The 72,089-nt window shown below is 36.5% G+C and overlaps 5 long non-coding RNA genes across 5 annotated transcripts; 2 read left to right on the forward strand and 3 right to left on the reverse strand.

Annotated features, from left to right (window-relative positions):
* Positions 1 to 4,771: 4,771 nt before the first annotated feature.
* Positions 4,772 to 7,331, reverse strand: LOC145651707 (uncharacterized). The gene is made up of 3 exons (XR_014117621.1): positions 7,221 to 7,331; positions 7,043 to 7,086; positions 4,772 to 6,231 (listed from the first exon to the last, which is right to left on the reverse strand). It is a non-coding gene; the product is annotated as an uncharacterized LOC145651707 (long non-coding RNA).
* A 12,132-nt stretch (positions 7,332 to 19,463) lies between these two features.
* Positions 19,464 to 20,536, forward strand: LOC145651635 (uncharacterized). Its single transcript, XR_014117402.1, has 3 exons — positions 19,464 to 19,543; positions 19,649 to 19,993; positions 20,306 to 20,536. It is a non-coding gene; the product is annotated as an uncharacterized LOC145651635 (long non-coding RNA).
* Positions 20,537 to 20,636: 100 nt separating this feature from the next.
* On the forward strand, positions 20,637 to 23,302 carry LOC145651708 (uncharacterized). Its single transcript, XR_014117622.1, has 3 exons — positions 20,637 to 21,568; positions 21,659 to 21,711; positions 21,883 to 23,302. It is a non-coding gene; the product is annotated as an uncharacterized LOC145651708 (long non-coding RNA).
* A 33,135-nt stretch (positions 23,303 to 56,437) lies between these two features.
* Positions 56,438 to 57,485, reverse strand: LOC145651653 (uncharacterized). The gene is made up of 3 exons (XR_014117452.1): positions 57,406 to 57,485; positions 56,959 to 57,300; positions 56,438 to 56,668 (listed from the first exon to the last, which is right to left on the reverse strand). It is a non-coding gene; the product is annotated as an uncharacterized LOC145651653 (long non-coding RNA).
* Positions 57,486 to 66,800: 9,315 nt separating this feature from the next.
* Positions 66,801 to 67,808, reverse strand: LOC145651650 (uncharacterized). Its single transcript, XR_014117442.1, has 3 exons — positions 67,739 to 67,808; positions 67,291 to 67,636; positions 66,801 to 67,000 (listed from the first exon to the last, which is right to left on the reverse strand). It is a non-coding gene; the product is annotated as an uncharacterized LOC145651650 (long non-coding RNA).
* Between the last annotated feature and the right edge of the window lie 4,281 nt (positions 67,809 to 72,089).

The raw sequence follows: 72,089 nt of genomic DNA on the forward strand, positions 1-72,089 counted from the left end.
TGTGCCCCTACCAAACCCAAATTGGTGAGGGGTGATTCCCCACAGGTGGGGAATCTCCATTTGGCGTTGGTCTCGGGGCCACAGCCCAATAAGATGGCGTGCCGTTGGGGAGGGGCTCTGTCATGGTATGGCCCCCTCATCCCAAACATCTCCTCGTGTGTTCATCAATGTAACCACGCCATTGCTGTTTCTCACACCTGCTCCTCATTGTGTCATTAGTATACGTGTATAAATGGTTATCGTTTATGTGTCTGTGTTGTCGGAGTTTGAATCCAATAGCTTGTGTGCTATGTCATATGTTTTATATGTGCAAATAAAAAGTGTATTCTTGTTTATGTGGCTCGTCTCTGCATCCTGCTTAACCTCCTCATCACAGAAGGCTTTCTAGGAAATAACTGCACCATAGCACCATATTATGATATCTTGCTGGGCTCAGTTAAAATCTCATTGGCCATCAAAATTCCCAAGATCCTGTTCTGTCCTTTCTTTCATATTGTCTGTTTGACCACCAGAGGTCATTTGGGCTCTGTTAACCTTTGACCATTGAGAAGCCTTACCTTTTCCATAAAGAGTTTGGACAAATTTGTAGTGAATTTCAGTTACTTTTGGTGGCTGTGACTCCTCCCACATCCTGACCACTTCCCCTTTTGTGCCTGTCTTCCCAAGAAAGAGAAGCTTTATTCTGACTGGGGACTTTTCCTGGTTTGTTTCTGTGCCAGATGGGTTTTAAACACACTTACACTCGTCCTACCCCGATTAGGACTCCTAGAAACCTGGATTAGACTCATTGTTCCTGTTGTGATGTAAGGTGTTGAGCAGAGGATTATGGGCTCCTTTTTCGAGTCTTGGTTTCTCTCATGGTTTCTTCCTCATGCTCTTTGAGAATTTTTCCTTAACATTGTTGCATTTTGATTGCTCACTGGGGACTTGGACTCAGACATCTGTAAAGTTGCTTTCTGACATTGGCCGCTCTAAAATGTACAATATAAATAAATATGACTTTGAAATTTAGCTTAATGTTACATTGAACAGTTTCATTTCATATCAGAGTACATACACTACTCTGGCAAATCAGTCTCTATACTTCCACATGTACACAAACTTTATATAAACCTCCGTTATGGTCATTTATTCATTTATATGTGATCTTATTTGTTGTCCGTTATGATAGGATATTCTAAAAAATATAGTTTTTTTATTGGTTATGTAACTTATTTTTTGTAACATCTTTTTTATTTATTTACATATTTACCTTATATTCCTATGCATTGTAACTTGTTGCTGTGTTACGGTCTTCATGTAAGTGTGCTTACTATGTTTTACTGTTATGTGTTAAGTGTTTTTTGCAGAATTTTTTGGTATCTGTCATTTACAGTCATTTTGGTATCTGCTAGTACAAGGTTAATATATGAGCTCAAATGTTAATGGAAATGTATGATTATTGTAACACTGTTTTCTTTATGTATTTCATGCCACTAAACATTATAATATTTTAATTTAAAAAGTTTCACCCCACTGCATTTGCAAACAGGAAGTGTATTTATCAGACACTATCATCTTAAATTTGTGTGTTTTTTCCTGTGTCTATATTCACAGTGACCACAAGGTCTAAAACTGTGTTCTCACACCATTCTCTCAGAAGGCAGCTAAACAGGAAAGTAAACTGAGGTTGGCAATGTACTTGAGATAAAGTGATCTGAGTATGTATGACGGCCTTGCTAACCCTATTCCTTCACTGTCAGGCTCTGTTTAGTTTAACTGTGGATGTCCTGGCCAATATAATTCAGTGTCAGCTCTGAGAAATTGTTGAATGCACCAATCTTTTCTACAAGTATTTTCTACTTTTATAACTTGGACCTTTCTGTTTTAATTGTTTTGTACAGCTTTCTCCTGTAATGTATGTTATTAATATTAATGAACTTTGGGAAGCTTGTGTTTTACACTGAGCACTGAGCAGTTTTCAATCATAGCAGATGTAATCCAGTTATTCCATGGCTAGGTATTCCATGTGCACGAAAGCCTAACTGTGAGCTCCCTATCGCTCGTGTGAGCTTTGGGAGCTGCCAAGAGGGTTCTATGTCTGTGTGTTTCTCCTGGGTCACCCCACCAGTATCTGTGGCTATCCCACAAGCCACACAATATGATCCTGTTCCCAGTGTGAGAGACGCCGCCCATCCTGATCCTGGTCCTATTCCCAGCATAGTGGATGCCAGCAGTTTGTTCCTGTTCCCGGCATAGTGGATTCTGCCAGTTCCGTTCCTGTTTCTGGCATAATGGATGTCACCAGTTCTGTTCCTGTACCTGGCATAGTGGATGCCACCCATCCTGTTACCAGGTCTGTTCCTGTAGCTGCGCCTCCGGACCCACCGCCACCACTGATGGCCGCAGCCGCGTCCCCGGACCTGCCACCGCTGATCACCGCAGCCCTGCTTCTAGACCCCTCAGACCTGCTGCCGCTGATTGTCACAGCCACGACCCTGGACCCATCAGTTCCTGTTCCTGTAGTCAAAGAAACCTCTCCACAAGTCCTCGTGCCAGTCCAGTCCCCATGCCTTATGCCAGGCCTGACCCCCTGGTCTCTCCTCAAAGTTTTTCTGTGTCTTCTACTGCCTCTGCCCATGGGTTTCCAGCCATTTTGCCTCGGTCTGTGTCTCCTGTTTCCCGTATGCCTCCTGTTTCTCCATTGCTGCCTGCTCCTATTGCCCCATTGCTTTTGCCTTCTCTGTTGCCTGGTTTGGTTTTGGTTCCTGTTGTGTTGTCTGTCCCTGTGCCTGTTTCTGTGCCCATTCCAGTTCCTGTGTCTCCCTCTGTTTCTGTCCCTGAGCCCGTCCTGTTTCTGGACTGTCTGCTCCTGTCCCTGCTCTGAACCCGTTCTGGTCCTGTTGGTGTGGTGTCCTAGTCCTGTTTTGTTTTTGGTTTTGATGATCCCTTGTTTCTAGTATTAAGTTCATGTATTTAAATCCTGTCTGGATCCCAGTGTTTTTGCTGTTCATTGAATTAATTTGTGAATGTGTTTTGTTGTGGTTGTTTCTTGAATCAATGTTCCAAAGCCTTCATTTTTGTTAGCCTGTCTTGTTTAACCCTGAGTGTTTTCCTAACCTTAGTTACAGCCTGCTTTCCCATTTTCTTTCATGTGTTTTTGTTTGTTAGTCCTGTATCTACGTGCTCTCCATGTTGGCTCTTTGACCCTGGACTACGATGCACTGCTGTGTCAGAGCAGTGTGTACACGCAGATATTAAATAAAACAGTATAGTGTAACTAAGTCAAGTTTCAAAATCAATTTTATTTATTGAGCACTTTTTACAACAGATTTTGTCACAAAGCAGCTTAACACATGTCAGAGTCCAAGCCCACAGTGACTGAGCCAAAGGCAACATTGACAAGGAAAAACTGCCAAAGAGTATAAAGAAGAAACATTGAGAGGAACCAAAAATCAAAGGAGAGCCCATCGTCCTCTGGTCAACACCTGACACCACAACAGGAAGAAAACAAGCAATAATGAACAAAAGCAACAGAAGTCTATTCCAGGTTTCTAGAAGTACTATTATGAATGTAAGTTTGTTTGAAACCCATCTAGAGCAGGAAAGACCCAGGAAAAGTCACCCAGGAAAAGTCTAGCGCATCTCTTTGTTTGGGTGGAGGAGTCACAGAAGGGGTGGAAGTCAGGATGTGGGAGGAGCCACAGCAACTGAGGTTATCCATCAGCAGCCCCAAGTAACTGTGATCTACACTGCAGTGCCACAGACTGAACTCATGTTTATACCAATTTATACAAACTCTTTAAGGAAACGTTAAGGCTTCTCAAGGGTCAGAGGGTAATGGAGCCCATATGAACTCTGGCGGCCAAACTGACTATAAGGGGGAAAAAGGACAGAACAGGATCTTCTAAGTTTTGATGGCCAATGAGATTTTAAATTATGATGCATAGCACAAACTGGGGCTTTTATTTGTTATGTCCTAGCGAGTCTTCCAATTTCCAAGATATAACTTTTCATTTTTCACTGATAGCTTCATCCTGGTTCCTTAAATTATAATTCCACAACACATGTAAGTTATTTTCTTCAGCCACACCCAGCGCCACTGACACCATTAATGTGTGATCAGTGCCACCGGTTCTTTGTGGGCTTTACACTCTAAACCTCCAGCAAACACAGTGTTACTGCCACCATACACCCAATCAATTTGTACATATTTTATAGAGTAATAAAAAGTTCATTGTAACTTGATCAAACAAGTACCAGTTATAACCTGAAGCAAAAGTTTAAAAAAAAATAAAATAAATGACAAGATCTAAGTTGTTTTAACGTGTTACACTCAAAAGTTAAAAACACATTTGGCAGGAGAAGAGTATGAGTGCCCTTATAACATAATATCTATATTACACAGACAAGTGTACAGTTTGGTATTTTCTACTTGTATAACTTCTTTCTGTTTTTATTGTTGTGAATAGCTTTCCACTGTGTAATGTATGTAATTAATATTAATGAACCTTGTGTTCCTGTGAGATACATGGAGCAGTTTTCAAACATGACAGACTAAATAATCCAGTGCCAAAAGCACATACTGGAAAATAAAAGTGATTTATTATTAAACTGATAGTATGTTTCAAAGGTTTATTTAAGTTTTCAGGCAGCACTATGTGAGGCGATAGAACTCAGTGGTTTGAGTTGAGCACCTCTGGTCAAATATAATCCAACCAGCACCCCTCCACCACTCTCTTTTGGGTAAGAGATCGTTATCTGCACTTCTATTTCCTATAGAGTAGCAAAAATAACCAACAGGAAATGAGGCCCCAATCACATTTAGAAGTGGTGCTCACATTTAATGATTAGTATACATATATTTATGATGTATTTCAACATTGTTTTTCTTTAATAGTTTGTTTTTATTTGCCCAGAGGTTGCAAATAGTGTACATCCCGTAAAGCACAACATAACATTTTAGTCTCAGTGCTGCCAGAAAAAGTTACACATGCTGTGATACCTCATATTTGAAAGAATCAGTATTTCCTAATGCCAAACTACCTAAATCCATTAGTATATAGATACTAATATAAGGACAGTCACCATTAATAACTGCAAGAATAAGTGAACCACCTGGCTGTCGTTCACAAATTGTATTTATTTTGTTGAATTTTGACAGAATTCTGCCATGCATATATTCTCCATCACACACCTTATATTTATGAATCAATAGCTTTTTGTGCTGTGTTCAAGTTGTTACTGTGCTCTTCTAGAGAGCAGTTCTATTATTGGGTTTACACCTCTTCAGAGCCAGCTGTGTTCATAGATTAAGCTTTTGACTAAACTGGAACATCAGTGTTGATTCAGTGATTCCTGTTAGTGGCAATTTTGTAAAAGGTCAATAGAGGAAACCAAAACTCACAGTGATGTACAGACTCCCAGCTTTGCTGTCTTCATAGAAAAAAAAAAAGCTTACTACAAGTCAAATGCAAACAAATTTGATCAATTTGTAATTTTTACTTAAAGACTTTTAGTCATAGAACTATCCATTTGACTGATTGTAGCTCAGTGGGTAAGGTCCTTGACTAGCAATCAGAAGGTTGCCAGTTTAAGTCCCACCACCAGGTTACCACTTTTGGGCCTCTGAGCAAGACTCTTAATACTCAATTGCTCAAGTTGTTTTCAGTCAGAATTGTTAGTAACTTTGGATAAAAGTGTCAGCTAAATGCTCTATATGTATATTATGCTGGTCTAAGTGTATGTTTTGTAATTGATTTTGGTTTTGTAATTGTTCTGGGTTTTAAAAAAGCCTACCGCTACAGTTCCTGTTGTCAGTATCACACATCCAGTTGGCTTGTGTTGGCACGTGTGTTGTACCACCTAATTAAACTCGGGCATGCATGACAATAGAGACAGGGATTATCCACATATAAATGCAATTGTAAACACAAGTTGTCTGTACATTTGTTTGTGTTTGTTGGTGAACGGAGCCATGTACAGACAGACAATATTTTCTCTCTCACAGAGTAGATGGGATTGTGGTGTGTCTGACCATGGCCTGATTTTGTAAGATGAATTACAGGTGTCTCCATCTGACAACTGTATTTTTGTGAATAATGGTTTTGTAGAGAATGGCTGATTTACCATGGAACCAACTGAGTTTGCCTGTTTTGTGATATAACTGGTCTGTACTCAAACAGGCCAGAATCTCACATGGGTGTACTCATTTTCTTGATGCCCTGTTTTCTGCATCTTGTCCTCAGAGACCTGTAATGCAGCATAACAGAACTCTTTAGTACCGGGATCCCTTTCACACAAACAAGGGAAGTTGTGTTGCAGCCCCATAGGTAACAAAGAAAAAAAGTGCAACTCAACTGGGTCAATGAAAACTGATCTAGTTACAGTGAAACATTTAGCTGACACTTCCTATCCAAAGCGACTTACTATTGTGACTGAATACAACTTGAGCAATTGAGGGCCTTGCTCATGAGCCCAACAGTGGTAATTTGGTAGTGGTGGGCTTGATCTGACAACCTTCTGAATACTACTCAAGTACCTTAAGTAGTGAGCTACCACTGCTCTGCCACAAGTATATAGTAACATAGCTGGTAATTAGACTACAGCTATAAACTATATCACCACCACAGAACAACAGGAAGCTGATCTGAGCAGAGCCAGAAACATTCTTAGTAAAAGATGACATAGATTTAAATGTAGAAATGGCAGTAAATGTTTTTTAAGGATCACAGAGCTTATCATTGTTCATTAGACTATGAATAGACAAATATTACAACAGTTAATCCTCTGCTCTTTACATTACCTGCTATGTCTGTAAGAGCAATTTAAAACATGTACATTGTATAACATACAGCAGATTTTATCAAGGTAGTGCTGCTTCATTAACGTCTACTGCTGTCATATCTATGATTAGCATGTTGTTAAGCATCATAAATATTTCTATATTTAAATATGAGTTTTAATGTCAGCTGTTGCATGCCACATCCAAGATAAAGAGCGTAAACCTGGAGAAAGCAGTTTTTCTAATAAAGGCATGAAAGTGCAACTGCACAAGTTGTACCTGAGTGGTGTTTTTCTCCATCACACCTCCTTGTTGAGGTCTCTCTGTGGTAGGGAAAAATACAGCATTAATTGTAACTGGATCATGGAATATTACATGTAAGATAAAAATATAAAAATTAAAATTGTATGAAGGCATGAATTAGAATAAGGGCCCCCTGCCCTTTATGAACACTTACCATTGCTGTGTTCAGAATTTTTCATTTTACAAATGATCATGGCTTGAGCAATGATAACAGCCCCACACACTCCCAGCACTGCTCCAAGACAGATCTTTACAGGACCCACAGGCTTTTCTATAGAACAATCTTTATAAAATAATTTAATATACAAATTAAAGTGAAAAGTGTGTGGTATGCATCCACGATTCCAGACGTTAACCAAATACTTCAACCATACCATGAATTAGAATAAAGATATAAAAGTTTAAATGAACAAAGCTTTATTCTGCCTACATGTCTGAAATTTTGCATGTAAAGAGTTCATCTTTGTACCGTGAATTTTTTGATCCTCAAAACAGCACCTATCACATATATATACATACATGTTTGTGTGTGTGTGTGCACATAATTCTGTACTGGACAAAATAAGACTTGAGTCCACTGTTGCTTGGGGAACTGATTCTACTTCTAAATGTTAATGAACTGATCTGTATAATCCTTGATATCCTGACAAAGGTATAACAAATATTCTAAGATCTAAGTATATCCTACTGTCATTTATATGGTTAAACTAGATTATTTTTTGAAACCTCCTTAAAATGCATATAGTTATCATTTCAAAGGGGAGGCTTCTGTGATAATTATTTTATTAAAGCAAAGATAAAAGGTTAACTCTGTATGCACTTTTCAATAAAACACAATAAAACAGTCTCGGGTCTTAAGTCAGCTTGGTTTCCCTCACATGTAAATAAAAAAACACATGCTTTATACAAATACCCAAGTATACTGCTGAAGAATTAACAAATATTTTTATAAAATGTGTTTCTACAGCAATTTGAAGTCTACCATATAAAAACTATACAGATTATAAAAAAAATATTTTTTAAATTTTCTTATTGAGAAAATAACTGTGGCTTTGACTTTAAGATTATGTGTTTTGTGCGTCAGTTATAGTCCAGTTTTAAATATAAAGAAGTTTGAAAGTATTCGTTTAATTACCTGTATTGGACGCGTCCGTCCAATACCCGTCAGAGGTAGCAGAGCTGAAGTTAACCTTTGTTCCGTCTGTCACTCCACAGAAGTACAATCCTTCATCTTCTTCAGTAGCATTTAGAATAGTCAGAGAGATTCTGTCATCCTTCCACTTCATTATGAATCTGGAGTTGTTGAATGGAAATGAAAGTATGCCGTTTTTATCTTTAAGCACTTTTCCTACTTGCTGAAGCTCCTGTTGCCATCTGAGCTTGAACCAAAAGCAAACAGTACTTTCTTTGAATGTGCAGTAATGAGTGATATTCTTCCCATGTTCAGTCTGGACTGCTCGTTTAAAAGGCTTTGTAGTTTGAACTGGACCTATAAAATGAAACCGAGCCAGAATTAATAAGAAAACAATGTGGAGAAAATTGAATCCAAAATAAATAATGCATTCTTATTATTAATCCAATAGCAGAAATAACAGTAAAAAATGTAATTATAAACGCTGGTAAAAAATTTGGAACCGTACATATCTTGTAGCTCAAACATATAAATATCCAGACTGGTATCATCATTGCAGCGTAACGGATAGACCCCAGAGGACACAGATTGAAAAGAAGCAACTGGCAAAATAAATAAAATTCATGAGCTTTCGATTCTCATGACGCAAAATCTCATTGGCTAGAAAATGTCGCAAGTCTTTTTCTGTCCTGTAGTCTTACAACCACGTTAGGCCACATGCAGGGTCTGATCTCTTTAAAACATGTTAAGCCCAACATCCATGTAACTTAAAGTAACAGAGCACCACTTGAAGAAAGTGGTGATATGACATTCTTGTTTACAGTATTCAAAATTACTATAAATGTATTATTATTATTATTATTATTATTATTATTATTCAGGTCTCTTTTTTTCTCCCTTTTTTAAGACAATAGAAGAGTATCTCCTCCTGTGCTACTGTCCTTTCAAACCAAACCTGATGAACCATTATTGACTAATGAGTAACACAGTGGCACTCAATTATTTATGGGACAATATTGAAAGGTGTATGACATCAGAGTAATTTAAAATGTTTTAGAGTGTTTTTTTTTTTCTATTTAATTTTAGAGAAAGAGACAAAACAACAAGAATTATATTCTGCAATTATGAACTGTAGACATCTATGTTAGGATTATGACATTTGGAATTCTATGTTAGGATTATGAACATCTTTTGGTACAACCCCGTCTAGGCTGTGAGGCCGTAACAACAAAAAAGCAATGTAAACATATAACAGAATGTAAGTTGTAAAAAGTGAAGAGCAACAAAACAAACAGAAGCCCAAATGGAAGCCTGTTGTATTTCACAGTAGATATTAATTATAAACAATCTTACTGGTGCAATGTCTTCAGGAGTGACCCAAAAGAAGAAAAAAACAAAAGAAGCATACAACAGACTTTCCTAACTTCCTGACACATAAACAGAGGCAGAACCCACACCCAACAAAAATGCCAATCACTCTCTATCACCAGTATCTGACACCAAAGAACCAAAGAACAGTATTTATGCCCTTTATACAATATCTATATACAACAGCTACCGAAGCAGGAGGGGCAAAACCAAGGAACGAAGTCCAAAAATGGGGAAAACAATGTCATATACAAAAGTTTACCACAAGCCAAACAAACCAACAAATTCCAAATTCCAAACAAAACCATCTCTTCTCTATTCTCTTCTTCCTTCTCTCTTGTGGGAGGGGCCATTAAATAGGAGCATTTGTCTTGATAACCTGGAGAGGAATGGGGCGGAGTCTCAAATGGAGGGAAATCCTGGCACTGAACCTAGAACACATACACTCACACACATCCATTTTTCTGTAACACTTTGCTTGTGGAATTTTGTTTTAGTATCTGTAAACTAGCAGCAGCTGTGAAGGAATTATCAGAAGTAGCCGAAAGGATGGTTGTGGATGAGGTGTGCACAGGTTAGTTGGGGAAATGCATAAAGGTGGAATGGCTGAGGTGTTCAGTGTTTCAGGTACATGGAGGACTGGACAGATGAGTGGGATGTTGTGTCATGTCATTGTTAACATTGTAGATCCAAATGAGCATGCATTAACAGTGCCAGTGAGGCTGGATATGGCCTTAGTCCCCAGAGAGACCAGTGTGGACCTGCTGTGTTGGGGAATGTTTGGTGGTGTAATAAAATTATTATGGACCTGATGACACTAAGTATGCATTAACCATGCCAGCAGGTATGGGTAAAGTCAGTTGGGGGGCAAAAATGGGTTTTACAGGTTAGGAAGTTATTGGATGCATGGGGCATAGCAGTGAATAAGAATTTGGAGAGTATTGTTGTTTTTGTTGGTGGTTTACAGTGTAAAGCCCATATGTAACAGGTGGCACTGATTACACATTAACTGTGTCAGTGGGGCTGGGTTTGACTGAAAACTATAATAAATATCCAATTGACTGTTCTTTATTAAATTTCAATGTCTTGTTTTTTTTGTTTTTTTTTTTGTTATTTGTTAGTACAAGGAACAATATGAGTTCCTAGGCTGTTGTTAATGTTGGTAACTGTTTTCTTAATTTAAGTGTTTCTTGCCTAAGCATTAGCATTATTTTAGTAAAACAAATTCCACCCTGCAATTGCAAATAGGAAGTGTATCAGACACTATCAGTACCTCTGGTCAAATATAATCCAACCAGCACCCCTCCACCACCCTGTTTCCAGTGAGAGATCATTATCTGCACTTAAGTTTTTCATAGACTATCAAAAAATAACCAACAGGAAATTGTATTTGTATTTGTGCTTTTTCTGCAAGAGTGCAAACCTTTAACTGAAGTGTGACTAAATCAGATACAAGTCTCAGGTCATGTAAGGTCATGTATCACAGGGCCTCCCCACCTGCAGTCTCCCTCTCTTTTGTTTATCTTGTACATTTCTGTTGCTTCTGTTGCATGTGTTATATGTTTAGGTTGTGTGCCACACCTCACACAGGTGGCAAGTGTTGAGTTTTATTCACCTGTTTGTTATGTTGTTACGTTCACCCTTTATAAGACCTTCCTGTTAGTATGACAGACTGTCGGTCATTGATGTTGCTTTGGCTTTCATTAGTTCATGTTTGTGCATGTTGATTTTCTTATTCATTTTCATTAAAGCCTTCAGTTGGAGACAATAGCTTCCCACCTTGTCGCATGATCGTTGCATGTGACACCATGAAAAACGTTCAGTTCAGACTTCCAGAGGATATCATTTCAGACCGGTGGGGTACATTGCACATTCTGGGTCTGGCGGGAACTCCTGGACAAGCTCAACATAACAGTGAGCCTGACTCCATTTGAATATGTCCTAGGGTTCCTGCTGCTGCTATGACCCTGGAACTCTCCACCCTCCTGGTTCACAGCAGTTCATTCCTGGTTGTGAGAGAGTCAGAGAGTGTTGGAGAAGATGCACTGCAACCTGCAGAGGTCCATCGCAGCTTTCAAGAGGAAGGCTGATCAGGGAGAGACCACCATCTGTCAGCTGGGGGTGTGTGGGTGTGGGTACTGTGGGTAGCCACCAAAGAGGAGAAGATGGGCTTGAGAGTGAACGTTTGCCCGTAAGATATCCCGGTGAAGCTCAACAAGGTCACCTAGTAGGTCAATGTAATTGAGGTTCCTCTGCATTTTATGTGTCCTCTTTAAAGCCTGTCATAATAGGTCCTCTAGACAATGTTGATCTTGCTGTCGTCCATCCAACTCCAAGTGACATCGATGGAGGACCCTCCTACATGGTTCATGCACACATCCTCAACTCCAGATGTGCAGAGTAAGGATTCAGTACCTGGTGGACTGGGAGAGGTATGGGCCTGAAGAAAGGAGCTGGTTACTGTTACGACCTCGTCTAGGCTTCAGGCCGTAACAGGAAGTGTGAGGAAAACGGCAAATCAATTGTGTAATGGAAATGAAGTAAGTCAGAAAGAGACCAAAGTAGTTCAATAATATACCATGTATTGTACAACAGACAGTGTGATTTATACAAGAGATAGTGTGACACCCACACTATAATGTCATGAGTGACCCAGGCCAAAATAACAAACAAATACACATTAGAAACAAACAGACACTCACTAAACCTATAGAGACAAAAGAAAATACACACACAACTACACTTACTCCATAGGTGGAAAATACAGAGCAAACCCACACCCCAAACAAAATGGCAGTCACTCCCTACTTACCAGTGAAATCAAGAAAAGGATCAAAGTGGAATATATACAAATATACATTGGCAAAACTAACTATTAGAGCAAAGTCAATATGAGAAGCAAGGTCATACACCAACTCAAATATCAAATACTATTAATACACATCTCACACACATATCACTGCCTTCCCCTCCATAGCTTCTTCCTCCTTTTATTACTCCTCAGGTTGGGCGGAGTCTTGTCTCCTAATTTGCTACAAACATGAACTCTGTAATGGAATCTGGAACTGGATCTGGTATGGAACACATGCAGCCACACCAAAAGAACACAGGACGTAACAATACTGGTGAGTCACATCCCAGATACCAAACCTTTCAGCTCCTCCCACTGTGCCCATCCATCCTGGCAGTCTGACCCCAGTGGGCACTTTTGGGTGAGGGGGTACTGGCAGGCCCTGGCTGGAATCCAACCCTCAAAGAGCACACATGGCAATCACAGCAGAGCACAGTGGGAGGAGTTGATAACTGGTATCTAGGATCTGACTTAACAGTATAAACAAAGATATTATTCAAATCATTGTTTAGAAAAATGGTTTAATGGTTGTTCAGAAAAATGGTTCAAACATTTTCTGAATCTGTAGAAACTGCCTTTTCAGTTTTGTCGATAGTAAGAATAAAGAGCCTATGAGAGGTTAGATACAGAGGTTAGCTTATAGGGGAAGATACACATCAGGTGCCTCACTTTGATATGAAACATATGGATATCATGTTATAAGTAAAACCTGAGGAAATGCCCTGAGACGTTAGAGGGTTAAACATAATGTTAAACATAATTCAGAGGTTTATCTCCCACAAAGGTCAGAGTTCAGTGCTTTGCACTGAAGGTTCCTAGTGTGGGCAGAGACTTTGAAAAGCCTGTTTCTCTGCTTTTGTTTCTGTTTCTCTTTTTTCTCTTTGTAATCTGCATTCTGCCATTAAAAGTTCATCACTCAAATTTGCACATACACAGGCCCTTAACCTTTAATCTAATCTAAAACTTTGACATGTTATTTTCATATTACAAACATAAGGGTGGGGGGTTCCAGACTACAGACACAGCCGGTTCCAGACCCATGCTAATGACCAACACACCATGGTGGTAGTGAATATCTACAGCATGTAACAGACGTGTATAATGAAATATAGTGTTGTACAAAAATAGATGAAGTTTTAAAGGGAAAAACTACAGGTAAAATAATCATTCATGTCTTAGGTTACTAGGCAGGACAAGAAATGGGAAGATGCAAGAGTGACTGAGATTTTAGGGAAAACAATATATATATATATATATATATATATATATATATATATATATATATATATATATAAAACTAAAGAAAGTGTGTGTGACCATGGGCTCACTCAGAGGGCTCACTCTCTTTACATTTGCTCTGTAAGAGAGACTGAGTCCCTTGTGCACAAAGGTATTAATAACAGGGATGAGGAATTAAATATTACTAATTCAATATAATCAAAAATGATAAATTGATATCTTGAGGAAAAGAGGAAGGTATCACATTATGGCCCCTCCCCCCGAACGTCTCCTTGTGCGGGTGTGTGTTCATTAATGTGGCCACGCCCTCCCTGTGTCTCAACCTGCTCCTCTTTGTGTCATTAGTATACGTGTATAAATGTCTATCATTTACATGTCTGTGTTGTCTGTGTTATTGGTGAACCCAATAGGCTGTGTGATATGTCATATGCGTTATATGTGCAAATAAAATGTGTATTCTTGTTTATGTGACTTGCCCGGAATCCTGCTTAACCACATCGTCACAAAAGGCTTTCTAGGAAATAACTGTCAAAAGCACCATACTATGATATCTTGCTGTGCTCAATTCAAATCTCATTGGCCACCAGAATTCCCAAGATCTTCTACCATCTTTTCTTTTATATAGTCTGTTTGGCCACCAGAGGTCATTTGGGCTTTGTTAACCTTTGACGCTTGAGAAGCCTTACCTTTTCTATAAAGAGTTTGGACAAATTGGTGTAAACATGAGTACAGCCTAAAGCATTGGAGTGTATTTCACAGTTACTTTTGGTTGCTGTGGCTCCTCCCACTTCCCCTTTTATACCCCCCCCCCCCCCCCCCACCAGAATAGAAGATCTATTCTGACAGGTTGACTTTTCCTGGGTCACTTCTGTGCCAGATGGGTTTTAAACTAACTTACACTCAGAATAGGATTCCTATAAACCTGGAATAGACTTCTGTTACTTACTTATTCTTATTACTGAGTTTGTTCTTTATTGCTTATTTTGTTCCTGTTGCGGTGTCTGGTGTTGAACAGAGGATGATGGACTCTTTTGAGTCTTGGTTCCTCTCAAAGTTTATTCTTCATGCTCTTTGAGAGTTTTTCCTTAACGCTGTTGCATTATCATTGCTCACTGGGGACTTGGACTCAGACATCTGTAAAGTTGCAAAATGTACTATATAAATAAATATGACTTTGAAATATGATTTGCTGTTACATTGAACAGTTTCATTTCATATGAGAGTAAATGTACTACTCTGGCAAATCAGTCTATCTACTTCCACATGTACACAAACTTTATGTAAACTTCAGTTATGATCATTTATACATTTAAATGCGATCTTGTTATCCATTATGATGGGATATTCTAAAATTAAAAAAAAATAAAAAAAAATAAAAAATATATATATATATTTATAATGGTTATGTAACTCATAAAAATATCTTTTTTTTTTACATATTTACCATATATTCTTCTGCAATGTAACTTGTTGTTGTCTTACAATCTCCTTATAAGTATGCTTAGTATGTTTTACTGTTATAGGTTTTAGGTGTTTTTGCAGAATTTGTTGGTATCTGTCATTTACAGTCATTTTGGTATCTGCTAGTACAAGTTTATTTGAGCTCCCATGTTACTGTAAATATATTATTATTATTATTATTATTATTATTGTAGCACTGTTTTCTTTATTTATGTATTTCATGCCACCAAGCATCAGAATATTTTAGTTAAAAAGGTTTCACCACACTACATTTGCACACAGGAAGTGTATTATCAGACACAATCAGTATAAATGTGTTTGTTAAATTTGTCTGTCTATATTCACAGTAACCACAAGGTCCAAAACTGTGTTCTCACACCATTCTCTCAGAAGGCAGCTAAACAGGAAAGCAAACTGAGGTTGGCACTGTACTTGAGACAGTGATCTGAGTATGCATGATGACCTTATAGAATAACTCTATTCCTGCACTGTCAGGCTTTGCTTGGTTTAACTCTGGATGTCCTGGCCAATATAATTCAGTGTCATTTCTGAAAAATTGATGAATGCACCATCTATATTAATCCAGAGATAAGTTCTCATTGGCTGCGGGAAATTTTGAGATCTTCTCTATTTTATTTGGCCTTGTTTTTAAAACCAAAAATTCTGCTATATTAGCCTTTGTTCCATGATGCTTTCCTTTCTTATTGATCAAAAATAACTCCCAAGACATTTCAGAAAAAAGAATAATCTGAAACATTTTTAAACTTTAACATCTGCTTATTTTATAGAGGAATAAAAATATCATTGTAACTGGATCCATCATCAAACAAGTACCAGTTGCACCCTGAAGCAAAAGTTTCAAAAATAATAAATAACAAAAGTTCTGTTAACCTTTTACACGCAAAAGTTAAAAACACATATAGCAGGAGGAGAGTATGAGTGCCCATTTTATGTAATATCTATTTTATACAGACAAGTGTAGACTTTGGTATTTTCTACTTTTAGATGTCGTTCCAAGAGCTTCCCAAGTTCAGGACTGTTTACTAAATACACAATAAATAGAAATAAAGATGCAGACTCTGGAATTAAGAGAATAGCTGTTCCCGTCTTTATTCTGAGCTCAGTGTTACAAACGAGGTATTGTCTGGAGAATGTCTAACAGTCTTAGTTGGGCTCACCTTTATACATTTTCTGACACTTACATTTTTCTATGACCCTTACATAACCATTATTTTTTTTCATACTTCTCCAGGTTGCCACTATTATGTTCAAACCATACATTATTCAATATATGCAAATTGATATTCAACACTTACACCAACCGGTTCTTGGTACCATTATGTTCAACCTGAACTACTTCTATTTTTTAAAACATGATCCTACTTCATATCACCGGGTGCCCATATTGTTTATTCCAGTGCTTGGCTGAGGATTTACGCTGAAGCCTACAGAGGCCTTTCCTGCATGAAACCAGTTTTTTTTGGACCATCCATACGTTTCTGCTTACAAAATAATTTAATAACCTCAATAACTTGGATGTTTCTGTTTTTATTGTTTTGTACAGCTTTCCCCTGTGTAATATATATCACTACTATTAATGAACTTTGCATTCCTGTGTGATACACTGAGAAGTTTTCAAACATGGCAGACATAATCCAGTGCCAAAAACACATACTGGCAATTAAATAAAACTGCACACTAACTAATCCTAACAACACAAGAAACATACAACAAACTTTCCTAACTCCCTAACAAAAAACAGAGACAAAAGCCACACCCAATTAAAATAGCAGTCACTCCCTACCACCAGTGTCCAACACCAAAATACCAAAAAAACAATGTTTACACACACACACACAAACACAAACACACACACACACACACACACATATATATATATATATATATATATATATATATATATATATATATATATATATATATATATATATATATATATATATACACATACACACACAAGTACCGAAGCAGGAGGGGCAAAGCCAAAGATGAAGTCAAAAAATGGGGAAAAACCTACACAAAACATCATACAAATGTTCAATTCAGCAAAACAACTCCAAACTAACACACAATCTCCTTTCTCTCTCTTCCTCTCTTCTGGGAGGGGCCTTTAAATAGCCGACACAGTGGGCTGGGAAGCCCGGCAAGGAACTGGGCGGAGTTTCAATAAGGGTGGAAATCCTGGCAGTGGATCTGGAACACTGGAACATTGTTGTTCCTTCCCACAGCGACATGATGCTGAAGAGCTGAATTATGCTGCCATTCATTTCAATGAGAGGAAAACCAAAAGAGGGCAGGTGAAGAGAGGACAGCCTGAAGACAGCATGTACTCTGAAGTGAAATGTTCAGGTCTTACTGACTATCATCTAGATTATTAGCTCTCTTCCCTTCTATAATCCTAAATGAAGTTTGGATACATTATTTCTTTACTGGCACATTCAGTGTTATAAAGGAGGTGCTGTGTAACTCTGTAATCTTTTTATTTTCTTTATATTCCGTTCATCTGCTTTCTGATATTTAAGGTATGTTGTGTTTCTGTTAGTTCATTCCTGCTTCAACCAAAAAGTTCCATATGTCTTACAGAACCACTCTGCTCAAAACTGGGTGACTGACTGAATAAATATGGTATAAAGTTGAAATCTTAATAAAGAAAAGTAAACCTTTATTGAATATGCACTGACCCCTGACCCTTATTTTTCTAGTTTGATAATAACATGGCCAAGTTTTCAGATTAAGTGAAGGGCCTGTGTATTTGTAAATATTATTATTAATCTAAATTAATTTTATTGGAATAAATTGTGTCATTTGTAAATTATTGAATATTATATGAACACACACAAAAACATATATGAATGAGGACAGAGAGTAAGTTAGCATACATGAATTAATAATTTAAAAATGAAACATTTATTATTGTAAAAGGCCTTGTGACAGGTTCATGTAGGGTGGGGGACAGAAGTGCACATTTGGAGTGTTTTGATACTCCATGAAAGAACAAACACAAAGCACAGAGGTGAGTTGGTAAAAAGCTTTAAAAAAATTAAAAATAAAGGCAAAAACACATGCACAGAAACAAAGCACAGCACTGGACTAGTGTTCCTGTGGGCTTAAATAGAGGGAGAAACAAAAAGGATAACAAGTAACAGGCACATATAATCAATAATTAGTGGATTGGAAATGGGGGACATATTTTTTTTGTGTGTGTGTTTGTGAGAGAGTTTCTGTGTTAGTGGGCATGTGTGAAGGAAAAACTCTCAAAGAACATGAGGAATAAACCTTGAGAGGAACCAAGACTTGATCCTCTGCTCAACACCGGACTTCACAACAGGAACAAAATAAGCAATAAACTAAATCATTAATAAGAATAAGAAAATAACAGAAGTCTATTCCAGGTTTCTAGGAGTCCTAGCCTGAGTGTAAGTGTATTTAAAACCCATCTGGCACAGAAACAGACCCAGGAAAAGTCACCCAGTCAGCCTAGAGCTTCTCTTCTTTTGGGGGGGGCATAAAAGGGGAAGTGGGAGGAGCCACAGCAACCAAAAGTAACTGTGAAATGCACTACAATGATTTAGGCTGTACTCATATTACACCAATTTGTCCAAACTCTTTATACAAAAGGTAAGGCTTCTCAAGGGTCAAAGGTTAGCAAAGGTTAACAAACTATATGAAAGAAAAGACGCTAGAGGATCTTGCGAATTCTGATGGGCAATGAGATTTTAACTGAGTACAGCAAGAATTTTGTTTATTTTGAATCATTAATATTTAATTCCTCATCCAACTTATTAACATAGTGAGTGACTCTACTATTGTCTATAAAAAAAAGCTCACACGAACACTAACAATCTAAGATTTAGAAAAAAAGATAACTGAATAATAATAAAAATAAACCTTTTTGAGCAATTTTGCAAACAAAACTGTAAGCAAGATTTTTACATCATTTTTTTTACCATCATGTGTGGTATAGTGTAGTATATAAGAACACTGCCTGTCTCGTTGGTGACTACAGTTCAAACCTGATTGGGTCAAGTGTTCTATGCTGTATCAATAAGAGACCTTGGGCAAGACTCCTAACACTACAGCTGCCTATATTAAACATGTTTGAAATTCTAACTCACTCTGGATAAGAGTGTTTCCCAAAAGCATAAAATAACATACATGCATGTTTGGTATAAACATGTTTTAAAAGAGATCAGGCACTGATAGTGGCCAAACAAGGTTGTGAGACAACAACAGAACAGGACCATGTGACTTTTGCCAGCCAATGAGATTTTGAGTCATGAAACACAAAAGTTGATGGAGTTTAGTTAGTTTCTTGGTTCTTTCAAACCATCTCCACTGAGGTCAGAGCGTTATGCTGCAATAATGATACCAGTCTGGATACTTATATTTTTGAGCTACAAGACATGTATGTTTCTAAATCTTTACTAGTGTTCATAATTACATGTGTTTTTGAATTCAATTTTGTCCACATTTTTTTTCTTTATTGGTCTGACTATGTTTCATTTTATAGGTCCTGTGCAAACTACAAACCTTGCTAATCAAGTAGTCCTGATGCAACCTGGAGAAAATATCACTCTTAACTGCACATTTAAAGAAAAATATGATGACAATTCTTGCATGTGGTACAAACAAAGACTGAACCAGGAGCCTCAGCAAGTAGGAGAAGTGCGAAAAAATAAACAGGCCATACCTTCATCTCCATTCAGCAACTCCACATTCAGAATTATTTGGAATGACACCACAAACTCTCTGACTATTCTAAATCTTACTGAAGATTATAAAGGAACGTACTTCTGTGCAGTGACAGACAGAACAATGATTCACTTTTCCTCTGCTACATTCGTCAATGTGACAGGTAAATAAGTTATTTCCTTTAAAATATCTTAAAACATCTTAAAATGTCTTAAAATATAAAACTATACTATAACTAAACCACAGAGCACTTATAATCTTAATGTTAAATCTACTGTTATATTGTGAAGTAGAGAATTAAATATCTTTGTTCGGAAAAAATAGAATGATTTTTACAGTTTGTGGATTGCAAAGTGCTATAAGATACGCATGGTTTTTATAAAACCTGCTAATTCATTAGTAATACACTTGTTTAAACATGTGAGGGAAAGCAAGATGAACTAAGAGTGGACACTGTGTTTATTTTATTAAACAGCACATGGAGGGTTATACCTAACACAGTCTACCATTAGTGGAAAAGGGTCAGGAACCCCAAAAATATCCCAGTCAAGCAAGTATATTTGTGCTTCTTTGCTTTAAATAAAGTGATCATCATAGAAGCTTGCTCTACAAGGTTCTCTATGATAGTTATAAGCTTTTCATGAAGGATGTGCCTTTCCAGAAAATGCTGTTTTAACCATTTAAAGGATACTAAGATAAACGAAGAGCTTACCATATTTGTTTTATAGTTATATATATATATATATATATATATATATATATATATATATATATATATATAATATGGAGAGAGAATGACAAAGATGTTCAAAATTGTAGTGAAGTACACAGAGGTCCTTCCTCAGCTGTACAAGCATATATTAGATAACGTAGATTTTAAAATTATAACATTCATTCTATGGGGTTCTAAAGTTCCAAGAGTGTAAACTGTTTTTTTTTCTTAAATTTCCTAAATTAATTTCATTTGAGAATCTGAGGATAAAAGCAGTTTCTGAAATACTCAAACTAGCATGGCTGGCATGAGCTGTTGCACACATTCATACACACTTGCATGCACATAAGTAACTAAATGTATAACACTTCTACAATAGATTAACCTGTCACAATTACCATATCATCCAGCTAAATGTTCTGATACTGTTATCGTCCTGTGTTCATCATCGTCCTGTGTTGTCATTCCCACTACATTATCATTTCCAGGTGTTTTCTTTTTCACTTTACCATATATTTACGTGTTCTAGTAATTCTTGTTATTTCTTGTTGTCTCTGCCTTGTTACACATATTTTGCTTGTTTTTGTCACTTATTATCTCTTTTAAGTCCTGTCATGTTTTTGCGTGTATGTTTTGTTAGAGTTTCATTCCGTTTGTGTTGCGTTTGCTCTGTTGTTTTGTTTTCCCTAAAATACCTGACTCACACTTGCATCCTGTTCTATATCTCACTCTCCTTATAAAACGGTTGACTATTTCCAGATGGTACCAGTTACACTTGCATCCTGCACTGTATCTTGCTCTGTCCATTAACATAAGATATGAATGATTATTTTGTCTGTAGTTTTTCCATGAAAGCTTCATCTACTTTTGTACAACACTGTCTTCATTATGCATGTCTGTTCCATGCTGTAGATATTCACTACCACCATGGTGTGCTGGTCATTAGCATGGGTCTGGCACTGGCTGTGTCTGTAGTCTGGAATCTCACTGTTTGCTCCAGCAGCTGCACAAGGAAGAGCTGCAAATGTGAGTTAATTCAGGTCAACAAAACTGTCAGTGATTTATTATCACTTGGTTGAATATCTGACATGTGTTCCCTTTTTCATGAATTTCAAGGCAAAACATCTCAGTCAGACAACATCAAAGAGGGAAAGAGGCCAGAAGGCCAGGTATGTTACTATATACTTGTTTCACTGTACCTGGATCAGTTTTCATTGAACCAAATTCACCCAGTTGAGTTGCGCTTTTTTTCTTTGTTACGTACTGGGCTGCAACACAACTTCCCTTGTTTGTGTGAAAAGGATCCAAGTACTAAAGAGTTCTGTTATGCTGCATTACAGGTCTCTGAGGACAAGATGCAGAAAACAGGGCATCAAGAAAATCAGTGCACCCATGTGAGATTCTGGCCTGTTTGAGTACAGGCGAGTTATATAACAAAACAGGCAAACTCAGTTGGTTCAAAGATAAATCAGCTATTCTCTACAACACCATTATTCACAAAAACACAGTTCTCAGATGGAGACACCTGTAATTCATCCTAGAAAATCGGTCCCTGGTCAGACACACCACACCCTCCCATCTGCTCTGTGAGAGAGAAAACACTGTCTGTCTGTACATGGCTCGGTTCACCAACAAACACACACAAATGTACACACAACTTGTGTTTACATTTGATGTATTAGTGGATAATCCCTGTCTCTATTGTCATGCATGCCCAAGTGTACTTAGGTGATACAATACAAGTGCCAACACAAGACAAATGGATGTGTGATACTAACAACAGGAATTGTAGAGGTAGGCTTTTTTAAAACCCAGAACAATTACAAAATCAAAATCAATTACAAAAGACTCTTAGACAAACATCATTTACCTGACATATTTATCCAAAGTGACTTAAAACTCTGAACACAATTTGAGCAAATGAGGATTAAGGGTCTTACTCAGGAGCCCAACAGTGGTAGGTCTTGATCTGGCAACCGTCTGATTATTAGTCAAGTACCTTAACCACTGAGCTACTAGTGGTATCACTCAAATGGATAGTTCTATGACTAAAAACTTTAAGAGAAAATTAAAAAACAATCAAACTTGTTTGCATTTTGCTTAGAGGATTTTTTTTCTAAGAAGACAGCAAAGCTGGGAGTCTGTACATCACTGTAAGTTTTGGTTTCCTCTATTGACCTTTTGAAAATTGCCACTACCATGAATCACTGAATCACCACTGACATTCCAGTTTAGTCAAAACCTTAATCTGTGAAAACCGCTGGCTCTGAAGAGGTGTAACCCAATAATAGATCTGCTCTTTAAAAGAACACAGTAACAACTTGAGCACAGCACAAAACACTATTGATTCATAAATATGAGGTCTGTGATGGAGAATATATGCTTGGTAGAGTTCTGACAAAAATCAACAAAATGAATACAATTTGTGAACGACAGCCAGGAACTTCAGTCATTCTTACAGTTATTAATGGTGACTCTCCTTATATTAGTATCTATATATAATAATTGATTTATGTAGTTTGGCATTAGGAAATACTGATTATTGCAAATATGAGGTATCAAGGCATGTGTAAATATGAGGTATCAAGTCATGTTTTTTCCTGGCAGCACTGAGACTAAAACGTTATATTGTGCTTTACGGGATGTACACTATTTACAACCTCTGGGCAAATAAAAATAAACTATTAAAGAAAAACAATGTTGAACTACATCATATATATGTGTATACTAATCATTAAATGTGAGCACCACTTCTAAATGTGATTGGGGCCTGATTTTCTGTTAGTTGTTTTTGCTACTCTTTAGGAAATAGAATTACAGATAATGATCTCTCACCCAAAACAGAGTGGTGGAGGGGTGCTGGTTGGATTATATATTTGAGCAGAAGGGCTCAACTCAAACCACTGAGTTCTATCATCTTATTCAGCCTCACATAGTGCTGCCTGAAAATGTAAATAAACCAAACATATTATCAGTATAATAATAAATCACTTTTATTTGCCAGTATTTGTTTTTGGCACTGGAATATTTAGACTGTCATATTTGAAAACTGCTCCATGTATCACACAGGAACACACAGTTAATTAATATTAATTACATACATTAAAAAGAGGAAAGCTATATAAAACAGTAAAAACAGACACATCTAATTTAAGTAGAAAATAGCAAATTGTACACTTGTCTGTATAATATAGATACTACGTTATAAGGGCATTCACACTCTCCTCCTGCCAAATGTGTTTTTAACTTTTTAGTGTAACAGACTAACACAGCTTAGATCTTTTGTCATTGATTCTTTCTAAAACCTTTTTGTCAGGTTATAACTAGTACTTGTTTGATGATGAACAGAGGGCACTATGGGAGAATTTCTGGTTTTACAATCAAGGCCAAATAAGATAGACAAGACCTCAAAACCTCCCCCAGCCAATGAGAATTTATCTCTGGATTAATACAGATTGATCCATTCTTCAATTTCTCAGAGCTGACACTGAATTACAATGGCCAGGGCATCCAAAGTTAAACCAAACAGAGCCTGACAGTGCAGGAATACGTTTATTTTATAAGGTCATCATGCATACTCAGATAACTGTCTCAAGTACAGTGCCATCCTCAGTTTACTTTCCTATTTAGCTGCTTTCTGAGAGAATGGTGTGAGAACACAATTTTAGAGCTTGTGGTCACTGTGCATACAGACATATGAAAAAAACACAAGTTTCGAATGATTGTGTCTGATAATACACTTCCTGTTGCAATATGCAGTGTGGGTAAAGTTTTTTTTTTTAACTAAAATATTCTAATGCTTGGTGGTTGGTGGTAAGAAATACATACATAAAGAAAACAGTGCTTCAATAATAATAATACATTTCCAGTATTATGGGAGCTCAAATATTAACCCTGTACTAGCAGACACCAAAATGACTGTAAATGACAGATAGCAAAAAATTCTGCAAAAACACCAAAGACCCATAACAATAAAATATAGTAAGCATACTTACAAGGAGATTGAAACACAGCAAAACAATGCCCCTAGATAATTGTGTCTGTGTAATATAGATATTACATTATGAGGACACTGCAGATTGCCGCATTCATCAATTTGTCAGAGTTGATACTTTATTTTATTGGCCAGGACATGCAGAGTTAAACCAAACAGAGCCTCACATTGCAGGGATAGGGTTATTTTATAAGGTCATCATCACTTTGTCATGAGTACAATGCCAACATCAGTTTACTTTCCTGTTTAACTGCTATCTGAGAAAGAATGGTGTGAGAACACAGTTTTAGACTTTGTGGACAATATGAATATGCACATAGAAAAAAAACCAAAAACATAGCTTAGACTGAGTGTCAGATAACACACTTCTTTTATGCAAATGCAGTGTAGTGAAACTTTTTCCTCTAAGATATGCTAATGCTTATTGGCAAGAAATACATAAATTGAGAACATTATCAGTTCTGCAATTATAAAATATTACCAGTAACATGGGCATTCATGAATTAACCATGGACTGGAAGAAACCAAAATATTCTTCAAAAACACCTAAGAACCATCACAGTAAAACATAGTAAGAACATTTACAAGGGAATTGTAATATGGCACTGAGTTATATAGAATAACAAATATGTACAAAAGATGTCACTTTATAAGAAAGGACCATCATCATTTTAAAGACTATATATGTTTTAGAATATCTTATCATAACAGATAACAAGAATCATCACATATAAATGCAGAAAAGATAATAAATGAAGTTTAAAGAGGATACATGTGGAAGTAGGGAGAGACAGAGCAGTGTGTGTACTCAAATATGAAATAAAACAGTGCAGTGTAACTATGTCAAGTTTCAAAGTCAATTATATTTCTATAGCACTTTTTAACAACAGCTATTGTCACAAAGATGTCAGAGTCCAAGCCCACAGTGAGTAAGCCAAAGGCAACACTAACAACGAAAAACTGCCCAAGAATCCTTGAGAGGAACCAAGAATCAAAAGAGAGCCCATCGTCATCTGGTCAACACCGGACACCACAACAGCAAGAAAACAAGCAGTAATGAACAAAAGCAACAGAAGTTTATTCCAGGTTTCTAGGAGACTAGTCTGGGTTCACTGAATGTAAGTTTGTTTGAAACCCATGTAGAGCAGGAAAGAACCAGGAAAAGTCACCCAGTCAGTCTAGGGCTTCTCTTTGTTTGGGGGGAGGAGTCACAGTAGAGGAGGTGTTCAGAATGTGGGAGGAACCACAGCAAGTGAGGTTCTCCATCAGCAGCCCCAAATAACTCTGATTTATACTGTACACCAATATGTACAAACTCCATAATGAAAAGGTAAGGCTTCTCAAGGGTATTACGACCCCGTCTAGGCTTTGAGGCCATAACAAGGAAAAGAAGTACAAATGGCTAATGTAATGGAAGTTGTGAAAAAGTGAGCAGCAATAAAACAAACAGAAGCACAAATGAAAGGGTTTTTTTCAGTGTATTTTACAGAGGTTATGATTCATAAACAATCATACTGGTGCAAATATCTTCATGAGTGACACAAGCCAAAATAACAAACATAACCCACATTTAAATAAAACTACACACTAACTAATCCTAACAACACAAGAAACATACAACAAACTTTCCTAACTCCCTAATAAAAAACAGAGACAATACCCACACCCAACTAAAACAGCAGTCACTCCCTACCACCAGTGTCCAACACCAAAATACCAAAAAACAATGTTTACACTATATATATATATATATATATATATATATATATATACATACATACATACACACACGACTACCGAAGCAGGAGAGGTGAAGCCAAAGATGAAGTCAAAAAATGGCGAAAAACATACACAAAACATCATACAAATGTTTTTGTGTCATAAACAAAACATACAAATGTTCAATTCAGCAAAACAACTCCAAACTAACAAATAGACTCCTTTCTCTCTCTTCCTCTCTTCTGGGAGGGGCCTTTAAATAGCCGACACAGTGGGCTGGGAAGCCCGGCAAGGAACTGGGCAGAGTTTCAATAAGGCTGGAAATCCTGGCAGTGGATCTGGAACACACACACACACATACACACACACACACACATCCATCTTTCCGTAACAAGGGTCAGAGGTTAATGTAGCCCAAATGAATACTGGCAGCCAACTATAAAGGATCTTGTAAGTTTGATGGCCAATGAGATTTTAACTTATGAGGCATAACATAAACTGGGGCTTTAGTTATGTTAGTCATGTCCTAGTAAGTCTTCCAATTTCTAAAATATAACTTTTCATTATTCAGTGACAGGTTCATCCTGGTTCCACAACACATGTAAATTATTTTCTTGAGGCATACCCAGCCCCACTGACACCATTAATGTGTGATCAGTGCCGCCAGTTCCGTGTGAGATTTACCCTCTAAACTTCCAGCAAACACAGTGTTACTCTACATACATTTAGCCACTGTACTGCCCCCATGCAGCCAATCACTTCATAAACTATAAAATTCATCACTGGTCTCCCCAGAGACTAAAGTCATACTCTGTCATACTAATTTGTTTAATTGCTTTATGTAAAGAGAAGAATGATGAGATCCTATCATATTTGTCTAATCATAAACAGTATTAAGATCTGTACATCTTGAAAAGCACTTTAATGCCTTTTATACACTTACGTCTATGACATCTTTTACTAAGAATGTTTCTGTCTCTGCTTAGCTTCCTCTGTTTCATATCTGTGGTGCTAATATAGTTTATAGCTGTAGTCTAATTATGGCATCATTGACACACATGCATGAAGCTATTGTGGTGGAGATGTATCAGACATGCAACATTGCACTGCTGTAGAGGAGGAGGAGAAGGCAACTCACTGTCTCTGTGTTTGAGACTAGTAGTCATATTCTAAATAAGGATCATAATGACAGTAATGTTCACTAAGCATTGTTGATCATTCCCACAGCCACATGATGCTGAAGAGCTGAATTATGCTGCCATTCATTTAAATGAGAGGAAAACCAAAAGAGGGCAGGTGAAGAGAGGACAGCCTGAAGACAGCATGTACTCTGAAGTGAAATGTTCAGGTCTTACTGACTATCATCTAGATTATTAGCTCTCTTCCCTTCTATAATCCTAAATGAAGTTTGGATACATTATTTCTTTACTGGCACATTCAGTGTTATAAAGGAGGTGCTGTGTAATTCTGTAATCTTTTTATTTTCTTTATTTTCTGTTCATCTGCTTTCTGATATTTAAGGTATGTTGTGTTTCTGTTAGTTCATTCCTGCTTCAACAATAAAGTGCCATATGTCTAAGAGAACCACTCTGCTCAAAACTGGGTGACTGACTGAATAAATATGGTATAAAGTTGAAATCTTAATAAAGAAAAGTAAACCTTTATTGAATATGCACTGACCCCTGACCCTTATTTTTCTAGTTTGATAATAACATGGGCAAGTTTTCAGATTAAGTGAAGGGCCTGTGCATTTGTAAATATTATTATTAATCTAAATAAATTTTATTGGAATAAATTGTGTCATTTGTAAATTATTGAATATTATATGAACACACACAAAAACATGTATGAATGAGGACAGAGAGTAAGTTAGCATATATAAATTAATAATTTAAAAATGAAACATTTATTATTGTAAATGGCCTTGTGACAGGTTCATGTAGGGTGGGAGACAGAAGTGCACATTTGGAGTGTTCTGATACTCCATGAAAGAACAAACACAAAGCACAAAGGTGAGTTGGTAAAAAGCTTTAAAAAAAGAAAAAATAAAGGCAAAAACACATGCGCAGAAACAAAGCACAGCACTGGACTAGTGTTCCTGTGGGCTTACATAGAGGGAGAAACAAAAAGGATAACAAGTAACAGGCATGTATAATCAATAATTAGTGGATTGGAAATGGGGGACATATTTTTGTGTGTGTGTGTGTGTGTGTGTGTGTGTGTGTGTGTGTGAGAGAGAGTTTCTGTGGCAGTGGGCATGTGTTAAGGAAAAACTCTCAAAGAACATGAGGAAGAAACCTTGTGAGGAACCAAGACTTGAAAGAGGAGGCCATCATCCTCTGCTCAACACCGGACATCACAACAGGAACAAAATAAACAATAAACTAAATCAGTATTAAGAATAAGTAAGTAACAGAAGTCTATTCCAGGTTTCTAGGAGTCCTAGTCTGAGTTTAAGTGTATTTAAAACCCATCTGGCACAGAAACAGACCCAGGAAAAGTCACCCAGTCAGCCTAGAGCTTCGCTTCTTCGGGGGGGGGGGCATAAAAGCGGAAGTGGGAGGAGCCACAGCAACCAAAAGTAACTGTGAAATACACTACAATGACTTAGGCTGTACTCATATTTACACCAATTTGTCCAAACTCTTTATACAAAAGTTAAGGCTTCTCAAGGGTCAAAGGTTAACAAAGGTTAACAAACTATATGAAAGAAAAGATGCTAGAGGATCTTGGGAATTCTGGTGGCCAATGAGATTTTAACTGAGTGCAGCAAGAATTTTGTTTATTTTGAATTATTAATATTTAATTCCTCATCCAACTTATTAACATAGACCTGACTGAATTCTTTAGATCATTTTTAGGACTTCACACAGGACCAACAAAAGTGACATATCATAGATTTATGCAGTTCATAATCCCAGAATATTATTCTTGTTGTTTTGTCTCTTACTGTAAAATTAAATATGAGATGACATACACAATAAAACCTTTTTAAACTACTCTGACTGTTGTCATACACTTTTCAATAGTGTTCCATAAATAGTGAACGTCATTGTATTACAGCATTAGCCAATCACGCTTCATCAGGCATATAGATTGGGCAGTAGCACAAGAGGAGGGGTGCATTTTTTTGAGTGACTCTACTATTGTCTATAAAAAAAGCTCACTCTAACACCAACAATCTAAGATTTAGAAAAAAAAAAAAACTGAATAATAATAAAAATAAACCTTTTTGAGCAATTTTGTAAACAAAACTGTAAGCAAGATTTTTACATCATCTTTTTACCATCATGTGTGGTATAGTGTAAGATATAACAACACTGTCTGTCTCATTGGCGACTGCAGTTCAAACCTCTCTGGGTCATGTGCTCTATACTGTATCAATAAGAGTCCTTGGGCAAGACTCCTAACACTACATCTGCCTATCTGAAGCATGTTTGAAATTCTAACTCACTCTGGATAGGAGTGTTTCCCAAAAGCATAAAATAACATACATGCATGTTTGGTATAAACATGTTTTAAAAGAGATCAGGCACTGATAGTGGCCAAACAAGGTTGTGAGACAACAACAGAACAGGACCATGTGACTTTTGCCAGCCAATGAGATTTTGAGTCATGAAACACAAAAGTTGATGAAGTTTAGTTAGTTTCTTGCTTCTTTCAAACCGTCTCCTCTGAGGTCAGAGCCTTATGCTGCAATAATGATACCAGTCTGGATACTTATATTTTTGAGCTACAAGATATGTATGTTTCTAAATATTTACTAGTGTTCATAATTACATGTGTTATTGGATTCAATTTTGTCCACATTTTTTTTCCTTATTGGTGTGATTCTGTTTCATTTTATAGGTCCTGTGCAAACTACAAACCTTGCTAATCAAGCAGTCCTGATGCAACCTGGAGAAAATATCACTCTTAACTGCACATTTAAAGAAAAATATGATGACAATACGTGCATGTGGTACAAGCAAAGACTGAACCAGGAGCCTCTGCAAGTAGGAAAAGTGCTAAAAAATAAACAGGCCATACCTTCATCTCCATTCAGCAACTCCACATTCAGAATGATTTGGAATGACACCACAAACTCTCTGACTATTCTAAATCTTACTGAAGATTATAAAGGAACGTACTTCTGTGCAGTGACAGACGAAACAATGATTCACTTTTCCTCTGCTACATTCGTCAATGTGACAGGTAAATAAGTTGTTTCCTTTAAACGTCTTAAAATATAATACTATACTATAACTAAAACACAGAGCACTTCTAATCTTAATGTTAAATCTACTGTTATATTGTGAAGTAGAAAACTAAATGTCTTTGTTCTGAATAAGTACAATGATTTTTAATCTGTGGATTGCAAAGTGCTCTAAGATAATTAGATAATGCTAATTATTTAGTAGTACAGTTGTTTAAGCATAAAAGGGAAACCAAGATGAACTAAAAGTAGACACAGTTTGTTTTTATTGAACAGCACATGGAGGGTTAAACCTAACACAGTCTACCAGTAGTGGAAATTGGTCAGGAACCCCAAAAACATCCCAGTCAAGCAGGTATAATTGTACCTCTTTGCTTTAAATAAAGTGATCATCATAGAAGCTTGCTCTTCAAGGTTCTAAGTAATAGCCACAAGTGTTTTATAAAATCAAATGCCTTTCTCATAAAAATCTAGCTTGACCATATGAAAGATAACAAGATAAACTAAGAGCATACAATATTTTTTATAATTACCAGGATATCAAGATTTATATACATCGTTGCATCATAACTCAGCATTAGAGTTTATTCCTCAAGCAATAGCTGACTTGAGCCTTATTGTTAGACAAGAAGAAAGCTCTCTCTCTTTTACACACACACACACACACACCTCTCCCACTATTCTCTCTTACTAACACACACACACACACACACACACACACACACACACACACACACACACACACACGTTTGTGTATACAGGGCAAAAGTCTGTGTTGGCGGACTAAACTTAATCTTTGTTCATTTATACTTTTACATCTTCAATTTAACTCATAGTAGAGCTGTGTAGTTAATGTCTGACATAATGGTGGCATAACAGGGTGCTCAGGATGACCCTTTTTAAATGTTTTAATTATGTAGTGATCTTCCCTGGAACTGTGCTGGTTATAGCTGTCTGATTAGCGTCTGATCTCTTGGTTGCATACCACACACTTTAATTTGTATATTCAATTATTTTATAAAGATTGTTCTACAGAAAAGCCTGTGGCTCTTGTAGTGATCTGTCTTGGAGCAGTGCTGGGAGTGTGTGTGGCTGTTATCATTGCTCAAGTCATAATCATTTGTAAGATGAAAAACTCTGAAAGTGGCAATGGTAAGTGTTCATAAAGGGCAGGAGGTTTGAACTCTTCTAATTCATGACTTTGAAAATTAACAATATTGATTAAAAAAATAAGCAAACATTTTGGCATGGAGATAATATTACCTGATCCAATTACAATTAATACTTTCTTTTCACCAACCACAGCAAGACCTCAAGAAAGAAGTGTGATGGAGAAAACCAGCAATCAGGTACAACTTGTGCAGTTTGCTTTCACGACTTTATTAGTAACACTTTGTTCTCCAGGTTTATGCTCTTCATCTTGGATGTGGCATGCATCAGTTGACATAAAAACTCTTACTTGATGCTTAGCAACATGCCTATCATAGATGACAACAGTAGATGTGAGTGTTAGGGGTTTAACCTGATACATCAGATTGTATCTCGCATTTTGTGCATGTTTTTAATTGTGTTGTTTCAGACATAGCAGGTGATGTACACAGCAGAAGACAAGTTGTTGTAATATTAGTCAAATTCTAAACAATGATGAGATTTGTGAGTCATAAAAAGCAATTAACTGCCATTTATACATTTAAATCTATGATATATTTTACTAAGAATGTTTCTGGCTCTGCTCAGCTCAGCTTCCTCTGTTTCATATCTGTGGAGCTGATATAGCTTATAGCTGTAGCCTAATTACAACATCATTGATATTCATGCATGAAGCTGTTGTGGTGGAGATGTACGAGACAGGCAACACTGCACTGCTGTAGAGGAGGAGGAGAAGGCAACTCACTGTCTCTGTGTTTCAGACTAGTAGTCATATTCTAAATAAGGATCATAATGACAGTAATGTTCACTAAACAATGTTGTTCATTTCCACAGAGACATGATGCTGAAGAGCTGAATTATGCTGCCATTCATTTCAATGGGAGGAAAACCAAAAGAGGGCAGGTGAAGAGATGACAGCCTGAAGACAGCATATACTCTGAAGTGAAACGTTCAGCTCCTACTGACTATCATCTAGATTGTTAGCTCACTTCCCTTCTATAATCCTAAGTGAAGTCTGGACACATTATCTTTATACCCTGTTCATCTGCTTTCTGAACTTTAAGGTATGTTGTGTTTCTGTTGGTTCATTCCAGCTTCAACAGTAATGTGTAACATTTGTCTAAGAGAACCACTGTGCTCAAAACTGGGTGTCAGATAAAGAATATCCACAATGTACCCATTCTGTTGTGCTTACTTAGTTATGACTGTTGATTTTCTGACCATTATATCTGCTCTTCATACTACAAGATTGCATTGTGCCTGTTGTTTTGTTGCTTAGCATTTGATATTAAATTTCAGCTATAAATATTAACATATATAATAATTTACTATTATTTCTTCTTATTATTATTATAGATAATCAATATTAAATTTGATGTTGTAACATTGAGCGGTAAGGAGGCAGATGCATGTGTGGAGAAGAGTAAGAGTTAATTGGGGCAAATCCAGAATCAGAGTCATTAATGCAGTCCAGGGTCAAAGAGCCAACATGGAGAGCACGGGGATACATGAAAAAAACAGAACAAGGGCTCAGACACACGAGTAACTAAACACAGAGGCTAGAACTAAACACACAGAAGCAAACAAGGGAGCAGGTTATAACACAGACCGACGCTAGGATGACACAATGGCACAGAATAACAACCATTAGAATAAACCTGCAATCACAATAAACTAAACACATTCAAATAAACAGCACCTAAAACACAAGCCTCAAGACAGGGTTTAAATACGAAAACCAAAGGTAGAAACGAAGGACAGGTGCAAGCAATCAAACGAGGGGTGGAGAAAATGAAACTAAGGAACGGAACTGAAAAATACAGAACCTGGGAGAGACTGATAATGACAGATGTATACTTTTTTTATTTCATTCTATTTAATACTGTATGATTTCTTTTCTCACCATACAGATTCATATTACAACATCTTTTTTTTTTTAATTTGTGGTTGTTTTATTCCATCCTAATTCAGTTCCTCTACCAATGATCAATAGCCTTTTACTAACTATGTGCTTCACAGATATTGCCGTTTGTAAATCTATAACTCCCCAAACATTTTGCATAGACAAAAAGTGATTCAACGTATACTGAATAATTAGGCTGTAAAGCTTAATAGGCTAAAAAAAGAAGAATAATACTATGTTGAATATGCACATGTAACCTTCGACCCTTATGTTTGTAATATGAAAATAAAGCTTAAGGGCCTATGTATATGTAAATATTATATCAGTATATGTTGTGTTATTTTCTAAATTACTGAATAATATGAATGTGTGCACATAAACAAACTCAGACACTTTAACACTATCACAGCATAAGTAAATACAGTCTGATAGTCAGGAGGGTGGGAAATGAATAAATATGTATTAATAATTTAAAATATTTATTTTAAACACAATAATAATAACATGAAACTTTTATTTTTGTAAATAGTGTGACATCTTGAAGCTGCGGTAAAACGTGAGTGATGAACTTTTAATGGCAGAATGCAGATTACAACGAGAAACAAAGAAACAGAAAAACAGAAAAACAGAAACAAAAGCAGAGAAACAGGCTTTGCAAAGTCTCTGCACACACTAGGAACCTTCAATGCAAAACACTGAACTCTGACCTTTGTGGGAGATAAACCTCTGAATTATGTTTAACCCTCTGACATCTCGGGGCATTTCCTCTGTTTTTACATATTATTTTAAATTCACTTTAAAGGTTTTTATGTATAACATGATATCCATATGTTTCATATCAAAGTGAGGCACATGATGTGTATCTTCCTCTATAATATAACTTCTATATGTATCCTCTCATGGGGTCTTTATTCTTACTATTGACAAAACTGAAAAGGTAGATTCTACAGATTCAGAAAATGTTTGATCCATGATTTTAATAATATCTTTGTGATATGACACACAGGACGTAACAATACTGGTGAGTCAGATCCTAGATACCAAAGTTATCAGCTCCTCCCGCTGTGCTGTGCTGTGGTTGCTGTGTGTGCTCTTTGAGGGCTGGATTCCAGCGAGGGTCTGCCAGTACCCCATCACCCAAAAGCGCCCACTGGCGCCTGAGTGCCAGGATGGATGGGTAAAGTGGGAGGAGCTGATAAGTTTGGTATCTGATATGTGACTCACCAGTATTGTTACATCCTGTGTTCTTTTGGTGTGGCTGTGTGTGTTCCATTCCAAATCCAGTTCCAGGTTCCATTACAGAGTTCATGTTTGCAGCAAATCAGGAGCCAAGACTCCACCCACCCTGACGAGTAATAAAAGGAGGAAGAAGGTATGGAGGGGATAGCAGTGATATTTTTGTGAGATGTGTGTTAATAGTATTTGATATTTGAGTTGGTGTATGACCTTGCTTCCCATATTGGTTTTGCTATTGTATATTTGTATATATTCCACTTTGATCCTTTTGTTGTGTTCACTGGTAAGTATGGAGTGACTGCCATTTTGTTTGGGGTGTGAGTTTGCTCTGTATTTTCCAGTAAGTGTAGTATTTTCTTTTGTCTCTGTAGGTTTAGTGAGTGTATTTTTGTTTCTAGTGTGTATTTGTATGTTATTTTGGCCTGGGTCACTCCTGATGTTATAGTGCAGTGTCACACTATCTCTTGTATACATCACAGTCTCCATTGTACAATACACTGTATATCAATGAACTACTTTGACTGTTTCTGTCTTACTTCATTTCCACCACACACTTGATTTGCCATTTTCCTCACACTTCCTGTTATGGCCTGTACCCTAGTCGAGGTCGTAAGGATATCCAGCTCCTTTCTTCAGGCCCATACCTCTCCCAGTCCTCCAGGTACTGAATCCTTACTCTGCACATTTGGAGTATATTAGATAACGTAGATGTTTAAATTATAACATTCATTCTATGGGGTTCTAAAGTTCCAAGAGTGTAAACTGGTTCTTTTTCTTAAGTTTCCTAAATTAATATCATGTGAAAATCCCAGCAGAAAAGCAGTTTCTGAAATACTCAGACTAGCATGGCTGGCATGAGCTGTTGCATACACTCATACACACTTGCATGCACATAAGTATCTAAATGTATAACACTTGTACACTAGATTAACCTGTCAGTTACCACGGCATCCAGCTACATGTTCTGATACGGTTTTCTCCTGTTTCCATCATCGTCCTGTGTTGTCATTCCCCCTACATTATCATTTCCAGGTGTTGTTTCTTTTTCACTATTAATAAGGCTGTCAAGTTGATACAGAGAGTCATATTTACATATATTCAATTGCCAGAAACATTGAGTATTGTTCTCTTCTTTTTGTTTGGAGTTGTAGGGGTGGGTGCTGTATTTTTTGCCTTCTTGTATTTCTGTTTTTGTGAGAAGGTAAGAGTGATGCATTTTATTTTCTTTTGTTTTAGGGAAGTTAGCATTTGAGTTGCTATAGTACATTTTTGTTAATTGTGTTGGCATAAAGCCCACCCTGAAAAAAACATTCCCGTTTGAAATTCGCTTTTTGTTGTTGTTGTTGTTGTTGTTGTTAGTATATATTTTTGTATGTATGTTTTTGTTACTGTAAATAAAAAGAAAATGATAACAACACATCAATGAAAACCCTGTATATGGCAGTGGTAGCTCAGAGGTTAAGGTACTTGACTTGTAACTGGATGGTTGCTGGCTCAAGCCCCACCTGCCAGCTTGTCACTGTTGGGCCCCTGAACAAGGCCCTTAATCCTCAATTGCTCAAGTTATCCTCAGTCATAATTGTATGTCACTTTGAATAAAAGTGTCAGCTAAATGCCTTGAGTGTAAATGTTTGGCGTTCATCTCCATGTTTCTTTTTTTATGTTGTGCAGTTTTTGGTCCTAGAATTTGAGCTCACGATAGGTGCAGGCAACAGGGTTGTAACAGCACAAAAAGCTGTTTATTAAGGTAACGTTTATCGGTAAGGAGGCAGACGAATGTGTGGAGAAGAGCGAGATTTATTCATGGAAAATCCAAAGTCAGAATCGTTGTCTTAGTTCTGGCTCAACACAGAGAGCACATGGATACATGACTAACAAACAAAAACATACAAAGGCAAACTGGAAAGCAGGCTATAACTAAGGCTAGGAAAACCCTCAGGGATAAACAAGACAGGCTAACAAAAATGAAGGCTTTGGAACACCGCTTCAAGAAATGACTACAAGGAAACGCATTCACAAATTAATTCAATGAACAGCAAAAACACTGGAATCTAGACAGGGTTTAAATACATTAACTTAATACTAGAAATGAGGGACAGGTGTGGAAAATCAAATGAGGGGAGGAGAAAATGAAACCATGCAATGGAACCAAAAAACACAAGACAGGGAAAACACCGAACACGGGAGGGACTGATCGTGATAATAAACAAGCATGTGGTTTGTTACAGAGAATATATGTGTGACATGACAGAAAAAGTCAGACACTTGCAGACCTTTAAAGCTTCTTTATTCTCAGTGGTGTAATCCATAGTCATAGTATGTAACAGAAGGAGGATCAGAACCATAAAATACAAGAAGACAAATACAAATGACATCCAAATTTATAATTAAAAACAGTCTGAGGCAAAACCAGAGAGGCACAAGAGACACACAGACAAAATCACAAGGAGCAGGCAAAGGAAACAGTGCACAGTTTTGGGGAAGTTCTGTTTTCATCCTAATTTAGGTTTCAGTACAAGCTGCACAATATCACATACAGTCTGAGATCTCACTTTAAATGTGACTGGGGCCTGATTTCCTGTTGGTTGTTCTTACTCTAAATAAAATAGAAGCGTATATATAATCTCTCACTGAAAACATGTGGGGTGTGTATGAGGGTGGGGGGTGGGGGGTGGGGGGGTATGGTCAGATTATATTTGACCAGAGGTGCACAACTCTCTAGGATTATTTGCCAGTATGTGTTTTTGGCACTGGATAATGTCTGCCATGATTGAAAACTGCTCAGTGTATCACAAATGTTTTTAATTTTTGTATGTAACAGGCTATCACAAGTTAAATCTTTTATTATTGATTATTTTTGAAACTTTTGCTTCAGGGTACAGCTGGTGCTTGTTTGCTGATGTATCCAGTTACAATGATCTCTTTATTACTCTATACAATAAGCAGATTTTAAAGTTTAAAAATGTTGCAGATTATTATTTTTTATTAAATGTCTTGGGAGTCATTTTTGATCACTAACACAGGAAAGCATCATGGAACAAAGGGTACAATAGCAGAATTTCTGGTTTTACAATCAAGGCCAAATAAGATAGACAAGACCTCAAAACTTCCCCCAGCCTATGAGAACTTATCTCTGGATTAATACAGATTGATGCATTCATCAATTTCTCAGAGCTGACAATTAATTATATTGGCCAGGACATCCAGAGTTAAACCAAACAGAGCCTGACAGTGCAGGGAGAGGCTTATTCTATAAGGTCATCATGGATAATCAGATCAATGTCTCAAGTACAGTGCCAACCTCAGCATGAGGAAGAAACTTTGAGAGGAAACAAGACTCAAAAGAGGAGTCCATCATCCTCTGTTCCACACCAGAGATCACAGCAGGAACAAAATAAGCAATAAAGAATTAAATCAGTATTAAGAATAAGTAAGTAACAAAAGTCTACTCCAGATTTCTAGGAGTCCTAGTCTGAGTGTAAGTGAGTTTAAAACCCATCTGGCACAGAAACGACCCAGAAAAAGTCACCCAGTCAGCATAGAGCTTCTCTTCTTGGGGGGAGGGCCACAAAAGGGGAAGTGGTCAGGATGTGGGAGGAGTCACAGCAACCAAAACTGTGAAATACACTACAATGCTTTATGCTCTACTCAATTTAACACCATTTTATCCAAACTCTTTCTATAAAAGGTAAGGCTTCTCAAGGGTCAAAGGTTAACAGAGCCAAAATGACCTTTGGTGGCCAAGCAGACTATATGAAAGAAATGGCAATAGAGAATATTGGGAGTTATCTTTTCCAATCAGATTTTAAGTGCAGCAAGAATTTTGTTTATTTTGAATTAGTAATATTTAATTCCTCATCCACCTTATTAACGTAGACCTGACTGAATTTTTTACATCATTCTTAGAACTTTACACGAGACCAACAAAAGTGAAAAATCATAGACTTCTACAGCTCATAATCCCAAAGTATTATTCTTGTTGTTTTGTCTCTTTCTGTAAAATTAAATATGGGACAACATACACAATAAAACCTTTTTAAACTACTCTGACTGTTATACACTTGTCAATAGTGTTCCATAAAATAGTGAACGTCACTGTGTTACAGCATTAGCCATTCATGCTTCATCAGGCATGGATTGATTGGGCATTAGCACAGGAGGAGAGGTGCATTTTTTGAGTGACTCTACTATTGGCTATAAAAAAATCTGGTTACATTTATTTTTGAGCATCAAGACATGTATGGTTCCAAATCTTTACTAGAGTTCATAATTACATGTGTTACAGTGCTTTTTTGTTGGTTTAATATTCAATACTGGATTCAATTTTGTCCACCTTTTTTCCATATTGGTCTAACTCATTGTATATGTATATGTTTCATTGTATATGTCCTGTTCAAACTACAAACCTTCCTAATCAAGCAGTCCTGATGCAACCTGGAAAAAATATCACTCTTAACTGCACATTTAAAGTAAAATATGAAGTGTAGTATTTTAAATAAAGTGATCATCATAGAAGCTTGCTCGTCAAGGTTCTATATGATAGCAACAAGTCTTGTATAAAGGAACTGCCGTTCTCATAAAATTCTAGCATGACCATGTGAAAGACACCAAGATAAACTAGGATTGTACAGTATTTTATTTAGTAGTTTATTACCTAAGCAATAGCTGACTTGAGCCTTATTGTTCTTAGAACAGAAGGACGCAATCTCTCTCTCTTACACACACACACACACACACACAAACACACACACACAAATGTTTGTGCATGCAGGGCAACAGAATCAACTTTTTTCATGCACATAATTTCATTTGTGTGGGCAGACTAAACTTAATCTTTGTTCATTTATACTTTTCCGTCTTTATTTTAGTTCATGGTAGAGCTGTGTAGTTAATGTTTGACATAATGGTGACATAACAGGGTGCTCAGGCTGACACTTTTTCACTTTAATTTTTGGATTAATATTTTAAAATTATGTAGTGATCTTCCTTGGAGCAGTGCTGGTTATAGCTGTGTGGTTAACATCTGATATTATGGTCACATACCACACACTTTTCACTTTAATTTGTATATTCAATTATTTTATAAAGATTGTTCTGCCTGTGGGTCCTGTAGAGATCTGTCTTGGAGCAGTGCTGGGAGTGTGTGTGGCTGTTATCATTGCTCAAGCAATAATCATTTGTAAAATGAAAAACTCTGAACATGGCAATGGTAAGTGTTCATAAAGGGCAGGAGGTTCAAATTGTTCTAATTCCTGACTTCGTATTTTTTTTATCTTTATGAAAATTTGAAAATATTGATCAAAAAAATCAGCAATAATTTTGGCATAGAGGTAATATTCCCTGATCCAATTACAATTGATATTGTATTTTCACCAACTACAGTGAGACCTCCAGAAGGTAGCGTGATGAAGAAAACGACCATTCAGGTACAACTAATGCAGTCGTGCTTTCATGCCTTTATTAGTAAAACTTCTTTCTCCAGGTTTACGGTCTTCATCTTGGATGTGGGCTGTATCAGCTGACATTAAAACTCATAGTTAAATATAGAAATATTTATAATGCTGAATAACATGCTAACATGCTAGATATGACAGCAGTAGTCTAGTGAAGCAGCCCTACCTTGATAAAATCTCGTATTATGTACATTTGATAAATTGCTTTGTTATAGACATAGCAGGCGATGTAAAGAGCAGAGGATGAGCTATAGTAATGTTTGTCTAATCACAGTCTAATCAACAATGATAAGATCTCTAAATCTTAAAGAGCAATTTTTGCCATTTATACAATTAAATTATGAAATCTTTTACTAAGCATGTTTCTGGCACTGCTCAGCTCAGCTTCCTCTGTTTCATATCTGCGGTGCTGATATAGTTTATAGCTGTAGTCTAATTACAGCATCATTGACACACATGCATGAAGCTATTGTGGTGGAGATGTATGAGACATGCAACACTGCACTGCTGTAGAGGACGAGGAGAAGGCAACTCACTGTCTCTGTGTTTGAGACTAGTAGTCATATTCTAAATAAGGATCAGAATGACAGTAATGTTCACTAAACATTGTTGTTCATTCACACAGCCCCATGATGCTGAAGAGCTGAATTATGCTGCCATTCATTTCAATGAGAGGAAAACCAAAAGAGGGCAGGTGAAGAGAGGACAGCCTGAAGACAGCATGTACTCTGAAGTGAAATGTTCAGGTCTTACTGACTATCATCTAGATTATTAGCTCTCTTCCCTTCTATAATCCTAAATGAAGTTTGGATACATTATTTATTTACTGGCACATTCATGTCTTTATTCTCTGTTCATCTGCTTTCTGATCTTTAAGGTATGGTGTGCTTCTCTTGGTTGTGCCGCATTTGTCTTAGAGAACCACTGTGCTCAAAACTGGGTGACTGATAAAGAATATCTACAATGATATGAAGCCCCAGATTGATGAAGAGAAGATTAAGTTGTGTGCCATCTATGAAAGTGTGTTGTTAGGATGTGTTAGTAAAGTAGGGAAAGGTCGTGATTTTTAATTTGATGCAGGAATGTTTTGCATGCTCCGTAGGCTGAACCGGACCTGTAAATTGAAACTGAATCAGATTAACAAAGAAAAAATGTGAACCAAATTTAGTCCAAAGCAAATAATATATAGATTAGTAATCAAACATTAGTACACTAACAGTATTAGTAACAGTATAAAGTATAGTATTATCTTTTATGCCTCTTTATGTTATTATGGCATATTCTAAAGTATGCACATTTTTAAAATGAATATGGTCCTTATATAAAAAGTGTAACGAATGACTGAGTACTGAAGGAGGTTGAGCAGAACACACATACTTCCTCGACATGGGTGAACATTTAATAGAAACATAAAGATGATGGCACTCACATGTGTTACAATGAACGCAACACAGTTAACAAAGCAAACACGATAAACACAGTTACATTTAACAACGACAAGAAGAACATTTAACATGATCATTAACACATTACTTCAACAATAACCGACAACACTGCACACAACGACAAGAGTTTAATTACACAAAGACTAACACAATACAGGTGTGTGCACGTTTGGCTACGAACATGACCCTCCCACTGCACGCAGCGGGCCAAACCATGTGACTCGCGGGACGTGAGTGTTCTGTGACATTATGTATCAACTTTTATACATATTTAACCTTACATTTTTATGCTATGTAATTGGTTGCAAAATGTTTAACATTGCATTGTGTTATTAAAAACTTTTAGACATTTTCTGATGTCTCTAAGTAGAAGGGTAATACATGAGCTCCCAGCCTGTTGGCAATGCATCATTATAGAACTTTTTTCTTAGTTTAATTATTTCATGCTACTAAGCATTAACATATTTTAGTAAAAAAAAGGTGTATTTATTGAAAAGTATATTCACAGTTACCAAAAAGTCTAGAATTGTGTTCTCACATCATTCTTCTAAAAACTGAGGCTTCATCCAGTCTTGAGTGTTTTACAGGACCAGAGATGTGCACCGCTATGGCAGATCGTGGCATGTGTGCGCAGAAACGCAACTTGTTGGCTGTCTCAGAAAGCAGCTACTCAGGAAATTAAACTGATGTTGCTTCTGTTCTCGTGGCAACTGAAAGCAACTGAGAACTCGTGACAGATTTGACAAATGAGTATGGTATGACGCTTACAGAATAGCATCATGTGAGATCTCAGTATAAGGGATGACACTAACATTGAGATGGTTTTGGTAAACAGAAGAAGTGACACCATACATGGAGATGTTTTCAGTTATTTAAGCTCTTTTTGTGGTTTTCCTTATCGGTGTAGTTAGACACGTTGATTCTGCTTGATGCTTTCAAGAAGTTAAACTGAACATCAAATACATGAACATCGGTCCAGTCTCCTCAGTCTAATACAGGGAAATATATCTAAATAAACAGATAAGATCAGGTTTAAAGTCATTGTCATGAGAATGGAATTATAGGAATGTACCTGAAATGAGTACTTGCTGTGTAAAGAAACATTTTGGCATTTATTTACTCTTCTCAGAACTTAACTGTATGATGGTAATTCATTTTGAACTATGAGCAATTGTGCTGCATTTCCTAAGTTATGAAGGAACAGTGCAGACGTCTGGATATTCATATATACATTTAAAGACACTGTGGAGGAAAAATCAATAGGACTCGAGCCAGATGTGCAGATGAGCGAGCTTTATTGCTTCTGTCCCTTATGCATTGAGGAAGAGAAGCGTCAAACTTCTCTCTCACATGAGTTCATATACCCGCACCTTTCCCCGTTGTTCTCTCATGAGCTAATCTCATGACTCCAGGTGCCAGGCCTCCCAACCATCCTTGAACATTCTTTCCTGCTAAAAACAAGTTGTTACTTCTTGCTGCTGCACCTCTGCCCAGCAACAGTTAAATGATAACTGTCATTCTCCATCACTTGTCTATTCGCCTTTCTTGCAGACTGGTCGAGATGAGGGCAAAGATCACATAAAGGTCACATATTCTTTAGTCCTCCTTTAAGCAAGCATTAAACATTTTCCCTCACAACACGTTCAACCATATATAAGTATATACATTACTTAATGACAAGAGTTACGTGGAGGAGCAGGAGATACAGAGTCTATCTGTTTTCAAATAAACTGATTATTTTATGGTCTAACCACAGCACCTTCCATGTCCCAGGCATACAGTAATGAGGTAGGTAGTTTCTGGGTAGATCCATTATCTTTTACACTGATGAGAATGTGAATGATGAAGGTAGCCACCTCCTGTTTTCAGGCCAGTTCTGCGCACAGCTCCCCTCGAAGTCCGTCAATGAGGAAGTGCACTAGCACTGTTTATTCCAGCATATCAAGGCATCTGGAGACCTCAAGTCCATGCTGTACTATGCTGCTGAACAAGTACCCTCTCTCAGTACCCTCTCTCTTTTTTTTTTTTTTTAATTTTACACAGAATTCCTTGGGGAACTGACTCTAATGCTTAATTTTGTTACACTGATACACCGATGTGTATTACTCTTGATATGCTGATGAATATAACACAAATACTGTACAATCCTAGTTTTTCTGGGAGATATTCAGGTGATTGTACTAGATTTTTGTGATTTGTGACTATCACATAAAACCTTAAATGATAATGATTATTTTATTTTTTGTTAAATTTTATTTAAAGAAAAGAGACACAAAGATACTTGCTTGACTGGTCTGTTTTTGAGGAATCCAACCTGCACTGTCCTGCACTGTCAGGCTCTGTTAGGTTGGGTTTTTGTCCTGGTCAATAAAACACAAACAATGTCAGCTCTTAGTTCATATTGGGTTCCCTCACATGCTTAAACAAGTTCAGGTACTTTTATAAAATGTGTATCTTATATAATTTTGCAGTTTATAGACTGAAAACTCTTTTATTCAGGATTTTAATTCTCTTCATAAAACATCTGTAGCATTGACAGTAAAACAATAAGTGTTTGGTGCTTTACTTATAATCCAGTGTTAAGAAGTTTAAAACATTTCATGACCTGTCACACTGACGAAGGTAGCAGAGGAAAAGTGAACCATTGTTGCTTGAACCATTCCACAGAAATAAGTTCCTTCATCATGTGTCATAGCATTTTGAATAGTCAAAACGTTTGTGCTATTAGTCCACGTCATTGTAAATCTGGAGCTGTTGAATGAAGAAGAAAATATGGCCCGTTTATTTGTTTTTATTATTCCTACTTGCTGAGCCTCCTGATTCAATATTTGCTTGTACCAAATGCTCAAATAGTTGTCACTGGATGTAGTTGTCAATGTGCAGTTAAGAGTTATATTTTTTCAAGGTACATTCATGACTGCTTGGTTAGCAGCATTTGTAGTTTGAACAAGACCAATAAAATGAAAACAAGTCAGATCAATAATGAAAAAAAATGGACAAAAGTTTATTCAAAGCAAATAATGTATATTGATTATTAAGCCACCATCATAAGGTACAGTGACAGATGTATTTATAAACATTGGTCAAGATTAGGAACAATACATGTCTTGTAGCTCAAACATATAAATATCCAGACTGGTATCATCATTGCAGAGTAACGCTCAGACCTCAAAGGAGACGGTTTGAAAAGAAGCAACTGACAAAATAAATAAACTTCATGAGCTTTCAGGTCTCATGACTCAAAATCTCATTGGCTGGCAAAGGTCACATGGTCCTGTTCTGTCCTGTTGTCTTACAACCTTGTTTGGCCACCTGCAGTGTCTGATCTCTTTCAAACATGTTGAGCCCAACATCCATGAAAGCTAAAGTAACAGCACCACTCGAAGTAGGGGCTGATTTGACAATCTTATTTATAGTATTTAAATTCGCCATCATTTTTTTTTTAGTACTATTATTTATTTATCTTTTTTGTACAGCTCAGATTATTTGAGTGCAGATTATTTTTGGTGTTTATTTATCCATTAGAAGAACAATTGAAAAAAATAATTATTGGAAGTAGCTGAAAGGTCTAGTCAATGGTTGTGGGTGAGGAGAGTCCATGCTAGTTGGGGAAATACATAATGCAAATGGAAGCGGTGCCACTGAACATGCATTAAATGTACAAGTGAGGCTGGACATGGCCTTAGTCACTGTGGAGACCAGCATGGAACTGCTGTGTTGAGGAATACTTGGTGGTGTAGTTCATAACATCTATATGGAACTGTCAGCTCTGAATAGACATTAACAGTATTTAGTGGGGCTGGGTATGACTTTAGTCTGTGTGGTGACCAGTGATGAATTTTATAGGTTATTAAATGACGGTCTACATGCGGGCAATATAGTGGGTAAATGTATAGTGGGTAAAAGTCAGATCAATAATGAAAAAAATGTGGACAAAAGTTTATCCAAAGCAAATAATGTATATTGATTATTGATTATCCAACATCATAAAGTACAGTAACAGATGTAATTATAAACATTGGTAAATTTGGAACAGTACATGTCTTGTAGCTCAAAAATATAAGTATCCAGACTGGTATCATCATTGCAGAGTAACCCTCTGACATCAGAGGAGACGGTTTGAAAAGAAGCAACTGACAAACTAACTAAACTTCATGAGCTCTCAGGTCTCATGACTCAAAATCTCATTGGCTGGCAAAAGTCACATGTTCCTGTTCTGTCCTGTTGTCTTACAACCTTGTTTGGCCACCTGCAGTGTCTGATCTTTTTAAAACATGTTGGGCCCAACATCCATCTAAGTTAAGGTAACAGAGCACCACTCAAACAAAGGGGTGATATGACAATCTTGTTTATAGTGTTTAAATTTGCTCTATTATTTTTTTATTTATTATTATTTATCTTTTTTATAGCCAAGATTGTAAAAAAAATTGAGTGCAGATACTTTTGGAAATTTACTATCCTAAAGAAGACTAAATTAAAAAAATGTGCCCTTCCTTATGTGCTACTGTCCTTTCAAACCACACCTGATGGAACATGACTGCAAAATACTGCACCACAGAGGCGCTCTATATTTTAAGGAGCAATATTGAAAAGTGTATGACAACAGTCAGAGTAGCTAAAAAGCGTTCTAATTAGTTTTATATAGTGTTTTAGTGTGTCTCATATTTAACTGTAAAAACACCAAATAGCAAGCGTTATTTTCTCAGATTATGAAGTGCAGAAGTCTATGGAATGTTGTTGGTCAGTTTTGTTGGTCCTGTTTGTAATAACTCACCACCACATCTTTGTTTATGAAATTTGGTTTTAGGAATTGTAGACTAAATGTAGCTCTGAAGGAATTATTGGAAGTAGCTGAAGGGACTATTCAGTGGTTGTGGGTGAGAAGAATACAGGCTAGATGGGGAAATGAATAATGCAAATGGACCTGGTGCCACTGAGCATTCATTAAATGTACTAGCTAGGCTGGACATGGCCTTAGTTACTGTGGGGACCAGCATGGAACTGCTGTGTTGGGGAATACTTGGTGGTGTAGTTCATAACATCCATATGGAACTGTCAGCACTGAGTACACATTAACAGTATCAGTGGGGCTGGGTATGACTTTAGTCTCTGGGGAGAGCAGTGATGGATTTTATAGGTTATTAAGTGATTGGGTGCATCGGGGCAGTAATGTGGGTAAATGTATGTAGAGTAACACTGCGTTTGCTGGAGGTTTAGAGTGTAAAGCTCACATGGAATTGGTGGCCCTGATCACAAATTAATGGTGTCAGTGGGGCTGGGTATGGCTGAAGAAAATAACTTACATGTGTTGTGGAAATATAACCTAAGGAACCAGGATGAAGCTGTCAGTGAAAAATGAAGTTATATCTTAAAAATTGGAAGACTCACTACAACATAACTAACAAAAGGCTCATTTTATGTTATGCCTCATAAGTTAAAATCTCATTATCAATCAAAACTTACAATAAACTGTTCAGTCTTTTTTTTTCCCCTTATAGTCAGTTTGGCCGCCAGAGATCATTTGGGCTCCGTTAACCTCTGACCCTGGAAAAGCCTTACCTTTTCCTTAAAGAGTTTGTACAAATTTATGTAAACATGAGTTCAGTCTGTGGCACTGCAGTGTAGATCACAGTTACTTGGGGCTGCTGATGCATAACCTCAGTTGCTTTGGCTCCTTCCACATCCTGATCACCTCCCCTTCTGTGTCTCCTTCCCCCAGACATAGAGAAGGTCTAGACTGACTGGGTGACTTTTTTTTTCTGGGTCTTTCCTGCTGTAGATGGATTTCAAACAAACTTACATTCAGTGAACCCACACTAGGACTTCTAGAAACCTGCAATAGAATTCTGTTGCTTTTGTTCATTATTGCTTGTTTTCTTCCTGTTGTGATACCCGGTGTTCACCAGAGGACAATGGGCTTACCTTCGATTCTTGGTTCCTCTCAAGGTTTCTTCTTCATGCTCTTTGGTAGTTTTTCCTTGTCAATGTTGCCTTTGGCTCAGACACTCTGGGCTGCTTTGTGAGAATACCTGTTGTAAAAAGTGCTATATAAATAAAATTGACTTTGAAACTTGACTTAATGTTACATTGTACTGTTTTATTTCATATCTGAGAACACACACTGCTCTGACACGTCAGTCTCCCTACTTCCACATGTATCCTCTTTAAACTTTATTTATTATCTTTTCTGCATGTATATGTGATGTTTGTTGTTATCTGTTATGATAAGATATTCTAAAACATAGTCTTTAAAATGATTATGGCCCTTTATTAAAAAGTAACATTTTTTGTACATATTTGTTATGCTAGTTAACTTGATGCTATGTTACATTTCCCTTGTAACTTTTCTTATAATCTTTTATAGTGATGGTTCTTATGTGTTTTTGCAGAATGTTTTGGTTTCTTTCAGTCCATGGTTAATTCATGAGATCCCACGTTAGTTGTAATGTTGTATAGTTGCAGAACTGTTAATTTATCTACTTTATTTATGTATTTCATGCCACTAAGCATTAGCATATCTACATTTAAAAAAGGTTTCACCACACTGCATTTGCATAAAGGAAGTGCAATATCAAACACTATCATGCATATGTGCATATTCACAGTGACCACAAAAGCTAAAACTGTTCTCACATCATTCCTTGTCAGATAGCAGCTAAACTGATGTTGGTATTGTACTCATGACAAAGTGATGATGACCTTTTAAAATAACCCTATGCCTGCACTTTCAGGCTCTGTTTGGTTTAACTCTGCATGTCCTGGCCAATACAATACAGTTTGATTTCTTAAAAATTGAGGAATGTGCCAGTCTGTATTACTCAGGATATCAATTCTCATTGGCTGGAGGAAGTCTTGAGGTCTTATTTTTATTTTGTCACAAAAGCTCTTGTGAGATGTGAGTGCAGATTAGGATCATTTTTATTCTCCATAGTAATAAAGATAAACACAAATGCACAAGGCTGGTTAATGGCAAAACATAACCAATAGAAACAAATATGCTGGTAGGAAACTCACAGCACAGTGGCAGCAAAGACATCATCTTAGGTGCTGTCAGCAAGCAATGAACTGTGGGAGAGCACCCATAGGCTTTAAATAGGGGGAGGGCAAATAAGGCACAAGTGCTGGTGATTAGTAATCAGATGATTCAGAGCAGGGCAGGTGCAGTGTGTGTGTTGGGGGGGGGGGGGGCATGACTCTCTTGCTGCACACTGCGACAGCTCTAAGTTGTGATAACCTGCTGAATTCAAGCGTTAAAAACACATTTATCAGGAGGAGAGTATGAGTGTGGAATAATGTAATATCTATTTTACACAGACAAGATGATTTATGGGGATGAGGAGAGGACAAGATGTGTTTTTAAATTGCACTTAGATATTTTTTACTTTTATAGCTTGGATGTTTCTGTTTTTATTGTTTTGAATATATTTCCCCTGTGTAATGTATGTAATTAATATTAATGAACCTTGTATTCCTGTGTGATACCTTGAGCAGTTTTCAAACATGACAGACTAAATAATCCAGTGCCAAAAACACATACTGGCAAATAAAAGTGATTTATTATTAAACTGATATGATGTTTGGAAGGTTTATTTTCAGTTTCAGCTTTCAGGCAGCACTCTTTGATGCTGAATAAGGTGATAGAACTCAGTGGTTTGAATTGAGCACCTCTGGTGAAATTTAATCCAACCAGCACCCCTCCACCACCCTGTTTCAGGTGAGAGATCATTATCTGCACTTCTGTTTCCTATAGAGTAGCAAGAACAACTAACAGGAAATCAGGCCCCAATCACATTTAGAAGTGGTGCTCACATTTAATGACTAGTATACACATATGATGTAGTTCAATATTGTTTTTCTTTTAGTTTCTTTTTAGTTACCCAGAGGTTGTGAATAGTGTATATCTCATAAAGCACAATATAACGTTTTAGTCTCAGTGATTCAGTGATTCATTGCAGTGACAGTTTATTAAAGGCAGGGTCTTTAGAGGAAACGAAAACTCACATTAATGTACACACGCCCAGATTTGCTGTCATCATAGAAAAAAAAAGATTATTCCAAGTAAATGCAAACAAATTTGATCAACTTATAGCATTTACTGAAATATTTTTATTTATAGAAGTATCCATTTGACTGACGTTGGTCTAAGTGTGTTTTTGGTTTTGTAATTGATCTAGGTTTCAGAGAAGACTACCACTAAACTTCCTGTTGTCAGTATCACACATCCAGTTGGCTTGCAGCCAACCTGGATAGCAAAGCACTTGTGCATGCACTTGGGCATGCATGACAATAGAGACAGGGATTATCCACATATAAATACAAGTGTAAACACAAACTGTTGTGTGTACATTTGTCTGTTTGTTGGTGAACTGAGCCATATACAGACAAACAGTGTTTCTCCTTCACAGAGCAGATGGGAGAGTGTTGTATGTCTGGCAAGGGCCTGAATTAGGATGAATTACAGGTGTTTCCATCTCAGGACTTTTTTTTTTTTTACACACATGAGGTTAATTACACTAGTTCTTGTTGTAGATTTTTTGTTATTAATTTTAGCTCAGGCCACATACAAACAGGATAAGAACAACTCAGGACTTCCTGTTCTTGCCACCAAAAGGTCAGTGCACTTGACGTGTTGGCAGAGTACATGTTTAGAGCTTTGTAAATGATTGTGTGCAAAACATACCAGTGTAACGTGGTAACAGTGAAAGGAAGCTTATGGAAAATGAAATTAACTTTATTGATAAATGTTTACATGTATAAGCATGTCAGCATGTGGGGTGTACAGTAAACTAGTGCTACAGTCCTACAGCACAGGGTGAAAAGTAATTCAGAAGTAACACTCCATGTTGGCAAGATACCTAAAAGGCTATAGGAAAGTAGTAATATTATATACACACTCTGGACTATACTTCCACTCAGTATGATCCATTTTCTTTTATGTGCTGAACTGAACACTAAACTGTCTGGTACTCAAACAGGCCAAAATCTCACTGATTTTCTTGATGCCCTGTTTTCTGCATCTTGTCCTCAGAGACCTGTAATGCAGCATAACAGAACTCTTTTATTGGGATCCTTTTCACACAAAGATGGGAATTTCTGTTGCAGCCCCATAGGTAACAAAGAAAAAAAATTGCAACTCAACTGGGTGAATTTGGTTAAATTAAAACTTATCCAGGTACAGTGAAACAAGCATATATTAGCATACCTGGCCTTGTGGTTTCACTTCCTCTTTGATGTCTGACAGATGTTTTGCCTTGAAATTCATAAAAAAAAGGGAACACATGTCAGATATTCAACCAAGTGATAAATCACTGATAGTTGTGTTGACCTGAATTAACTCACATTTGCAGCTCTCCCTTGTCCAGCTGCTGGAGCGAACAGTGAGATTCCAGACTACAGACACAGCCAGTGCCAGACCCATGCTAATGACCAGCACACCATGGTGGTAGTGAATATCTACAGCATGGAACAGACATGCATAATGAAAGATACTGTTGTACAAAAGTACAGGAAGCTTTCATGGAAAAACTACAGGCAAAATAATCATTCATAGCTTATGTGAACGGACAGAGCAAGATACAGTGCAGGATGCAAGTGTAACTGGTACCATCTGAAAATAGTCAACCGTAGATTTTATAAGGAGGGTGAGATGTAGAACAGGATGCAAGTGAGAGTCAGGTATTTTAGGGAAAACAAAACAGAGCAAACACAACACAAATGGAATGAAACTAACAAAACATGACAGGATTTAACAGCAGTAATAAGTGACAAACACAAGCAAAATAGGTGTAACAAGGCAGAGACAACAAGAACTGACAAGAAATACTAGAACACGTAACTATATGATATAGTGAAAAAGAAAACACCTGGAAATGATAATGTAGGGGGAATGACAACACAGGACGATGATGGACACAGGACGAAAACAGTATCAGAACATGTAGCTGGATGCCATTGAAACTGTGCCAGGTTAATCTAGTGTACAGGTGTTATACATTTAGTTACTTATGTGCATGCAAGTGTGTATGAATGTGCACAACAGCTCATGCCAGCCATGCTAGTCTGAGTATTTCAGAAACTGCTTTTCTGCTGGGATTTTCACATATTAATTTAGGAAACTTAAGAAAAATAACCAGTTTACACTCTTGGAACTTTATAACACTCATTCTATGGGGTTCTAATTTAAACATCTACGTTATCCAATATACTCCAGATGTGCAGAGTAAGGATTCAGTACCTGGAGGACTCAGAGAGGGATGGGCCTGAAAAAAGGAGCTGGATATCCTTACGACCTCGCCTAGGGTACAGGCCATAACAGGAAGTGTGAGGAAAATGGCAAATCAAGTGTGTGGTGGAAATGAAGTAAGACAGAAACAATCAATGTAGTTCATTGATATACAGTGTATTGTACAATGGAGAGTGTGATGTATACAAGAGATAGTGCAAGACTGGACTATAACATCAGGAGTGACCCAGGCCAAAATAACATACAGATACGCACTAGAAACAAAAATACACTCACTAAACCTACAAAGACAAAAGAAAATACACTCACAACTACACTTACTCCCTAGGTGGAAAATACAGAGCAAACCCACACCCCAATCACTCCATACTTACCAATGAACACAACAAAAGGATCAAAGTGGAATATATACAAATATACAATAGCAAAACCAAAATGGGAAGCAAGGTCATACACCAACTCAAATATCAAATACTATTAACACACATCTCACAAAAATATCACTGCCATACCTTCTTCCTCCTTTTATTACTCGTCAGGGTGGGTGGAGTCTTGTCTCCTGATTTGCTGCAAACATGAACTCTGTAATGGAATCTGGAACTGGATTTGGAATGGAACACACACAGCCACCCAAAAAGAACACAGGATGTAACAATACTGGTGAGTCACATATCAGATACCAAAGTTATCAGCTCCTCCCACTGTACCCATCCATCCTGGCACTCAGGCGCCAGTGGGCGCTTTTGGGTGATGGGGTACTGGCAGACCCTCGCTGGAATCCAGCCCTCAAAGAGCACACACGGCAACCACAGCACAGCACAGCGGGAGGAGCTGATAACTTTGGTATCTAGGATCTGACTCACCAGTATTGTTACGTCCCGTGTGTCGTATCACAAATATATTATTAAAATCATTGTTTAGAAAAATGGATCAAACATTTTCTGAATCTGTAGAATCTGCCTTTTCAGTTTTGTCGATATTAAAAATAAAGACCCCATAAGAGGTTACATATAGAAGTTATATTATAGAGGAAGATACACATCATGTGCCTCACTTTGATATGAAACATATGGATATCATGTTATACATAAAAACCTTTAAAGTGAATTTAAAATAATATGTAAAAACAGAGGAAATGCCCCGAGATGTCAGAGGGTTAAACATAATTCAGAGGTTTATCTCCCACAAAGGTCAGAGTTCAGTGTTTTGCATTGAAGGTTCCTAGTGTGTGCAGAGACTTTGCAAAGCTTGTTTCTCTGCTTTTGTTTCTGTTTTTGTTTCTCTGTTTCCCTTTGTAATCTGCATTCTGCCATTAAAAGTTCATCGCTCACGTTTTACCGCAGCTTCACGATGTCACACTATTTACAAAAATAAAAGTTTCATGTTATTATTATTGTGTTTAAAACAAATATTTTAAATTATTAATACATATTTATTCATTTCCCACCCTCCTGACTATCAGACTGTATTTACTTATGCTGTGATAGTGTTAAAGTGTCTGAGTTTGTTTATGTGCACACATTCATATTATTCAGTAATTTAGAAAATAACACAACATATACTGATATAATATTTACATATACACAGGCCCTTAAGCTTTATTTTCATATTACAAACATAAGGGTCGAAGGTTACATGTCCATATTCAATATAGTGTTATTCTTCTTTTTTTAGCCTATTAAGCTTTACAGCCTAATTATTCAGTATACGTTGAATCACTTTTTGTCTATGCAAAATGTTTAGGTAGTTATAGATTTACAAACGGCAATATCTGTGAAGCACATAGTTAGTAAAAGGCTACTGATCATTGGTAGTAGAACTGAATTAGGATGGAATAAAACAACCACAAATAAAAAAAAAAAGATGTTGTAATATGGATCAGTATGGTGAGAAAAGAAATCATACAGTATTAAATAGAATGCAATAAAAAAAGTATACATCTGTCATAATCAGTCTCTCCCAGGTTCTGTATTTTTTAGTTCCGTTCCTTAGTTTCATTTTCTCCACCCCTTGTTTGATTACTTGCACCTGTCCTTTGTTTCTACCTTTGGTTCTCGTATTTAAACCCTGTCTTGAGCCTTGTGTTTTAGGTGCTGTTTATTTGAACGTGTTTAGTTTATTGTGTTTGCAGGTTTATTCTAATGGTTGTTACTCTGCGCCATTGTGTAATCCTAGCGTTGGTCTGTGTTATAACCTGCTCCCTTGTTTGCTTCTGTGTGTTTAGTTCTAGCCTCTGTGTTTAGTTACTCGTGTGTGAGCCCTTGTTCTGTTTTTTTCATGTATCCCCATGCTCTCCGTGTTGGCTCTTTGACCCTGGACTGCATTAAGGACTCTGATTCTGGATTTGCCCCAATTAAATCTTACTCTTCTCCACACATGCATCTGCCTCCTTACTGCTCAACTTTACAACATCAAATTTAATATTGATTATCTATAATAATAATAATAAGAAGAAGAAATAATAATAAATTATTATATATGTTAATATTTATAGCTGAAATTTAATATAAAATGCTAAGCAACAAAACAACAGGCACAATGCAATCTTGTAGTATGAAGAGCAGATATAATGGTCAGAAAATCAACAGTCATAACTAAGTAAGCACAACAGAATGGGTACATTGTGGATATTCTTTATCTGACACCCAGTTTTGAGCACAGTGGTTCTCATAGACAAATGTTGCACATTACTGTTGAAGCTGGAATGAACCAACAGAAACACAACATACCTTAAAGTTCAGAAAGCAGATGAACAGGGAATAAAGATAATGTGTCCAGACTTCACTTAGGATTATAGAAGGGAAGTGAGCTAACAATCAAGATGATAGTCAGTAGGAGCTGAACGTTTCACTCCAGAGTACATGCTGTCTTCAGGCTGTCCTCCCTTCACCTGCCCTCTTTTGGTTTTCCTCCCATTGAAATGAATGGCAGCATAATTCAGCTCTTCAGCATCATGTCTCTGTGGGAATGAACAACATTGTTTAGTGAACATTAGTGTCATTATGATCCTTATTTAGAATATGACTACTAGTCTCAAACACAGAGACAGTGAGTTGCCTTCTCCTCCTCCTCTACAGCAGTGCAGTGTTGCATGTCTCATACATCTCCACCACAACAGCTTCATGCATGAATATCAATGATGTTGTAATTAGGATACAGCTATAAGCTATATCAGCTCCACAGATATGAAACAGAGGAAGCTGAGCTGAGCAGAGCCAGAAACATTCTTAGTAAAAGATATCATAGATTTAAATGTATAAATGGCAGTTAATTGCTTTTTATGACTCACAAATCTCATCATTGTTTAGAATTTGACTAATATTACAACAACTTGTCTTCTGCTGTGTACATCTCCTGCTATGTCTGAAACAACACAATTAAAAACATGCACAAAATGTGAGATAAAATCTGATGTATCAGGTTAAACCCCTAACACTCATATCTACTGTTGTCATCTATGATAGGCACGTTGTTAAGCATCAAGTAAGAGTTTTTTATGTCAACTGATGCATGCCACATCCAAGATGAAGAGCATAAACCTGGAGAACAAAGTGTTACTAATAAAGTCGTGAAAGCAAACTGCACAAGTTGTACCTGATTGCTGGTTTTCTCCATCACACTTCTTTCTTGAGGTCTTGCTGTGAAAATATTTTTGGTGAAAATAAAGTATTAATTGTAATTGGATCAGGTAATATTACCTCTATGCCAAATTGTTTGCTTATTTTTTTTTATCAATATTGTTAATTTTCAAAGTCATGAATTAGAAGAGTTCCAACCTCCTGCTCTTTATGAACACTTACCATTGCCACTTTCAGAGTTTTTCATCTTACAAATGATTATGGCTTGAGCAATGATAACAGCCACACACACTCCCAACACTGCTCCAAGACAGATCACTACAGGACCCACAGGCTTTTCTGTAGAACAATCTTTATAAAATTATTGAATATACAAATTAAAGTGCAAGTGTGTGGTATGCAACCAAGAGTTCAGACACTAATCAGACAGCTATAACCAGCACAGCTCCAGGGAAGATCACTACATAATTAAAACATTTAAAAAGGGTCATCATGAGCACCCTGTTATGCCACCATTATGTCAGACATTAACTACACAGCTCTGCTATGAGTTAAAATGAAGATGTAAAAGTATAAATGAACAAAGATTAAGTTTAGTCTGCCAACACAGACTTTTGCCCTGTATACACAAACGTGTGTGTGTTAGTAAGAGAGAAAAGCGGGAGAGGTGTGTGTGTGTAAAAGAGAGAGAGCTTTCTTCTTGTCTAACAATAAGGCTCAAGTCAGCTATTGCTTGAGTAATAAACTCTAATGCTGAATTATGATGCAACGATGTGTATAAACCTTGATTTCCTGGTAATTATAAAAAATATTGTATGCTCTTAGTTTATCTTGTTATCTTTCAAATGGTCAAGCTAGATTTTTATGAGAAAGGCATTTGATTTATAAAACACTTGTGGCTATGGCTTCAATATATATATATATATATATATATATATATATATATATATATATATAACTATAAAACAAATATGGTAAGCTCTTCGTTTATCTTAGTGTCCTTTAAATGGTTAAAACAGCATTTTCTGGAAAGGCACATCCTTTATGAAAAGCTTGTAACTATCATATAGAACCTTGTAGAGCAAGCTTCTATGATGATCACTTTATTTAAAGCAAAGAGACACAAATATACTTGCTTGACTGGGATGTTTTTGGGGTTCCTGACCCTTTTCCACTACTGGTAGACTGTGTTAGGTTTAACCCTCCATGTGCTGTTTAATAAAATACACAGTGTCCACTCTTAGTTCATCTTGCTTTCCCTCACATGTTTAAACAAGTGTATTACTAAAGAATTAGCAGGTTTTATTAAAACCATGCGTATCTTATAGCACTTTGCAATCCACAAACTGTAAAAATCATTATATTTTTTTCAGAACAAAGACATTTAATTCTCTACTTCACAATATAACAGTAGATTTAACGTTAAGATTAGGAGTGCTCTGTGGTTTAGTTATAGTATAGTTTTCTATTTTAAGACGTTTAAAGGAAATAACTTATTTACCTGTCACATTGACGAATGTAGCAAAGGAAAAGTGAATCATTGTTCTGTCTGTCACTGCACAGAAGTACGTTCCTTTATAATCTTCAGTAAGATTTAGAATAGTCAGAGAGTTTGTGGTGTCATTCCAAATAATTCTGAATGCGGAGTTGCTGAATGGAGATTAAGGTATGGCCTGTTTATTTTTTCGCACTTCTCCTACTTGCTGAGGCTCCTGGTTCAGTCTTTGTTTGTACCACATGCAAGTATTGTCATATTTTTCTTTAAATGTGCAGTTAAGAGTGATATTTTCTCCAGGTTGCATCAGGACTACTTGATTAGCAAGGTTTGTAGTTTGCACAGGACCTATAAAATGAAACATAGTCAGACCAATAAAGAAAAAAAATGTGGACAAAATTAAATTCAATAACACATGTAATTATGAACACTAGTAAAGATTTAGAAACATACATGTCTTGTAGCTCAAAAATATAAGTATCCAAACTGGTATCATTATTGCAGCATAACGCTCTGACCTCAGTGGAGATGGTTTGAAAGAACCAAGAAACTAACTAAACTCCATCAACTTTTGTGTTTCATGACTCAAAATCTCATTGGCTGGCAAAAGTCACATGGTCCTGTTCTATTGTTGTCTCACAACCTTGTTTGGCCACTATCAGTGCCTGATCTCTTTTAAAACATGTTTATACCAAACATGCATGTATGTTATTTTATGCTTTTGGGAAACACTCTTATCCAGAGTGAGTTAGAATTTCAAACATGTTTAATATAGGCCGCTGTAGTGTTAGGAGTCTTGCCCAAGGTCTCTTATTGATACATCATAGAGCACTTGACCCAATGAGGTTTGAACTGCAGTCGCCAACGAGACAGGCAGTGTTGTTATATACTACACTATACCACACATGATGGTAAAAAAATGATGTAAAAATCTTGCTTACAGTCTTGTTTGCAAAATTGCTCAAAAAGGTTTATTTTTATTATTATTCAGTTATCTTTTTTTTTTCTAAATCTTAGATTGTTAATGTTCGTGTGAGATTTTTTTATAGACAACAGTAGAGTTACTCAAAAAAAAGCATCCCTCCTCCTGTGCTATTGCCCAATCTATCCATGCCTGATGAAGCGTGATTGGCTAATGCTGTAATACAATGACGTTCACTATTTATGGAACACTATTGAAAAGTGTATGACAACAGTCAGAGTAGTTTAAAAAGGTTTTATTGTGTATGTCATCTCATATTTAATTTTACAGTAAGAGACAAAACAACAAGAACAATATTCTGGGATTATGAACTGTATAAGTCTATGATATGTCACTTTTGTTGGTCTCGTGTAAAGTTCTAAGAATAATGTAAAGAATTCAGTCAGGTCTATGTTAATAAGTTGGATGAGGAATTAAATATTAATAATTCAAAATTCTTGCTATACTCAGTTAAAATCTCATTGGCCACCAGAATTCTGAAGATCCTCTAGCGTCTTTTCTTTCATAAAGTTTGTTAACCTTTGTTAACCTTTGACCCTTGAGAAGCCTTATCTTTTGCATAAAGAGTTTGGACAAATTGGTGTAATATGAGTACAGCCTAAGTCATTGTAGTGTATTTCACAGTTACTTGTGGTTGCTGTGGCTCCTCCCACTTCCCCTTTTATGCCCCCCCCCAAAACAAGAGAAGCTCTAGGCTGACTGGGTGACTTTTCCTGGGTCTGTTTCTGTCCCAGATGGGTTTTAAATACACTTACACTCAGGCTAGGACTCCTACAAACCTGGAATAGACTTCTGTTATTTTCTTATTCTTATTAATGATTTAGTTTATTGCTTATTTTGTTCCTGTTGTGATGTCCAGTGTTGAGCAGAGGATGATGGCCTCCTCTTTCAAGTCTTGGTTCCTCTCAAGGTTTATTCCTCATGTTCTTTGAGAGTTTTTCTTTAACACATGCCCACTACCACAGAAACTCTCTCACACACACACACACACACACACACACACACACACACACACACACACAAATATGTCCCCCATTTCCAATCCACTAATTATTGATTTTATGTGCCTGTTACTTGTTATCCTTTTTGTTTCTCCCTCTATTTAAGCCCACAGGAAAACTAGTGCAGTGCTGTGCTTTGTTTCTGTGCATGTGTTTTTGCCTTTTTTTTTTCTTTTTTTAAAGCTTTTTGCCCACTCACCTCTCTGCTTTGTGTTTGTTCTTTCATGGAGTATCAAAACACTCCAAATGTGTACTTCTGTCCCCCACCCTACATGAACCTGTCACAAGGCCATTTACAATAATAAATGTTTCATTTTTTAATTATTAATTTATATATGCTAACTTACTCTCTGTCCTCAGTCATACATGTTTTTGTGTGTGTTCATATAATATTCAATAATTTACAAATGACACAATTTATTCCAATAAAATTAATTTAGATTAATAATAATATTTACAAATGCACAGGCCCTTCACTTAATCTGAAAACTTGGCCATGTTATTATCAAACTAGAAAAATAAGGGTCAGGGGTCAGTGCATATTCAATAAAGGTTTAATTTTCTTTATTAAGATTTCAACTTTATACCATATTTATTCAGTCAGTCACCCAGTTTTGAGCAGAGTGGTTCTCTAAGACATATGGCACTTTATTGTTGAAGCAGGAATGAACTGACAGAAACCCATCATACCTTAAAGATCAGAAAGCAGATGAACAGAAAATAAAAAAAATAAAAAGATTACAGAATTACACAGCACCTCATTTATAACACTGAATGTGCCAGTAAAGAAATAATGTAACCAAACTTCATTTAGGATTATAGAAGGGAAGAGAGCTAATAATCTAGATGATAGTCAGTAAGACCTGAACATTTCACTTCAGAGTACATGCTGTCTTCAGGCTGTCCTCTCTTCACCTGCCCTCTTTTGGTTTTCCTCTCATTGAAATGAATGGCAGCATAATTCAGCTCTTCAGCATCATGTGGCTGTGGGAATGAACAACAATGTTCAGTGAACATTACTGTCATTCTGATCCTTATTTAGAATATGACTACTAGTCTGAAACAGAGACAGTGAGTTGCCTTCTCCTCCTCCTCTACAGCAGTGCAGTGTTGCATGTCTCATACATCTCCACCACAATAGCTTCATGCATGTGTGTCAATGATTCCATAATTAGACTACAGCTATAAACTATATTAGCACCACAGATATGAAACAGAGCAGCTGAGCAGAGACAGAATCATTCTTAGTAAAAGATGTCATAGACGTAAGTGTATAAATTCTTTAAATTGCTTTTCAAGATGTATAAATCTTAATACTGTTTATGATTAGACAAATATGATAGTATCTCATCATTCTTCTCTTTACATAAAGCAATTAAACAAATTAGTATGACAGAGTATGACTTTAGTCTCTGGGGAGACCAGTGATGAATTTTATAGTTTATGAAGTGATTGGCTGCATGGGGGCAGTACAGTGTGTAAATGTATGTAGAGTAAAACTGTGTTTGCTGGAAGTTTAGAGTGTAAAGCTCACACGAAACTGGCGGCACTGATCACACATTAATGGTGTCAGTGGGGCTGGGTGTGCCTCAAGAAAATAACTTACATGTGTTGTGGAATTATAACCTAAGGAACCAGGTTGAAGCTGTCACTGAATAATGAAAAGTTATATTTTAGAAATTGTAAGACTTACTAGGACATAACTAACATAACTAAAGCCCCAGTTTATGTTATGCCTCATAAGTTAAAATCTCATTGGCCATCAAACTTACAAGATCCTTTATAGTTGGCTGCCAGTATTCATTTGGGCTACATTAACCTCGGACCCTTGTTACGGAAAGATGGATGTGTGTGTGTGTGTGTATGTGTGTGTGTGTGTGTTCCAGATCCACTGCCAGGATTTCCACCCTTATTGAAACTCCGCCCAGTTCCTTGCCGGGCTTCCCAGCCCACTGTGTCGGCTATTTAAAGGCCCCTCCCAGAAGAGAGGAAGAGAGAGAAAGGAGTCTGTGTGTTAGTTTGGAGTTGTTTTGCTGAATTGAACATTTGTATGATGTTTTGTTTATGAGACAAAAACATTTGTATGATGTTTTGTGTATGTTTTTCCCCATTTTTTGACTTCATCTTTGGCTTCACCCCTCCTGCTTCGGGTTTTGTCTCTGTTTTTTGTTAGGGAGTTAGGAAAGTTTGTTGTATGTTTCTTGTGTTGTTAGGATTAGTTAGTGTGTAGTTTTATTTAAATGTGGGTTATGTTTGTTATTTTGGCTTGGGTCACTCATGAAGATATTTGCACCAGTATGATTGTTTATGAATCATAACCTCTGTAAAATACACTGAAAAAAACCCTTTCATTTGTGCTTCTGTTTGTTTTGTTGCTGCTAACTTTTTCACAACTTCCATTACATTAGCCATTTGTACTTCTTTTCCTTGTTATGGACTCACAGCCTAGACGGGGTCGTAATACCCTTGAGAAGCCTTACCTTTTCATTATGGAGTTTGTACATATTGGTGTATAGTATAAATCAGAGTTACTTGGGGCTGCTGATGGAGAACCTCACTTGCTGTGGTTCCTCCCACATTCTGAACACCTCCTCTACTGTGACTCCTCCCGCCAAACAAAGAGAAGCTCTAGACTGACTGGGTGACTTTTCCTGGTTCTTTCCTGCTCTACATGGGTTTCAAACAAACTTACATTCAGTGAACCCAGACTAGTCTCCTAGAAAACTGGAATAGACTTCTGTTGCTTTTGTTCATTATTGCTTGTTTTCTTGCTGTTGTGGTGTCCGGTGTTGACCAGATGACGATGGGCTCTCTTTTGATTCTTGGTTCCTCTCAAGGATTCTTGGGCAGTCTTTTGTTGTCAGTGTTGCCTTTGGCTTACTCACTGTGGGCTTGGACTCTGACATCTTTGTGACAATAGCTGTTGTTAAAAAGTGCTATAGAAATATAATTGACTTTTAAACTTGACATAGTTACACTGCACTGTTTTATTTCATATTTGAGTACACACACTGCTCTGTCTCTCCCTACTTCCACATGTATCCTCTTTAAACTTCATTTATTATCTTTTCTGCATGTATATGTGATGTTTCTTGTTATCTGTTATGATAAGATATTCTAAAACATATATAGTCTTTAAAATGATTATGGTCCTTTCTTATAAAGTGACATCTTTTGTACATATTTGTTATTCTATATAACTCAGTGCCATATTACAATTCCCTTGTAAATGTTCGTACTATGTTTTACTGTGATGGTTCTTAGGTGTTTTTGAAGAATATTTTGGTTTCTTCCAGTCCATGGTTAATTCATGAATGCCCATGTTACTGGTAATATTTTATAATTGCAGAACTGATAATGTTCTCAATTTATGTATTACTTGCCAGTAAGCATTAGCATATATTAGAGGAAAAAGTTTCACTACACTGCATTTGCAAAAAGGAAGTGTCTTATCCGACACTATCAGTCTAAGCTATGTTGTTTTTGTTTTTTTTCTACATGCATATTCATATTGTCCACAAAGTCTAAAACTGTGTTCTCACACCATTCTTTCTCAGATAGCAGTTAAACAGGAAAGTAAACTGATGTTGGTATTGTACTCATGACAAAGTGATGATGACCTGATAAAATAACCCTATCCCTGCAATGTGAGGCTCTGTTTGGTTTAACTCTGCATGTCCTGCCCAATAAAATAAAGTACCAGCTCTGACAAATTGATGAATGCGGCAATCTGCAGTGTCCTTATAATGTAATATCTATATTACACAGACACAATTATTTAGGGGCATTGTGTTGCTGTGTTTCAATCTTCTTGTAAGTATGCTTACTATATTTTATTGTTATGGGTCTTTGGTGTTTTTGCAGAATTTTTTGCTATCTGTCATTTACAGTCATTTTGGTGTCTGCTAGTACAGGGTTAATATATGAGCTCCCATGTTACTGGAAATGTATTATTATTATTGAAGCACTGTTTTCTTTATTTATGTATTTCTTACCACCAACCACCAAGCATTAGCATATTTTAGTTAAAAAAAACTTTACCCACACTGCATATTGCAACAGGAAGTGTATTATCAGACACTATCATTCTAAACTTGTGTGTGTGTTTTTTTCATATGTCTGTATGCACAGTGACCACAAGCTCTAAAATTGTGTTCTCACACTATTCTCTCAGAAAGCAGATAAATAGGAAAGTAAACTGAGGATGGCACTGTACTTGAGACAGTGATCTGAGTATGCATGATGACCTTATAAAATAAACGTATTCCTGCACTGTCAACCTCTGTTTGGTTTAATTCTGGATGCCCTGGCCATTATAATTCAGTGTCAGCTCTGAGAAATTGAAGAATGTATCAATCTGTATTAATCCAGAGATAAATTCTCATTGGCTGGGGGAAGTTTTGAGGTCTTGTCTATCTTATTTGGCCTTGATTGTAAAACCAGAAATTCTCCCATAGTGCCCTCTGTTCATCATCAAACAAGTACCAGTTATAACCTGACAAAAAGGTTTTAGAAAGAATCAATGACAAAAGATCTAAGCTGTGTTAGTCTGTTACACTAAAAAGTTAAAAACACATTTGGCAGGAGGAGAGTATGAGTGCCCTTATAACGTAGTATCTATATTATACAGACAATTGTAAAATTTGGTATTTTCTACTTAACTTAGATGTGTCTGCTTTTAGAGTTTTATATAGCTTTCCCCTTTTTAATGTATGTAATTAACATTAATCAACCGTGTGTCCCTGTGTGATACATGGAGCAGTTTTCAAACATGGCAGTCTAAATTTTCCAGTGCCAAAAACAAATACTGGCAAATAAAAGTGATTTATTATTATACTGATAATATGTTTGTTTTATTTACATTTTCAGGCAGCACTATGTGAGGCTGAATAAGATGATAGAACTCAATGCTCAAATATAATCCAACCAGCACCCCTCCACCACTCTCTTTTGGGTAAGAGATCATTATCTGCACTTCTATTTCCTATAGAGTAGCAAAAACAACTAACAGGAAATCAGGCCCCAATCACATTTAGAAGTGGTGCTCACATTTAATGATTAGTATACACATATTTATGATGTAGTTCAACACTGTTTTTCTTTAATAGTTTATTTTTATTTGCCCAGAGGTTGTGAATAGTGTACATCCCGTAAAGCACAATATAATGTTTTAGTCTTAGTGCTGCCAGAAAAACATGCCTTGCTACCTCATATTTTTCACATGCCTTGATACCTCATATTTGCAAGAATCAGTATTTCCTAATGCCAAACTACATAAATCAATTATTATATATATACACTAATATAAGGACAGTCACCATTAATAACTGTAAGAATGACTGAAGTTCCTGGCTGTCGTTCACAAATTGTATTCATTTTGTTGATTTTTGTCAGAACTCTACCAAGCATATATTCTCCATCACAGACCTCATATTTATGAATCAATAGTGTTTTGTGCTGTGCTCAAGTTGTTACTGTGTTCTTTTAGAGAGCAGATCTATTATTGGGTTACACCTCTTCAGAGCCAGCGGTTTTCACAGATTAAGGTTTTGACTAAACTGGAATGTCAGTGGTGATTCAGTGATTTATGGTAGTGGCAATTTTCAAAAGGTCAATAGATGAAACCGAAACGTACAGTGATGTACAGACTCCCAGCTTTGCTGTCTTCTTAGAAAAAAAATCCTCTAAGCAAAATGCAAACAAATTTGATAGTTTTTTAATTTTCTCTTAAAGTTTTTAGTCATAGAACTATCAATTTGAGTGATACCGATGGTAGCTCAGTGGTTAAGGTACTTGACTAATAATCAGATGGTTGCCAGATCAAGACCTACCACTGTTGGGCTCCTGAGTAAGACCCTTAATCCTCATTTGCTCAAATTGTGTTCAGAGTTTTAAGTCACTTTGGATAAATATTTCAGGTAAATGATGTTTGTCTAAGAGTCTTTTGTAATTGATTTTGATTTTGTAATTGTTCTGGGTTTTAAAAAAGCCTACCTCTACAATTCCTGTTGTTAGTATCACACATCCATTTGTCTTGTGTTGGCACTTGTATTGTACCACCTAAGTACACTTGGGCATGCATGACAATAGAGACAGGGATTATCCACTAATACATCAAATGTAAACACAAGTTGTGTGTACATTTGTGTGTGTTTGTTGGTGAACCGAGCCATGTACAGACAGACAGTGTTTTCTCTCTCACAGAGCAGATGGGAGGGTGTGGTGTGTCTGACCAGGGACCGATTTTCTAGGATGAATTACAAGTGTCTCCATCTGAGAACTGTGTTTTTGTGAATAATGGCGTTGTAGAGAATAGCTGATTTATCTTTGAACCAACTGAGTTTGCCTGTTTTGTTATATAACTCGCCTGTACTCAAACAGGCCAGAATCTCACATGGGTGTACTGATTTTCTTGATTCCCTGTTTTCTGCATCTTGTCCTCAGAGACCTGTAATGCAGCATAACAGAACTCTTTAGTACTTGGATCCTTTTCACACAAACAAGGGAAGTTGTGTTGCAGCCCAGTACGTAACAAAGAAAAAAAGCGCAACTCAACTGGGTGAATTTGGTTCAATGAAAACTGATCCAGGTACAGTGAAACAAGTATATAGTAACATACCTGGCCTTCTGGCCTCTTTCCCTCTTTGATGTTGTCTGACTGAGATGTTTTGCCTTGAAATTCATAAAAAAAAAAGGGAACACATGTCAGATATTCAACCAAGTGATAAATCACTGACAGTTGTGTTGACCTGAATTAACTCACATTTGCAGCTCTCCATTGTCCAGCTGCTGGAGCAAACAGTGAGATTCCAGACTACAGACAGAGCCAGTGCCAGACCCATGCTAATGACCAGCACACCATGGTGGTAGTGAATATCTACAGCATGGAACAGACATGCATAATGAAGACAGTGTTGTACAAAAGTAGATGAAGCTTTCATGGAAAAACTACAGACAAAATAATCATTCATATAGTATGTTAATGGACAGAGCAAGATACAGTGCAGGATGCAAGTGTAACTGGTACCATCTGGAAATAGTCAACCGTAGATTTTATAAGGAGGGTGAGATGTAGAACAGGATGCAAGTGTGAGTCAGGTATTTTAGGGAAAACAAAACAACAGAGCAAACGCAACACAAACGGAATGAAACTCTAACAAAACATACACGCTAAAACATGACAGGACTTAACAGAGATAATAAGTGACAAAAACAAGCAAAATATGTGTAACAAGGCAGAGACAACAAGAAATAACAAGAAATACTAGAACACGTAAATATATCTAATAGTGAAAAAGAAAACACGTGGAAATGATTATGTAGTGGGAATGACAACACAGGACGATGATGGACACAGGACGATAACAGTATCAGAACATTTAGCTGGATGATATGGTAATTGTGACAGGTTAATCTATTGTAGAAGTGTTATACATTTAGTTACTTATGTGCATGCAAGTGTGTATGAATGTGTGCAACAGCTCATGCCAGCCATGCTAGTTTGAGTATTTCAGAAACTGCTTTTATCCTCAGATTCTCACATGAAATTAATTAGGAAATTTAAGAAAAAGAACCAGTTTACACTCTTGGAACTTTAGAACCCCATAGAATGAATGTTATAATTTTAAAATCTACTTTATCTAATATATGCTTGTACAGCTGAGGAAGGACCTCTGTGTACTTCACTACAATTTTGAACATCTTTGTCATTCTCTCTCCATATTATATATATATATATATATATATATATATATATATATATATATATATATATATATATATATATATATATATATATATATATATATATAACTATAAAACAAATATGGTAAGCTCTTCTTTTATCTTAGTATCCTTTAAATGGTTAAAACAGCATTTTCTGGAAAGGCACATCCTTCATGAAAAGCTTGTGACTATCATATAGAACCTTGTAGAGCAAGCTTCTATGATGATCACTTTATTTAAAGCAAAGAGACACAAATATACTTGCTTGACTGGGATGTTTTTGGGGTTCCTGACCCTTTTCCACTACTGGTAGACTGTGTTAGGTTTAACCCTCCATTTGCTGTTTAATAAAATACACAGTGTCCACTCTTAGTTCATCTTCCTTTCCCTCACATGTTTAAACAAGTGTATTACTAAAGAATTAGCAGGTTTTATAAAAACCATGCGTATCTTATAGCACTTTGCAATCCACAAACTGTAAAAATCATTATATTTTTTCAGAACAAAGACATTTAATTTTCTACTTCACAATATAACAGTAGATTTAACATTAAGATTAGAAGTGCTCTGTGTTTTAGTTATAGTATCGTTTTATATTTTAAGATATTTTAAAGGAAATAACTCATTTACCTGTCACATTGACGAATGTAGCAGAGGAAAAGTGAATCATTGTTCTGTCTGTCACTGCACAGAAGTAAGTTCCTTTATAATCTTCAGTAAGATTTAGAATAGTCAGAGAGTTTGTGGTGTCATTCCAAATAATTCTGAATGTGGAGTTGCTGAATGGAGATGAAGGTATGGCCTGTTTATTTTTTCGCACTTCTCCTACTTGCTGAGGCTTCTGGTTCGGTCTTTGCTTGTACCACTTGCAAGGATTTTTTATCATATTTTTCTTTAAATGTGCAGTTAAGAGTGATATTTTCTCCAGGTTGCATCAGGACTGCTTGATTAGCAAGGTTTATAGTTTGCACAGGACCTATGAAATGAAACAGATTCAGACCAATAAGCAAAAAAATGTTAACAAAATTGAATCCAATAACATGTAATTATGAACACTAGTAAATATTTGAAACTGTACATGTCTTGTAGCTCAAAAATATAAGTATCCAGACTGGTATCATCATTGCAGCATAATGCTCTGACCTCAGAGGAGACGGTTTGAAAGAAGCAACTGACAAACTAACTATACTTCATCAACTTTTGTGTTTCATGACCTAAAACGTTATTGGCTGGCAAAAGTCACATGGTCCTGTTCTGTCGTTGTCTTACAACCTTGTTTGGCCACTATCAGTGCCTGATCTTGTTTATACCAAACATGCATGTACCTTATTTTATGCTTTTGGGAGACACTCTTATCCAGAGTGAGTTAGAATTTCAAACATGTTTCAGACATGCAATTGTAGTGTAGGAGTCTTGCCCAAGGACTCTTATTGATACAGCATAGAACACTTGACCCAATAAGGCTTGAACTGCAGTCACCAACGAAACAGTCAGTGTTGTTATATAGTACACTTTACCACGCAAGATGGTAAAAAATAATTTAAAAATCTTGCTTTCAATCTTGTTGGCAAAATTGCTCAAAACGTTTTATTTTTATTATTATTCATTTATCTTTTTTCTACATCTTAGATTGTTAGTGTAAGAGTGAGCTTTTTTTACAGACAATAGTAGAGTCGCTCAAAAAAATGCACCCCTGCTCCTGTGCTACTGATGGCATCAATCCATGCCTGATGAAGTGTGATTGGCTAATGCTGTAACACAGTTACGTTCACTATTTTATGGAACACTATTGAAAAGTGTATGACAACAGTTAGAGTAGTTTAAAAAGGTTTTATTCTGTATGTTGTCTCATATTTAATTTTATAGTAAGACACAAAACAACAAGAATAATATTCTGGGATTATGAACTGCAGAAGTCTGTTATGTCACTTTTGTTGATCCCGTGTAAAGTCCTAAAAATGATCTAAAAATTCAGTCAGGTCTACGATAATAAGGTGGATGAGGAATGAAATATTACTAATTCAAAATTAACAAAATTCTTGCTGCACTCAGAAGTAATGAATTAAAATAAGGGCCCCCTGCCCATTATGAACACTTACCATTGCCATGTTAAAAGTTTTTTATCTTAAAAATGATGATGGCTTGAGCAATGATAACAGCCACACACACATTCCCAGCACTGCTCCAAGACAGATCACTACAGGATCCATGGGCTTTACTAGAGAACAATCTTTACAAAATAATTTCATATACAAATTAAAGTGAAAAGTTTATGGTATGACCATGATTTCAGACATTTCAGATAGATCTTTACAAGATTTACTTTAAAACAATTTTTATAAATATTACTTTGAAGATAAAATTAAAGTGAAATTAAATTGTGTGTGTATATATATATATATATATATATATATATATATATATATATATATATATATATATATATATATATATATATATTCTTCTAGAATGTAAGGCTTGAGTTGACAATTCCTTGGGGAACTGACTCTAATGCTGAAATCTGATACACTGATCTGGATTTCTCTTGCTTTGTTGATGAATATAACACAAATACTCTAAATCTTAGTTTTTCTTGGTGATATTTAGATTATTCTACTAGATTTTTGTGTCTTGTGACTATCATACTGAACATTGAATGATATATAAAAAATCATTGTTAATCATTTTATTTAAAGAAAAAATACACAAATATACTTGCTTGACTGGTCTGTTTCTGAGGTCTCCAACCTGCATTGTCCTGTATTGTTAGGGTCTGTTGGGTTGGGTTGTTGCCCTGATCAATAAAACATAAACAATGTCAGCTCTTAGTTTATATTGGGTTCCCTCACATGCTTGAACAACTTCACTACTGAAGAATTAGCAGGAACTTTTAGAAAATGTATGTTTATCTATATCACTTTGCAGTTTATAGAATTAAATTTCTTTGTATTTATACAGGATTTTAATTCACGTCTTCATAAATCATCTATGACTTTGACATTAATAGTACAATAAGTGTTTGGTGCTTTAGTTATAATCCAGTATAAAGAAGTTTAAAATAATAAATTTAATTACCTGTTACACTGCCAGAGGTAGCAGAGGAAAAATGAGCCATTGTTGCATTTGGTATTCCACAGAAATAAGTTCTTTCATCATGTCTTGTAGCATTTTGAATAGTCAATACTTTTGTGCTATTAAGCCATGTCATTGTAATTCTGGAGTTGTTCAATGAAGAAAAAAGTATGGCCTGTTTATTGGTTTTCATTATTTCTTCTTGCTGAGGTTCCTGGTTCAGTCTTTGCTTGTACCAAATGTACACAGCATCACTGGATGTCGCTTTCAATATGCAGTTAAGAGTGATATTACATTTATGACTGCTTGTTTAGCAGTGTTTGTACTTGAATAGGACCTATAAAATTAAAACAAGTCAGATCAATAATGAAAAAAATGTGGACAAACTTTCATCCAAAGCAAATAATGTATATTGATTATTAATCTAATATCATAAAGTACAGTAACAGATGTATTTATAAACCCTGATAAAGATTTGGAACCGTATATGTCTTGTAGCTCAAAAATATAAGTATCCAAGACTGGTATCATCATTGCAGAGTAACACTCAGACCTCAGAGGAGACACTTTGTAAAGAAGCAACTGACAAACTAAATAAACTTTCAGGTCTCATCACTCAAAATTGCATTGGCTGGCAAAAGTCACATGGTCCTGTTCTGTCCTGTTGTCTTACAACCTTGTTTGGCCACCTGTAGTGTCTGATCTCTTCAAAACATGTTGAGCCCAACGTCCATGTAAGTTAAAGTAACAGAGCACCACTTGAAGAAAGGGGTGATATGACAATCTTGTTTATATTGCTAAAACACAAAATAGCAAGAGTTATATTCTTGGATTATGAAGCGCCAAAGTCTATGGAATGTCAATTTTGTTGGTCCTTTCTGTAACTTCTCACCACCACATCTTACATACTCAGAGTTTTTCTTCTTACGAATGATTATGGCTTGAGCAATGATAACAGCCACACACACTCCCAGCACTGCTCCAAGATAGATCTCTACAGGACCCATGGACCTTTCTGTAGAACAATCTTTATAAAATAATTTAATATTCAAATTAAAGTGAAAAGTGTGTGGTATGCGACCATAATATCAGACGTTAACCACACACCTATGACCAGCACTGGTCCAAGGAAGATCACTACATAATTTAAGAATATTAATCCAAACATTAAAGTGAAAATGTGTCAGCCTAAGCACCCTGTAATGCCACCATTATATCAGACATTAAATACACAGCTCTACCATCAACTAAAATAAAGACGGAAAAGTATAAATGAACAAAGTTTAGTCTGCCCACACAAATAACATTATGTGCATCAAAAAAGATCATTCTGTTGCCCTGCATGCACAAATGTTTGTTTGTTTGTTGTGTGTGTGTGTGTGAGTGTGTGTGTGTGTGTGTGTATGTGTGTGTGTGTGGTTGTATGTGTGTGTGTGTGTGTGTATGTGTGTGTGTGTGGTTGTATGTGTGTGTGTGTGTGTGTATGTGTGTGTGTGTGGTTGTATGTAAGAGAGATTGAGCATTCTTCTGTTCTAAGAACAATAAGGCTCAAGTCAGTTATTGCTTAGTTAATGAACAACTAAATAAAAATATTATATTATAACTAATATATTAGTTTATCTTAGTGTCTTTCAAATGGTCAAGCTAGATTTTTATGAGAAAGGCAGTTCCTCTATAAATCTCTTGTGGCTGCCAAATAGAACCTTGAAGAGCCAACTTCTATGATGATCACTTTAATTAAAGGAAAGAGGCACAAAGATACTTGCTTGACTGAGCTGTTTTTGGGGGTTCTGACACATTTCCACAACTGGTAGACTCTATTGGGTTTAACTCTCCATGCACTGGTCAATAAAATACACACAGTGTCCGTTCTTAGTTCCCTCACATGTTTAAAGAAATGTACTACTAAAGAATTAGTAGGTTCTATTAAAAACATGGGTATCTTATTGCACTTTGCAATCCATAGACTGTAAAAATCATTGCATTTATACAGAACAAAGACATTTAATTCTCTACTTCATAAAATAACAGTAGCTCTGTCATTGATTAGAAGTGCTCTGTGTTTTGGTTATAGTATAGTTTTAAATGTTAAGAAGTTAAAAAAGAAGTCATTTATTTACCTGTCACTTTTACAAATGTAGCAGAGGAAAAGTAAATCATTTGTCCCTCCACAGAAGTATGTTCCCTGATAATCTTCAGTAAGATTTAGAATAGTCAGAGTGCTTGTGTTAACATTCCAAAAAAATTTGAATCTGGGTTTGCTGAATGGATATGAAAGTATGGCCAGTTTATTTTTTAGCACTTCTCCTACTTGCTGAGGCTCCTGGTTCAGTCTTTGCTTGTACCACATGCAAGGT

This window comes from Electrophorus electricus, chromosome 16 (genome assembly GCF_041902795.1).
Source record: "Electrophorus electricus isolate QZ-2024a chromosome 16, ASM4190279v1, whole genome shotgun sequence".
Classification (NCBI taxonomy): domain Eukaryota; kingdom Metazoa; phylum Chordata; class Actinopteri; order Gymnotiformes; family Gymnotidae; genus Electrophorus; species Electrophorus electricus.